The sequence below is a fragment of the Phascolarctos cinereus genome, unplaced genomic scaffold (assembly GCF_003287225.1).
Source record: "Phascolarctos cinereus isolate Bilbo 61053 unplaced genomic scaffold, phaCin_HiC Scaffold_2;HRSCAF=192, whole genome shotgun sequence".
NCBI classification, from domain to species: domain Eukaryota; kingdom Metazoa; phylum Chordata; class Mammalia; order Diprotodontia; family Phascolarctidae; genus Phascolarctos; species Phascolarctos cinereus.
The window spans coordinates 409,256,569-409,328,657 of record NW_027555625.1 but is presented as its reverse complement, the minus strand read 5'-3'; the positions used below and the strand labels follow the sequence as shown (position 1 = coordinate 409,328,657).

Sequence of the window (72,089 nt, the reverse complement as noted above, 5' to 3'; positions counted from 1 at the left end):
CGTTAGAATGTGAGCTCCTTGAAGGCAGGGAAATATACAGACACAGATACACACACATACACACACATACACACACACATACACACACACACATAGACATACACATATACACGCACATACACACACATACACATACACACACACATACACATACACACTTTGTTGTTGTTTTTGAGTCATTTCAGTTGTGTTTATTTTTTTGTGATCCCAGTTTGGGTTTTCATAGCAGAGATATTGGAGTGGTTTGCCATTTCCTTCTCCAGCTCACTTTACAGATGAGGAAACTGAGGAAAACAGGGGTAAGTGACTTGGTCAGGGTCACATAGCTAGGAAGTGTCTGAGGCCAGATTTGAACTCAGGAAGATGAATTTTCCTGACCTCAGCCTCAGTACTCTATCCACTATGAGACCTAGCAGTCCCCCTCCCCCGTCTCTTTCTGTGTGTGTGTGTGTGTATGTGTGTGTGTGTGTGTGTGTATACACACACATATACACACACACACACACACACATACACACACACACACATACACATTTTGTTGTTGTTGTTTTTGAGTCATTTCAGTTGTGGTTTTTTTTTGTGATCCCAGTTTGGGTTTTCATAGCAGAGATATTGGAGTGGTTTGCCATTTCCTTCTCCAGCTCACTTTACAGATGAGGAAACTGAGGAAAACAGGGGTAAGTGACTTGGTCAGGGTCACATAGCTAGGAAGTGTCTGAGGCCAGATTTGAACTCAGGAAGATGAATTTTCCTGACCTCAGCCTCAGTACTCTATCCACTATGAGACCTAGCAGTCCCCCTCCCCCGTCTCTTTCTGTGTGTGTGTGTGTGTGTGTGTGTGTGTATACATACACATATACACACACACACATACATATACATATACATGTATATATACACATAAACACACACACACACACACGTGTGTATATTTGCCTTTCTATGCCCAACAGTGCCTGGCATATAGTAAGTGCTTAACAAAGGCTCATGCATTGACTGATTATCCAAACTCTCATCCTCCTTACAGGAAGGTTTAGCTAAGGGTTGATCTATAACCAATTCTGCAGTAGCCCTTGCCTTCTTTGCCTTAGAAAGAAAATAAAAATAGCTCACATTTCTAGAGCGCTTTAAGGTCTACAAAGCGCTTTGCTCCTAAACTGCAAGGTACATATTGTGAGATTATTTCCCCCTTTTTGCAGATGGGGAAACTGAGGCTTGGAGATAGTAAGTAAACTCTCCCTTTGTCACATTGTTAGTAAGTCTCTGAGCCTAATTGCCTGATTCCAAATCTGCTTTTTCTTCATTGCCCCAAAGATAAGAATAGCACAGTGTTATTGATAGCGGTGTGGCATGGTATGACATGTTGCGTGGTATGGGGTGGTATCATGTGATAAGAGATGAAAATGACTGGAATAAGAATCAGTAGACCCATGTCAACTCTCTGGGCAATCACTTTATCAATCAGGGTTTGAGTTTCCTCGTCAAGTGGGGATAACAATCTCTGCTTACTTTATAAGATACATGAGACAACATACTCTCAAAAATTCATTGAAAAGTAGTAGGTAGCTTTCTATCCCTTTTTGCACAGATGAAGGACTACGGGTATGGAATATTGCATACCCATAGAAAAATATCACAAATGCATGAAGGCTTCACATTGAGTATTATCAGTTTCCTCATCTGTAAAGTGGGGATAATAAGTGGAGTAGTAGAAAAAGTGCTGAGGTTGAATGCTGCTTCACTTACTAGATGTGTGTCGCTGGGCAAGTCACATAACCACAGATTTTGAAGGTTAGAATGGGCCAAACAGTCTAATTTATACATACAAGGAATTCATACCATAACATACGTGTATGAGGTGTTCAGGGAGGAGTAGTACATCCAATGTGAGGGTTTGCCAAGCCCTTTACAGGGCTACTCATCCACCTTTGGTGTCCAGCTGATTCACTGAACTCTCACCTTTGGCTCCAAGAAGATATGGTAGGCACAGCAGCCACACCCCAGTAAACTGGGTCAGCAGATGGGCTAAACAGGCCTCGGTGAAGAAGGGGGATGTCTACCAGAAGCATGTAAAGACTCCCCCAGTAGAATGGACAGATGAGAACAATCTGTTCCAACGGCTCTGAAGGCAGCTGCAGCAGGCACCGTGCAGCGCTCAGAGCCTGGGCAGGCATGGAAGATGCCAAGGTCATCTACTGCATCCCATAGACAGTCATCTTGACTTTTGTCTTGCCACTGGACTTCAATGACCTAGGAAGACAGAGTGAGGCTGGCAACTTTGTGTAATGGCCTCACTTAAATACAATCCAGTTCCTTCAAGAAATACTTTTACATCCCCTGGATTCACGGTCTTTTAGCATCCTTGTTGGTCTTCTCTGGAAAATCTTGCTTTTCAATGGTCCCCAGAACTGAATACAACACTCCAGATATGGAGTCTGAGTCACTTAGCATCTCTCCACCCTCCTTGAGATCCCTCCATGTGGCAATGAGGCAACAGAGGAAGACTTTTAGCCTTTCCCGTGAATCGGTTAATATGATTATTATATTATTATTATCCACCTATGTAAAGGGGATAATAACAGCACCTACTCCACAGGGCTATCGTGAGGATCCATTGAGATAATAAATGCAAAGTGCTTTGCAAACCTTAAAAAGACACACGCATGTTAGCAGTCTGTTAAATTGTCAGACACGGTTGATATATTAGTTTTGCTGAACAGTTTCCTTTCATTTTTTAATTCTTTGTTACAACGGATGACTCTCTGGATAGGAGGGAAGGGACACACATATTGAGAAATCAAGATGATGTAAAAACAGAAGATGGCAATAACAATTTCTTAAAGAAGAGCACGAGGTACCGTGGTGAGTTTGTTACTTGGGGACAGAGTGGCTGGCCTAGAAAATGAATGCTTCTGCAGCCACAGAACAGCACAAAGCCACCTCAGCCACCCAGGGAATCAGAAGAAACAACACGCCAGGTCTCTGCTCCATGGGAGCCAGGATGCCAACATACATGCCGAGACAGAGCGGCACCCTGCCAGTAGCATGACAAGAGAACAGTGACTGCATCTCCATCCTGCATGTTCTGCACAGAGAGGCAAAAGGAATGGAGAGGATGAGGCTGGGAGTCCTGAATACTCCAGATACAATTTGGTCCAGAGACCAAAGAGCGGGATCACTAAACTCCACCTCTGCTGCTTACAGCTTATCCCAGCCTCAGTTTCTTCCTCTTTAAAATGGGAGGAACTGGACGAAATGACCTCTAAAGTCTGTAACACATACCAGCTGTGTGATGATGGACAGGTCGTTCAGTTTCTCAGCGCGCCACACAGAGCTAAGTCCAAAAGCACGGGGAGTTTGGTCTACATCCACGGAAGGAATTTCTGCATTGGGAGTTCCTTATGCAGATGAAATCCCAGGTCTGGCTGGACTCCTCCCCCAGGCCACATATAAATTCCAGGCAAGCTGACGCTGGCTTTTTCACAGAAGTCTGTCCCACCAGCCACTCTGTCCTCCAGAGCCCGCTTCCATAGTCATTTGGCCACTAAAGTCCTACCTTACCACCTAAACGATTCCAATTCCTCCGCACAGACAATGGAGTGGAGTGGTAAGGGCACCAAACTGTGAGTGAAGAGGCCCAGGCTCAAGCTGTGGCTTTGCCAATCCTGGCTGATGTTTCTTTTCTGTGGGCCTTGTCTGTAGAATGGGGAGAAGAAGACAGGAAGGGTGGGATGGACCGGATAATCACTAACGTCACTCCCAACCCTAATAGTCTTTGATTCTAAATTAGGCCAAAGAGTCTGGAAGGCGGGGATTGGAGGGGCAGGGATGGGTGATTCAGCTCTGGGTCCACTGGGGCAGTTTACTTTTTTTGTTCTAGGGGCATGGAAGGTAGATGGCAGGCATTCTCAGCCATGTCGGCTGGTTTCCAGCAAGCATGTTCAGGAAGGCAGCTCCTTTGGCCTCATTCTTCACTAAGATCTCTCATTAACCTCAATTCAACCCCCCTTGTTGACACCTCTCTACACTCCCTACAGAGAACAATGTGACTCTCCTGGCACAGGGAGAGGGGCTGAGTCAAGGATGGGATCAGGCCTAAAGATGGAAACAGATTTCTCGTCTAGCCTCCCAGACCATGGCAATGGCATTTGTCCTTCTTCCTTTATAAGGACAAGCTTTCTCTGTCCCACTGAGCTGTGTCTGACCCAGGCTCTGAGCTTCTGGAAATAGAAGTTGTTTATTTAATCATTTTCAAGGATTCTTACCTTTTTTTTGGGTCATGGACCCCCATGTTAGTCTGATGGATTCAGACTATGGCACCCTTTTCAGAATAATGGGTTTTAAAAAAAAAAACACAAAAATTTATTGACACTTTGTTTTTACACTATAAACATTTCCAGATCACCCCTACCCAACAAGAGCTGTCCTGTGATAAAGTAAAGCAATTCAACAAAACTAACATTACAGTGTCCTTATCTGAGAGCGCATGTAACATTCCACACCTATAGATCCACTCTGCAACCTTTCTTTATAATGTATTCAAATGCATAAAATGGACAGTGCCTGACACAGAGTAGGTACTTATTAATTGTTTATTGTTGTATAAAGTACATAGTATTATAAATGGAACCAATTATATTGAAATACAGTTATTAAAATATTTTTTAAAACAAGTTTATAGACCCCAGGTTAAGAGCCTCTAGTCTATACTATTAGGGTAGCTAGGTGGCACAGTGGATAGAGTGCCAGGCCTGAAGTCAGGAAGACTTATCTTTCTAAGGTTAAATCAATCCAGCCTCAGACACTTACCAGTTGTGTGACCCTGGGTGAGTCATGTAACCCTGTTTACTTCAGTATCCTCATCTGTAAAATGAGCTGGAGAAGGAAATGGCGAACCACTCTAGTATCTCTGCCAAGAGAACTCCAGATCAGATCACGAGTAATTGGCATGAATGACTGAACAATAACAATCACTATTACAGTGAAATGATCAGATTATCTCAACGATATAATATTATTCTGCATGTTCATGCTCTCTCTTTTCTCCAGGGAGGGGGGTGGGGAGGACAGAGGAGGGAGAAACACATAAAAAAAATGGCCCAAGCCATCCCCTTTGTCACACATATTTACCACACTGGATATGCTGACACATGATCAGGGGAATGGCTGCTTGGTCTAGGAGTCTGGAACACCAAATCAGGGCGATAAAACAGACCACAGCCAGGCAAAATGATCTAGGTCAAAGGGCAAACGATTTAAAGGGTGTGTCTCTCTGGCAACTATGACCAAACTGAATTAGCCACCCTGACTTACGCCATGGTTTATATATAGAACGAACAGGAAAGAACCTCAGAGGCCCCCAATCCAATCTGTACCCAAAGGGTGGTGGGCATGGCAGCACAGGGAAAATCTGCCGGTCTGAAATGAGAAAGTCCGGGTTCAAATGGTTCAAGTCCTGGCTTTGTCTTTCACTTTCTGTGGAATATCGGATAATCCATCTAACTTCCCTTTCCTCAGTTGTAACATTCAGTTTGGGGTTCGACTCAGCAGCCTCTAAGACCCCTTCCTGTGCTAAATCTATGACTGTAGGACCATCTCCACCAAATGATGATCCAATTTCTTCTAGAAGACCTTCAGTGATGGAGGATTCTCTACACTCCCCACAGACCATTCCACTTTTAGATTGTTCTGATGCTTAGAAATGGGCAGCTAGGTGGCGCAGTGGATAGCGTGCCAGGCCTCAAGTCAGGAAGGCTCATCCACCAGTGTTCAAATCTGGCCTCAGACACTTACTAGCTATGTGACCCTGAGGAAGTCACTTTAACCCTGCTTGACTCAGTTTCCTCATCTGTAAAATGATCTGGAGAAGGAAATGGCAAATCACTCTGGTGTCTTTGCCAAGAAAACCCCAAAAGGGGTCACCACGAGTCGGACACGACTGAAACAAACGAACACCAGATGCTTAGAAAATTTGCCCTATGGACAAATTAGAGATGGGTAAGCAGCAATGGTGGGTCTGGCATCAGGAAAACCTGAGTTCAAATCCAGCTGCGGGACCTGTGCAAGTCACCTTAACCTGTGTCTGCCTCAATTTCCCCAACTGTAAAATGTGGAAAATAAACAGTGTTGTGTTGTTTTACATTGTGTAAAACTTGTATTGATGCGAGCAAGACTCTGCCTCTGTGGAACTTGCCCCCCAGCACTCCGTCTGGAGGCAGGCAGAACCAGGATGTTTCCCTCTGCAGGTGAAGGCCCTTCATACAATTTTAGATAGCGGTCATAGCCTCCGCTGTGAGTCCTCCAGCCAAGCAGCCCCGGTGTTTTCAACTCGTCCTCACAGAACGCGTTCTCTCGTCCCCTCCACAGCCTGGTCCCACGCCTTGGGGTTTGCTCCGGTCTTGTCTGTGTGCTTCCCCAAAGGTGGTGGCCAGAATGGAGCACAATACTGAGGACGGGCTCTAACCAGGACAGAAAACAGCATGACGCTCCTTCTGGACAAACACTTTGGTTCCTGCAGACGAGGCTCGCATTGACTTCTCTGGAAGCCATTTCATATGACTGACTGACTCGGTCAGGTTTACAACCCACTCCTTCACCCCCCCCATCCTTTTAAAAAAAAAAACCTCTGCGCTTTAGATGCCTCTCCCATTCTGTAGTTGTAAATTTGGTTTTTTAAAATACAAGCTCAGCATCATATATTTGTCCCTATTAAAATGTGTTGTATCCACTATATTTAGAGATGAAGTCACCAGAGTGATATAGAGATTAGAACATCTGAATTCACACCAGAGGACCTGGGCTTGAATCTCAACTTTGCTATTTACTAACTGTGAGTCCAGTCATTGCTAAACCTCAGCTGATGGTATAGAGAGCATTACATTTAAATTCATACCATCCTGGTTCAAATTAGGCTTTACTGCTTACTACGTATGTGACCTTGACCAAGTTATTTAACAGCTCTGGACTTCCATTTCCTTATCTGCAAATGGACTGACTGACTTCTAAGGTCCCTTCTAGCTCTAAATTTATAATAGGCAGCTACACAGGAGAGGGGGATGAAGTGCTGGGCCTGGAATCAGGAAGACCTGAGTTCAAATCTTACCTCAGGAACTTACTAGATGTGTGACCCTGGGCAAGTCATTTAACCTCTATCTGACTTTGTTTCCTCTACTGTAAAACGAAGACAATAATAGTAACTATTTCCCAGGGTTGTTGTGAGTCACAAAAATGAGATACTTGGTAAAAGTGCTTAGGGATAATAACAGCACCTTCCTCCCAGGGCTTTTGTAAGGACCAGATGAGATACTGTTTGTAAAGGGCCTGGCCCATAGTGGGCACTACAGAAATGCTAGTTTCTTTTCTTTCAAGTATGCAGAGGGTTGGAGCATGTAAGAAGGATTAGACCTGTTCTGCTTGGCCCCAGGAGGCAAAAAAAAAAAAAGGAATGAGTGGAAGTTTCAAAGGAACAAATTTAGATTTATATAAGGAAAAATTTTCATATATGTGTGCATATATCCATTACGTTTAGAGATGAGGTCAACAGAGGGGATGGAGAGGTTAGAACATTGGATTTTATACCAGTAGACATGGATTTGGAGCCCAGCTCTGCTACTGTACACATACGTATTACATATATACTGATTTTGGCCCAGACCTGTGATCTCATTGGAATAGGGTAGGGGTGGGGAACCTTCGGCCTCAAGGCCACATATGGCCTTCCAGGCCCTTAAGTGTAGCTCTTTGACCGAATCCAGATTTCACAGAACAAATCCTCTTAATTACTTCTTTTTAGGCAATTGGGGTTAAGTGACTTGCCCAGGCTAGTGTCAAGTGTTTGGTCTGAGGCAGGATTTGAACTCAGGTCCTCCTGACTTCAGCACTGGCTCAGCTGCCCCTACAAATCCCCTTAATAAAAGGCTTTGTTCTGTAAAATTTGGACTCAATCAAAAGGCCACACCCCAGGACCTGGAAGGCCACATTTAGCCTCAAGGCCACAGGTCCCCCTGGGGGGCTCCACATTAGTGAGGGATCCTCCTCTCCCACAGTAGATCAGAAATCCTTCTAGACCTAGAGTCTCACAGAGCTGCCTGCAGCACTGAAAGGTTGCTGATCTGCTCAGGGCTCTCATAGAGACAGTATACAATGTCAGAAGCAGGATTGAGGTGGGAGGGGGAGGGGAAAAAGGGAAAAAAAGAAATTTACAGGCTAACTTTATTGTATATTTAAAAGGAATTACAAGTTGTACGTAATAAATTTGCAGTTTCATGTGCAAGCATCTTTTTTTTGTTATGCTATGTTATAGAAATGCTTGTTTTATTCCATAAATTAAAAACAAAATAAATTAATTCAAAAAGAAGTAAGACTTAAACCCTGGTCTTTGTGATTCCGAGCAGCCAGGGGAGGTAGTCCCCAAGCAGAGGTTCAATAATCACTTAGCCCGTATGTCTGGGCATGGGACTGGGCAGCACTGACATGAATGTGACTGAGGGAGCGTCATCTAGTCTCTTGATTGGGATCGCCCTTCCCCTGGTCTGACTGGGGCATGCTCCATCTCATCACAAAGGGGTGAGAACAATTGATTCCTTGTGTCCCTACCTGTGATTTCACAAATGAGTGAATGAATGAATAAGTGAATAAAAAAGCTACTGCAATGTGCTTATTCTGCACCAAAACACCATGCTGAGTGCTGGGGAGCAAACAGAAAAATGGATACTGCTCTGCTCTCCACAGGGACACAATCTGATTGGGGAAAAATACATCAGAATTCAGCTGCAAGAGGGAAGGAAAAGCCCAAGGATTCATCAGGAGGGTTGTATGACAAGGTCAAGGGTCAGATGGCAGTGCCGGAGGTCTTGAGGGCACAGAGGCAGGGCAAGAGGTAAGACCTGGAGAGCCTTAGCATGCAATGGCAGAGAGGATGGTAAGGCCTCACTGTGCTCCACTTCACTGCAAGGCCCAGTGGGTGACTCATATCCCATCCAAGCTGGGTGTGAGCAGTCGCACAGTCCAGATAGATTCTGGATAGGCTGGGAAAGCATGGGGAAAAGGCAAAAGTATCCAAGATTCCTAGAAAGATATAAGCCTGTTCAACCACCTTGCTAACATGAATATCAGATGAGGCATGAACTGAGAGAGGTATGCTCACCAGAGGCATTTGCCACCAGGATAGAGGAGATGTCAGTGCAGAGTCCAAGAAAAGGTATTTGTGCACTGGGGGTGGTAAAGTCCCCCAGAGGCTACTAGTAGGCCTTCACCATAAGGATACCTCGTCCCTGGTTTACTCCCTATAGGAGACCCCCACATGGCCAAAATCACTTTCCACCAGAGGAGACCCATCTGGATGGTCCCCCTTCCCTTTTCTCTGAGCTGTTTCTGTTGTAAGCACTGAATGAACACGCTTGCTTTACCTGCCTCCTGCCTCCTGCCTCCACAATTGCTGCTTTTGAAGTGCCTCGCCAGAATTCCTCCTGGCACATCTGACCTCTGGCATTCCCCTTCCTTTCCGACCTCATAAGCAGAGCCAGTAAGGGCAGCCAGGTTCCTAGGAGGCTAAGTGGTGTGCCCAGGGTCACTGACAACCAGCATTTGTCCCAGGTAGAACTGAAACCCAGGTCTTCTCGTCTTCAAGGGCATTCTATTCTCTATGGCATACCAGCCTACATTATGATAGCATGAAAATTAGCATCAATTTTATGGACGGAGGTTTCCAATCCAGCTATTGACTGTAAGAATGTGAGCCTAAAGCTTGAGTACACGAAGATCCTGGGTTAAGACCAGATGAATTTCAGCCATAATCGTGCGAATTGATTCTTTTAAAAATAGAAAACCACAGGAAGAAGCTTTATGTAAGGAATACTCTGGTATGGCTACATAGAAGGACAGCATGGTTTGTTAGAGGAGATTGGGCTGGAAGTTAGAAGGCCTGTGTTCAAGTCCCAGCTCTGGTTTTTTATTAGACTTTATACAGGTCTTGGCCCTAACAAGAGCCAGGTGGTGGTGCAGTGCCTAGAGTTCAAATCCAGCCACTTACTATCTGTGTGCCCCTGGGCAAGTCACTTAACATCTACGTGCCCAGTTTCCTCATCTATAAACTAGGGATGATAATGGCGCCTCTTAGGGTTATTGTGAGAACAAAATGTAATATATTTGGACAGCGCTTTGCAAGCCTGAAAGTGCTATATAAATACTACATATTATTATCAGCTGTATAATTTTGGGCAAGTCTCTTAAACTCTCTGGACTTCTGTGCTTCACTCAGTAACCTGAGATATTTTACAATGCAGCTTTAACCACATCCTGGCAGGCTATAATCTTCATGGGTGTTTGGAGGCAGGGAGACCTGGATTCATGAGCTGCCTCTAACAAGCCTTAGCCATAGAACCCTGGGTTAGGCTCTCCTGGCCCCAGGCTGATCTTCATTTGCACGGGTAGAGCGATTGATCAATAAGCATATTTACTGAGGGCCTACTGTGTGCCAGGCGCTGTGCGACGTCCCTGAAGCTCCTTACCCCTGTGAGATCACCGTCTGTAAACAAGAACTAAAGCCAGGGGCAGAGGTCTCGGCTTGTCCTTTTTTTAACGGGTGGGTTGATTGTAAATGAAAACACTGAACCAGGAGGGGCCGCGCCTGATTTTTAATACAACAGTGCCACCCGGTGGCCACTTTCGGGCACCACCCTTTACTATGTTAACTTTCTGTGGCTGCCTGCTTTTTGAGGTCGTGAGGGGGTGCCGAGCCCCGGATCAACCCCCACTGCCATTCCTGTCAATACCCGGGAGGCTGGATTCTGCACGTGGAACACAATCATTCCCACAACTCCCTCAGCCCGGCATTGGAAATGACAATGGATGTGGCGTCAGAACACTTGGGCTCGAATCCTGGCACTGCTGCTCACTTTGAGCTATGTAACCTAAACCCTGATGGACCACAGAGGTGGAAACCTCACTGAGTCCAACCCACCTATTTTACGTATGAGGAAACTGAGGCTAAGGGAGGCAAAGGCTCTTGCCAAAGGTCACACAGAGCTGAGAGCCAAACCTCGGTCCTCTGACTCCAATCTGGCCCCCTTTCTACAGATGCTCTCTGGGTTTCAATGTACTCACCTACAAAGCGAGGAACTCTCAGGCCCTGACCGCTCTGAACACCCCAGGATCTAGCGACCTCGTTTCCCCTACAGTGTCAGGGGGTATTTAATGAAATCAACAGCAACTGGCTGCTAGCTCTCATTCCGTACAATGTCACTTGGGTCCATATCATTGTTATGCCACGAAGGCTTACCACTGCAGCTCCTCTGGGTGCTGACTCAGGTACTCCCAAAGCACCCACGATTTCATGGGCGTGGACATTCTCTACCTCTGCTGATGAAGAATGCAGTCCTTCTACCCTGCTCGGGTCAAAAACAATTTGTCTTCTTGCTGCATTTAATGAGGCTAGTTTTCAGCTGACAGGCAGTTCGTTGCTAGGCCAAAGCCTTTCTGGATTGCCGGCCATGCTAGAATTGGCAGTCGGCTAGCATAGCCTTTGGGAACCCTGGGTTTCCTCTACAGAGAGGAATTTAGTGGAAACGACTAGAATGACTTTTTTTTCCTTTTCCCTTCACCTGCAGCCACGCAGCTGGAGGGCATGTGAGGGCCGGGAACGGAGAGAATATCCCTGCCTCCACATGTGTATATGTTTATGCGTGTATATCCATATCCATACATACAAGTACACACATCATACATACACACATATAAGCACATATTGAGCCTATTACAATGTTGCAGTATGTTACATGCACATGTGTATACAGTGTATGTATTGTTCACACATACACATATAACACATGCACAGATGCATTCATAGGATCGAGATTTAAAGTTGAAAGAAACTTTTAAGATTTTGTCATCGTTCAGTCATTTCAGCCATGTCCAACTCTTCATCGACTCTGTTTGCAGTTTTCTTGGCAAAGACCTTCAGCCCATTTTACAGATGAGGAAACGGAGGTAAACAGGGTGAAGTGACTTGCCCAGGGTCTTCCAGCAAGATGAGGAATCTTCCTGACTCCAGGCCCAGCCCTCTACCCACCGTGCCACCCAGCGGCCCCAGTCACAACACTATCGATGGTCAGTTCGGAGGTTAGAACACCTTGGCTCAAATCATACCCGTGTGACCTTGGGCAAGTCCTCTGCCCCTCGGCTTCTTTACCTATAAAATGAGAGGTGGTTCATCAGGATGTGTGTGTGTGTGTGTGTGTGTGTGTGTGTGTGTGAGAGAGAGAGAGAGAGAGGGAGTATACACACACATCCTAGCTCTTATTATTGTTGTGCTGACTCTTCTGACTCCCTGAACCACAGCGGCCACGGGGTTTTCTTGACAGATACAGGAACAGCCGGCCATTTCCTTCTCCAGAGGACTAAGGCAAACACAGTGAAGTGACTTGTCCAGGGTCACCCAGTCTGAGGCCAGATGTGAACTCCGGTCTTCCTGGCTCCACGCTCAGCGCTCTATCCACTAAATCACCTCGCTGCCTCTAGCCCTTATCATTATTTGGCCTCCAACGTTCCCGCTAGCACTAAATTTATGAATCGGCGATTCTGAAACATCGTTTGCCGACACTATTGTGTTCTCAAGCGCCCAGGAGGAAAGGCCCGAGAACTACAGTTCCCTGCACGACCACGGGAAGGCGCGATTTCTGCGACCCTCCCCCGGGCCGGCATTGCCTCATGGGAGTCGTAGTTTATGACGGCTCAGGCGTCTCCCATATTAAGGCGAGCCCTCCCCCACCCAAGGACTCCCAGCCCCAGAAAGCATAGCGCCCGCGGCGTGCTCATCGCGAGACGTGCGCCACGTGGTTCGCGTTCGCGGCGGCAGCGGCGGCCGAGACTCCGGCGGGATCCGCCGCGCTGTTTCGGGCCGCCCGTGCTGCCTGGCCGAGGCCGGGCCCGGGCCGCGAGGGGCCGCCCCTTCAGGCCCCGGGCGAAGACCGCCGGCGCGGCCCCGGGCCGAGGGCGTGGCCATGGCGGACAGCGGCGGAGGGAGCGCCGGGGCTAGCGCGGGCGGCGGCGGCGGGGGCGGCGCCGGCGGCTCCGGGCAGGCCTCGGCGGCCTCGGCCTCGGGCTCGGGGGGCGCCGGCGCCGGCGTTACCAACCCGGCTTCGCTGCCGCCCGGGGACTCGCAGCTCATCGCGCTCATAGTGGAGCAGCTCAAGAGCCGCGGCCTGTTCGACGGCTTCCGCAGGGACTGCCTCGCCGACGTGGACACCAAGGTAGCGGCGGCAGCGGGGCGCCGGGCCCAGCGCCGAGAAGCCCGGCGTTCAAATCCCCGTCCCCTGTGCCATTTCACCTCCCCGGGCCTCACTTTCCTCATCTTTGGAATGGGGATGATGATGCCTGGAGGACCTCCCGGGCCCCTACGTTGTCGTAGGAAAGTCGGCCTCCCGACGGCAGGTATTGCTGCTCCCTGCGCGCCCCTCGGGGCTTCAGTTTCCTGACGCGTGTGTGACGTGAAGGGGCTGGCCCGGGGCGGGCGGGCCTCCGCTCAGGGTCCGGGGGGCATGCTCTGAGAACAGTCTCGATGCCTTTCGATGTGATTCGTGTCCTTTGTGATCGTGTCGTTCACTTCGTGTGTTCAAAGACGCCGTCCCGACGAAAGGGCCCGTGCGCCGCGCGTCCCAAGGCGTCCGTGACGAAAACGTGCTCTTTTCTTTAAAAGGGGGACCCTGGAATAGAAGATCTCCGCGCATCTCTTCGGCGGGGCGGCCCCGCCTCGAGCTGTCGCTTCCAGCGCCGAGCCCCGCGTGACTTCCTGGCAGCAGAGCAGCCGCACCTCCTGGTCGGGGGCACCCGCACCAGCGGGGGGCGGGGCACTGCCCTGCTGGGGGCCGGGGAGGCTGTAGCACTTCATTTGTAAATTTCCGCTTCAGTCATTAGTTAGAGGAGCATTTATTAAGCACCTACCATGTGTTTGGCAGGGGGAGGGTTTGTATCAGAGCAAAACTTGATACAAAGTTTCTGTTGACTAAAAAGCTACTCGTAGTCTTACTGAAGTTAACTTCAACACGTACACAGAAAAGTTAAGTATGAATTACACAAAAAGTCCTTCAGGGATACGGGCACAGGAGCTGTGAGGATAGCAGGATAGGCCTCATGTAGCGCTTGAACTTTGAAGAAAATGGAAGTGAAGGAGCGGGGCCCAGGTATAGGGAACAGCCTGTGTAAAACTGGGTCTTTGGGAGATCGAATGGATAGGGAGCAGCAGACCATCCAGTTTGGCTACAAAGTGGAGTGTGTGAAAAAGAATAACGTGCAGTAAACTTGGAAAAGCCAGGAGAGGGCTTTACATGCCAAATGAAGGCATTGGTGTTTTATCCTAGAGATAACAAAGAGCGGTTGGAATCTTTTAGTGAGAGAATAACATGACCAAGTTATCCTATAGGAAAAACTATTTGGCCTCTGTGTGGACAATAAACTCGAGAGAGGAGAGACTAGAAACAGGAAGACCAAAAGGCTATTGAAATAGAGCAGGAGAGAAGCATTGGGAGCCCAAGGTAGGATTATGGCTCTGTAAATAGAGATAAGGTGGTAAATGTGATACGTAGGTGATGTAAAATTGCACGACTTGGCCCCTGATTGGATAATAAAGGAGAAAGGAAGGAGTTTTGAGTGGCTGAGATTTCAAATCTGGGTACCTGGAGAAATCGTGGTACTCTGAGGAGAAATAAAGAAGCTTGGGACAGGTGAGGTTTTGGTGGAGCAGCTAACTTCTGTTTTGGACAAGCTGAATTTAAGATGGCTGTAGAACACCCGGTTAGGGGTGCCCTGTCAGTTGGGGATAGAAAAGGTGAAGTCCAAGGGAGAGATTAAGGCTAGGTGTCTGAATCTGGGAGTCATCAACCTTCCTGTGGCCTTTCACACTGTTGATAGCCTCTTAATGTTCTCTTCTCTGCAGGTGTTTGAGACAGTGCTGTCTCCTGGTTCTCCTGTCAGAGTGCTCCTCTGTCCCCTTTACTGGGTCTTCATCAAAGCCAAAACTACTAACTCCTAAGGGTGTGTCCTGAGTCCTTTTCTCCATCTATACTGTCGGTGATCTCACCGGCACCTGAAGTTTCAGTTGTCTCTACGTGGATGACTCTCGAATCTTGTCTAGCTTTTACTTTTCCATGACCTCCATTCTTGCATCATGAACTGCCTGTTGGACTTCTCAAACCAAGTGTCCTGTAGACATCTTGAACTCAACACATCCAAATCTGAACTCATTATTTTTCCTCACAAACTTCCCCTTCTTCCTAATTTCCCTTTTACTGTCAAGGGAACTGCCATCCTCCTAGGCAACCCAGGTGTCATCCTCAACACCTCACTCACAGTTATGCATAACACCCCCCCATCCAATTAGTTGTCAAGTCCTGTCATTTCTGCTTTTGTAATAGCTTGCCTAGATATGCCTCCCTTCTCTTCTGATACTGTCACCTCCTTCCTGGTCTTCAAACAAAACACTTTATCTTCCAACTCATAGCATTTTCAGTGGCTATCCTCCGTTCCTGGAATTCTTTCCCTCTTCATTTCCACCTCCTAGCTTCCCTGGCTTACTTCAAGAAGCTTTTCCCAGTTCTCCTTCGTCTTCTGAGATTATATCTTGTATATCATCTTATTTGTGGATAGATGTTTGCATGTTGTCTCACCCCTTAGACTGTGAGAGTGCCTTGAGAGAAAGAGCTGGTTTTTTGCCTTTCATAGTATCCCGTGTTTAGCACAGCGCCTGGCACGTAATAGGCTCTTAATAAATGCTGACCTCCATTTTGAGGAAGGGCCCAGACCACCCATTTTTCATTCTCTGGCTTTCACCACCATAACTCAGCTACCTTCTGCCTTTGTCCATGCAGACCCCTTCTCCCACTGGTGATTTTTTTTCCTGGAACCTCCATTTTGGGCCCAAAGCAGATATGCCTCATTGTCCAGATTGCCATCATGTCCCACCCCCTTGCTTTTCTGCTTCCCTTTTATGTGCTGTCACTCCTTTCTTCACCTCCATTGTTAGGTCCGTGAGGACAGGCACTGTCATTCTTTTTACTTGTATTTGTATCCTCAGCAACTAGTAAGCATTTAATACATGTTTGTTGACTGACGGCCAAAAAAAAAACCCTGAAAAAGAATGGCCAGGTAAGTGGGAGGAGAACTAGGAGAGAGAGCATTGTTTAGGGAGAGGCGCAGTCAACAGTGTCAACTGTTGCATAGAAGTCTAGGAGGGCGGAGAAAAGGTTTGGGCAATTAAGAGATCGTTGATAGAAGCAGGTTCGTTTCTGAGGTCAGAAGCTAGATTGCTGAGGTTAATTGAGTAGGAGTTGAGAAAGCTAAGGTAATGAGTGAAAACTTTTTTCTAGCGGTATGGCTGGGAAAGGACAGAGCCTGAAGGTGCACAAAGAGAGGATAGGATTTTAAGGTACAAATAGGGAGACTGGCATGGACAAAGAAAGTCCTCTCATCATTTGAATCTGGAACAAAGGAGATAGTGGGGAGGTGGGAAATTGGTACAGATTGCCTCAGTGAAGCAAAGTCTTCTGCTGAGAGTGAGGGGATGGTCTAAGTCCCTTGAAGAGAAAAGAGAAGGTTTGGAACAAACACTTGGTAGTGCATTAGAAAGCGTTCAAGGAAAAGTAAAAGGATTGTTGTGAAAGAGTGAGGACAAAGTTGAGATTACATAACTTAAAATTGTCATCACAGTTGGGTGAATACTTGTGTCTGTATTTAGCAGTCAAAAAGTGCATGGCGAGAGTTTTGGAATAGGAATTAGTGTCACTAGGGGACTAGGGCAGGAGATTTAAGAGAGAAGACAATGTAAAGTTGAACTGGTTAAAACTGTAGGATTAGCTAACCCTCCACTCTCCTGTGCTCTAGCCTCTCTTGCGTTAGCACTTGTCATGCCTTGCCACCCCCACCCCTGGGGATCTGCCTCCCTCACTGCTAAATGGAACTGAGGAGAAAATCCTGAAACTGCAAATTGGATCCACTAATCTCAGCTCAGCCCTTACTGTGGAAGGCAGTCCTTTCACCTCTTCAGTCATTTGATTAGCCCACTCACTGCAGCAGCTTTTCCACATCTGTGATTTGCAGAGTTCCTTCTTCCCTTTTCTCTCCTATCCCTCAGATGTCTTTCCAACTATCTTCTGTATGTCTGTCTCTGATGAAGACATTGCCCTTTTCTTTGTCAGGACAAACCCTTATGTGCTCACCCGTGATCTCTTATATCCTGTCTTCAGCATGTTATTATCATTCCCATTTTCTCTCTTAAATCTAATAATAATCATAATGGTGATCATCATCATAATAGGTTTTATTATGCTTTGTGCCAGGTGCTGTACTGAGTGCTTTGCAAATCTTACCTCTCTGATCCTCACAACACCACTGGGAGATAGGTGCTATTATTATCCCCATTTTACAGTTGAGGAAACTGAGACAACTAAAGGTTAAATGAATAGCCCAAAGGCACACAGCTAGTAATATTCTGAGGCTGGATTTGAACTCCTGACTCTAGACCCTGATTCTATTCACTGAGCCATCTGTGTGCCTCCTATTGACTGGTTCCTTCCCTGCTGCCTACAAATATGCCCATTTCTCCTTCATACTAAAAAAGAAAGAAAAACTAGCCTTCCTTTGATCTGCCTTTCCTGATAGCTCTCATTCTGTATTTCTCCTTCCCTTCTCATCTAAACTTCGTGGGAAAGCAGTCTTACACTCAGTGCTACAACTTCCTTACCCCTCACTCTCTGCATTCTACCTTTTGGCCTCTTCACCTAACTTGAAACTGCCTTCTCCAAAATTATCAATGATCTCTTTTTTTCTCATTTATTTCTATTTTTTTTCCAATTACATGTAAAGATAGTTCACTTTTATAAGATTTTGAGTTCCAGATTTTTCTCCCTCTTCTCCTCCCTGTCCAAGACAGCAGATACAGGTTATACATGTACAAAATGATATCTTTAATTACAAAATCCAATGGCTTTTTTATTATTCTGTAGCATTTAACACAGTTGATCATCACTTCCAGGATATTCTCTCCCGGTCCTCCTACAGCTCATAGCCACTCTTTCTCAGTCTCCTTTGAAAGAACGTCCTCCATGCCATGCCTCCTGTCCATGAGCATTCCCCAAGGCTCTTACCTAAGCCCTCTTTTGTTCTTCCTATATAGCTGAGCTTCTCAACCCTCTTTGTGTCATCGTCTCCTTTGGCAGCACAGTAAAGCCTATAGACCTTTTCTGAGAATACTAGTTTTAAATGCCTAGAATATGTAAGATTATAAAGGATTATGTCGAAATACAGTTATAAAAATATTTTAAAAAACAAATTCACAGACTTCTTGGACCTCAGGTTAAGAACTACTAATCTGTATTGTCTTGCTTAATCTTATCAGTTCCCTGGGTTCAGTGATCGTCTCTATACAGATGTTTTCCCAGGTCTGTATATCCATTTGCAGTATCTTTCCTGAGCTGTAGTCCTGAATCACCAGCGGTCTTTTGGATATCTCCAACATTACGTGTTTGAAATGACTCGTCATATCCTCTCTTCTCCAACTTATCCCTTTGTCTACACTTTTGCAAAAGCTGTAGAGTACATTGCCATCCTCCCAGTCATGTGGGTGTCATTCTCAACTCCTATCTCTCCCTCACCCCACACATCCAGTATCTTCTCAAATCTGGTCATTTATACTTTATACCATCTCTTGCATATGCCTCCCTCTCTCCTTCATAGATGCTATGTTAGTACAGATCTTGCCTAGACTACTGCAGTATTCTTCTAATTGGTCTCCCTAAATCTCTCCTCACTTCATTTCATTCTCCACTCGTCTGATTTTCCTAAAGTTTAGGTCTAACCAAATCACTCTTTTAGTCAGTAAATTCCAGTTCCCTATTACCTCTAGGTTAAAATATAAACTCCTTGGTTTGACAGTCTGGCCCCATGCTACTTTTCCTGTCTTCTTACACTTGACTCCCTTCTGTCAATTCTATAGTCTAGCTATACTGGTCTACTTAATGGTCTTCAAATATGATCCTTTTATCTCGACTCTTGATTTTTTTGCACTTACTGTCCCCTGTGCTGAAAATGCTCTTATCTCTACCTCTTAGTTTTCTTGTGTTCCTTAAAGACTCTGCTCAAATCTCACCTTTTTCAAGAGACCTTTCCTACTCCCTCTTTTTCCCAACTCCCCCCATTGCCTCTCCTCTAAGATTATCTTTCATCTACTGTATATATCCTATATGTAGTCATTTACATGTTGTCTCATTAAAATGTGAGCTTCTTGAAGGCATGGATGGAGTTTTTGCCTTTCTTTGTATCCCTAGTATTTAGCATAGTTTCTGCCGTGTAATAACTACTCAATAATGCTTATTGACTGATAAAGTCAAAATTGAAAAAGGAGGAAATCAAGTCCAAAGCAGGGATTATAGCCTGAAAGGGCAGGGTGCAGTGAAGTGAATGAAAATTGAAATGGATTTAGAGGTGGTGTGCGGCACAGGGAGAGACGGAGAGATGAATTATGATAAGGTCAAAGGAATTTCACAGTTGTAGGTTGTAGAACATGATGATGATGGGATAGGAAAAAGAGTATGACTCTTCCTATATGCTTGGCATGGAGTGAAGATGCCTGTCATGGGAATAGAGGAAGTTGATGATTTGTGACACCAGGGTGTCTGAATGGATGTCAGTGTGAATATTGTGTACCCCAAATATTAGGGCAGAAATTGAGATGAAGAGAAATATTGTGATCCAGTTATTAAACTGTTTGAGAAAGGAGGGAGAATAATCTTGTAGAGGTCAGTTAAAAGAATCCGGTTAGGGTGATGGTGTCTCTGAAAGCTGGACAAGTTGCAGAGTAAAGGTGGTAGAAGAATCAGGAAGTAATTAGTGCCTCCTTCTAACCCTGTGTGTCACAGAGCATTAGTGCAGAAGAGCCTTCCACTGCTAAAGAGGGTGATCATGAGTATGACTTGTGGGAGAAAACAGATGATTTCAAGGATCAACAAGAAACAGAAATCTAGTATGAAGTGTAGCTCATTAACAATAGAATGGGCTTCCGTTGGACAGAGTAGAAGGGGAGGATAAAGTGGATATGGAGAGGGAGAAATGCCATGGATATAAATGAGGACACTGAAAATGGTATCTGGGGAATGAGATGCTCAGCTTAGGCAGCCTGTGACTGACTGGCAGGGATTCTGAACAGAACCAAAAGATACTGGATTCCTACACCCTTCTCAGTAGCAGGGGTACTGTTGATTTAATTTATCGTTCCCTGGGTGAGAGGTAAAAGGAGGGAGCCAGGATGCACTGGGGAACAGAATGTAGTAGAAATAAATGATACGTCTTGGTCCGGTCAGAGGCAGAAATCAGACAGTAAATAAATAAGCCTGAGCCCCTGTGGCTTATAAGAGTAGGAACGGTGATTTTGTTAGCATGGCCACCCCTTCCATGGATATACACGGCAGTCCTGCTGTACTTGACAGCCTTCGTGTGTTCATAGATTTAAAGCTAGATAGAAGTTTAGTGAGGAGTTCTCTTGCATCTGAGGCCTGGAGAATTTTCCTTGCCCAAGGTCACACAGGTAGAAGTGACAGAGGCAAGATTCCATTCCAGACATTCTGACGCTGTTGCCAAAAAATTCATCTTCTGCTAATGAACTTGTTCAGACTTTGGCTGGTTCTTGAATAGCAGTTTGTCGCTGGTTCATACTTAAAAATTTTTCTAGCTTGCTAGTAGCAAAATGTTTATTGAATAGAATGAAAACTTCTAGAGCTTAGATTTTGTTATTAAAATCTCCAATAATCTAGGGTCATTTACCCACCAGGACAAGGCACTGGAAGAAGACTTCAATGAAGGTTGTCATTATATATGAGAAACATTATTGTTTGGAGAGATTGTGACCAGGAAGTAAGAGCAGATTGCATCTTTTTTCGTTTTGTATTGCATTTGCATTTGTACTAATTCCTGCATATTTTTCTTTCTACTCTGTGATCAGGATTGTTGTAGTTAGAGACGGGCATTTTTTCTGAGACCTTAGACACTGCTGTAAAGCCGACTATTCCTGCAATTGAAGTTAGTCTTATTAGAGTCCACGTTCCAAAACTAGTCAACTGTTGTCTAAGAGAGAAATGATCTCTGTGATGCTTTTACAGTTATAACCCATCCCCAAGTTTTCTTCAACTAGTAAATAAAACAACACAGAGTTGAACACAAAGCAAATGCACAGTGTCCTGGCAGAGTTTAATAGTAGTTCATAATTTTTATGATAAATATTACCCAAAAAAATGCACAGAAGAGAACAGAATGAAGATTATCAGAAAACACAAACAAGCCGAATAGCTTTGAAAATAACATGTTGAATTTGTTGTATACTTAAGGGGAGAAGAAAGCCATGTGTCATGGCTTCATGTATAATCACCCTTTTTCTCTTCTGCTTTGGATATGGAAAATTCCAAATAAGAAATTCTTACTACAAGTTAGTGGTTGTACTTTTGCGCAGTATTTACGTTTTAATGTAATTCCTCTATAGGTGTTTTTTGTTTTGTTTCGTTTTTTAAATAACATGTTTGCACATCTCATAGATTCATAGAATGTTAGAATGGGGAAGGAATCTTAGAGATCCTCTAGTCCAACCTCTTCATCTGACAAATCAGAAATCTGAAGCCACTGGAGGCTAGATGTATCACCTGGTTACAAAAATCAGATATATATTTTGAACTCTCTGGTTTGCACAGAGTTGGATTTTCTGAATAATCTGTACTGCATGCATCTAAAGGGGTAGTTAAAATTTAGGGTTAAGCTGGCTCTCCTTTAGGAAGTGATCTTGTATCAGCAAGAAACATCTAACTTCTCAATTTTCTTGGGTTAGTTTAAGCTGTACAGGAACCTAAATGTATTTATGTGATTGAAGAATGTGAAACCCTGCTTACTTTATTCCCTTTACTTGTCATTACATGGAGGAAAAGGAAATTCCCTTCAAAGAGGTTTCTTTGCCTTTGAATCATGAACCCCTTTGGCATCCTAGTGAAATCTATGGATCCCTTCTCAAAGTAATATTTTAAATGCATAAAATAAATAAGATTACAAAAAATAAAAAAAAACTCTTCAAAATAGTAATAAAAATATCTAAAACAAAACAAGTTCACAAACCCCAGGTTAAGAATCCTTACTTAAAACCTTTCCCTTAGTGGGAGGATTGCCAAAAGTTTCTTGCAATTGCTGTCTGGGCTCTTGAGGAATCCACAGAGGTCTTTGGTACAGATAATAGGACTTGAATACTATAAATGTATCTACTATGCAATAGGTTACTTTTCAGTTCTGGTATTTCAAATTTGCTGGTCTTATGTGAAATATTTCAGTCAAGAAATTCTTCTGTTAGATATTTAAACATTCATCTTGGAAAGAAACTGAATCTTTGTTGGATATTTTTGGCTATCCCACGGCAGTTACAAAACGTCTGGCTGGGCACCATGACTTAAAGGTGTCTGTGTTTTTAAGTAAAATGTTAATTTTACGTGGGCACATAGAGGTACATTTTGACCTGGGGATAATCTAGATGTGGAAAATATTATGCAGGACTCAATCCTCTTAGGAATTTTGGAAAGTGACTTTTCTGACTTTTTCCCCTCCCTCTTTCAGCCAGCTTACCAAAATCTAAGACAGAAAGTAGACAACTTTGTGTCAACTCATCTGGACAAGCAGGAGTGGAACCCAGCAATGAACAAAAACCAGTTGAGAAATGGGCTGAGACAGAGTGTGGTTCAGTAAGTAAACAGAATTGAGTAAATAGACAGCAGTGATGAATATAAGTATTTAGCCTCCATTTATTCAGTCAAGATTTATGTTATTGTGTAGTGAAATACAAGTTTTGGAAGAAGCAATAGAATTACTAGAATATGGGCTGACGTAAGCGAAGCTGTCAGTCTTTGATACCTCTGAAGCTTTTTAGGATAGGAAAACTTTAGATTTGTGTATTTGTTTCTTGGGTAAGAAACAATAACTTCTTTCATTGTGTTCAATTAACATTATTTGACGGTTTAAATTGAAGTCTCTTTAGTTTATTATTGTCATCATTAGCTTGGGTAGAAGATAACATTCTTAGAACACAATTCACCCTCATCCATATGGGAGTGAAATTGCAGTTTTCAGGAAAGTTCAGGGTCTTATGATTTGTCCTTCAGCTTTGTAACACTGCTGTGAACTTCATGAATTTGTTAATGATTGTTCATGCATGAATTTGATTGTTTTTCTTCTGTGTGGAAGGTTAGCCTCAAAATATTACACTGGCCAGACTCTGTTATTACCAGTGACTGAAAAATGATTACTTTTTGTCCTGAAATGGAGTACGAGGTTTTTGTTATTATTGTTATCATAAAAATGAGAATCCTTTTTCTGTTATCCAAGAGCCAGTGCTTTTCAGCTTGCTGCAGGTTTCTGAGGCTTTTGACAATCAAAGCTAAAATTCCAGAAGCAGTCTGTGATAGGTTTTTTTGAGTGATAGATAAGAAGGGCTAATGATGCTGAAAGGTATAAGACACTTTATCTGTTTGAAATCATAATAATGTACTTTTCTTGCTTTTTTTCCAGTGAAAGGATCATGGCGGGTTAAAAGGAGGGAGGATAGAGATTAGACAGTGGCTTAGTGTTTGCACTAGTTTCCATTGGAGCACTACCTAGTTCACCAGTATGTTGTGAGGCTTTTGTAACATGGGGAAAGCACTTTGAGACCTTTGAGGGAACGGTCCTAAGGTAATTCCGGGTGTTATTATTGCTGTTACAAAGTTTGGTAAAGAATGTAAATACCTTGCGCGTAGTATGTGGACCTGGAAGAATTTCTATAAGTGACCAGTAAATATCGATGTTCCTTCAAACCCTCCCACCTCCCAGCTCCTCAGTCTGTTCCCTCGCCTAAGAACAGTAAAACTTCATCTCTTTCATTCACGATAAAGGATTGTGAAATGTCTCTAGCCTTTCATTGCATTTCTTATGTCCTCCTCCTTTTAAGCCCGTGGTTCAGTCACAACGTTATGTCCCTTCCCTGTGCACTTCAGTACTTTCCCAGTCCATCGCCCTTACCTTTCTCTCCTGTCAGGTTTGACCTTGTACTTTACCACTGCACCATTACATCGTCTTCTGCTCTCAGGTCTGTCGTGCACTTGTTACTGCTACAGTCTGCTGCTAGTCAGGTGCTGCTTAATCGCGTTAAAGGAAGCCACCTCACCATGCTTGACTTGGCTTCGCTAAAAAGTTGTCACTTAATCTCAACTGTGCCCTCACTGCAGCAGATCAGTCACGTTACTCCTCCCCATGACCCAGAGCGATTTGTTCCGAACCTTCTCTAGCTTCTCACACCTCCCCATATCACGGCCCTCTCAGGAAAAGGCCGTGCCTCATATTTTGATGAGAAAAGAAAGACTGGTCGCCATGATTTTCTTCTTTTCCCCTGCTGATATCTCCCAGATCACTCTGTATTTTCCGTTCTTTTAATCTAGTCTCTGTCCTATCTCTTGGCTCATTTCCTGCAGCCCACTAACATGCCCGTGTCTCTCCAGTCTTAAAGAAAAAACAAAAACAAACCCTCCCACAAAAACCTGTTTGACCCCATTCCATTATTTGGTATCTCTCCTCCTTTTCTTAGCCAAACTCATATGGAAAAAACTGTCAGCAGAACTGTTTCCTCTCCTTTTCAGCCCTTTGCAGATCTGGCTTCCAACCTCACTTACCTTAAATTTCTCTCTCCAAATTATCAAGGACTTCTGATTGCCAAATCTGATGGCCTTTTCTTGGTTTTCAAGCTTTTTAACCTTTCTGTAATATTTGATGTTGGCCACCGTTTCTTTTTTGTTACTCTCTTTGGGTTTTCCTGATACCATTCTTTCTTCTCCTTAATGGTTCCGGTTCAGTCTCCTTTCTTGGTATCCTCATCCATCTCATGCCCTCATTTTTCCCTCTACTTATTCCCTGTGCTTTGTTCTCACTATGACCTTCACTCTCTCTGCCCCTCAGTTCTTTTATAGGCTGTCACCATCGCACTGGTTACACTCTCCTCCTTTCCTGTCTTGACTCTTTGGTGAACCAAGTTCAACTCTACACTCTCTGTTTCTCTGAAATCTCTTGACCCCATATCCTATAAATGATCTTGCCCTGCCAAGCAACAGCTTTGGATTACTTTAGCCATCTGCCACTTTCACTCCTATTCACATGTAGCTGAACAAAGCTAGAGGAAATCCTGAAACTTCTGAGTCAGTCTACTACAAAAATCTCAAGTAGACCCTCACTTCAGCAAAGCAGTCCTTTTATACCTCCTAATTGACTATCCCACTCACCACAGCAGATTTTCCAAACCTTTTTTATCCTTCCTCAAGTCTCTCATGGCTCTTCCTTCCCTTACTCTTTCAGCTGGGAATCTTGCCCTGTATTTCATTGAAAAAATTGAGGCCATTCTCGAAGAGCTCCTTATTTCTCCTCCTCATGTCCCATCACTCATGCTGTTTTGGGCTAAGCCTGACACAAGTTAATGCCTTTGTAGTTTAGGCTCAACACTGGAGCAAAATGAGGTACCTCATATGTCATTCAGCAGTTAACAAAAGGAGATTTGTTTAGCCATAGCAGGAAAAGAATGTTCAGCGGAGGCATTGAGAATCCCTTGATTTCGTTCACTAAGTGAAAGTGTCATTGGAGCCCTGCCAGCTCCTCCTGGCTGCTCTGTATTCAGGCAGTGAAGATGTGATGGCAGCCGCCTGAGTCCTCAGTCTTCCGAGTCAGTTGCCTCTTGAGGAATGTCCTAGTACCTTTGAAGAGTGACTTCCCGTGTGGGGACCGAGTAGGTACTGCTTAGTCGCTAAGAAAATGCCTTGTCCTCACTGTCTTTTTCTTCATCCCATCTCATATGAAGATGTGGCTCTTCTTGCCAAGGAAACCCTCTCTACATGCACAAGTGATCCCATTCCATCCTTAACAGCAGGTTTCTTTCATCCGTTTTATTGAGTTGTTTCAGTCTCATTCAACTCTTGGTGACCTCATTTGGGGTTTTCTTGGCAAAGATATTGCAGTGGTTTGCCATTTCCTTCTCCAGCTCATTTTACAGATGAGGAAACTGAGGCAAACAGGGTCAAAGGACTTGCCCAGGGTCACACAGCTAATAAGTATCTCAGCCTGAATTTGAACTGAGGTCTTCCTGACTCTGGCCCAGCACTCTATCCTTTTTGCTGCCTAGCCAACATCTTTCATTCCTGCTGTCTTACTAATCTTCAGTCTCTTCCTGTCTGCTGCTTCCCTGCTGCGTACCGGTACGCCCATAACTCCTTCAAAAAACCCACACTTGATCTGTCCATCCCCACTAGCTATTATTCTATACCTCTCTTCCTTTTGTGGCTAAACTCCTTGTGAAGGTTTGTCTACAATAAGCAGACAGTACTACAAGAAGAAGCTTCCACTTCCTTTCCTCTTAGTCTCTTGTCAACTTTCTGTAGTCTGACATTCAACTGGAACTGCTCACCAGAGTTACCAGTGACACTAGTCTCTCCTGGTTCTTGTTCTACCTCTCTTGACTGCTCTCAATCTACTTCGCTGGATCTTATCCAGGTCATGGCTGCCAGCCGTGACTCTACTCTTTCTCCTGATCTCTATTTTCGCCTCTCTGCCTGGTGGACAGAACCAGATAGATATCTTAAACTTATTATGCCCAAATCTGAACTCAGTATCTTTTCTTCCACAATACTCCTCTCTTTTTTTGCTTCCCTATTACTGTCAAGGGCACCACCATCCTCCAAGTCACTGTGCCTAATAACCTAGCTATCATTCTCTACTCTTCACTCCCCACCCCCATAACCAACCCATTCCCAAATCCTTTCAGTTGTACTCTCGAAACATCTCGCCCATGTGCCCCTTTCTTTCCTCTTATGCAGCCACCACCCTGGTATGGTCTCATCACCTCACACCTGGACTATTCCGGGTTGGTTTCTCTGCCTCAGTTCTCTCCCCTTTCTAATCCAACTCAGCTATTAATTTCCCCATGTTGATTTTCCTAAATTGCAGGTCTAACCATGTCAGCACCCCCACACCCCCATCAGTAAACTCTAGTGGTTTCCTATTACTTCCAGGACCAAGTCTATATAAATCTTGTGGCTTTTAAACCCCTTCATAATCTGTCCCCCTCCTACTTTTCTAGTCTTCTCACACCTTATTCCCCTCCATGTGCTGTTCTGCAGTCAGGCGATATTGTACTCCTTATTGTTTCTTGCGCAAGGGATTCCATTTCCCAGCAGTCCTTTCACTGGCTGTCTGACCACTCTCCCTAGAGTTTCCTCTCTCCGTGTCTCTGATTCCTGATTTTCCTAGTGTCCTTCGAGTCTCAGCTAAAGATCCCACCTTCGAGAAGCCTTTCCCAGTCCCTTCTAATGCGAGGGCCTTCTCTCATGATTGTCTCCAGTTTCTCCTGTTTTTATATTGTTTGTGTGTAGGTTTTCTCCCTATTAGACTGTGAGTTCCTTGAAAGAATGAGCGGGGGTGGGGAGGGGTTGCCTTCTTTTTGACCCTGAAGCTTAGTTAGCACAGCACCTTTTACATGGTTGGTGCATGACAAAAGTGTCTTGACTGATTCTGTGTTCTCTTGGCTTCCATTTGTCCGTTATCTCTATGTAGAGGACTCCCAGACTGAGTTCCAGTCTTCCATCTCCAGATATCTAGTGAGCATTTTGAATTATGATGTGCCATCAGCCTCTGAAATTCAGTATATCCAAAATAACTTGTTTTCTTTCCCCTCAAAGAAAAAAACAAGACGTGTCTACCAAATTTCAGTATTCCTATTAAGGATGCCACCATTCCTCCAGGTTCCCAGCCTCAGCTATCTCCAACTCCTCATTCTCCTTCACAGCGCATACTCTTTTAGTTGCCAAGTCTTGCTGTTTCTAGCTCGGTGCTATGTCTCTGTCCAACTCCTTTTATCTTCATGTAGCCATCACCTTAGTGTAGTCTCTATCGTAATGGCTATGGCAGCAGATGGCAGGAACCAGATTCAAATGCACTTGGGAAATACTTAGCAAAACAAATAAAAATACAACATGTATAAGATTAATTTGTGGTTTTCTAAACTGGTGTGTGGCCAACAGGGAGTTTCTGTTTGAGTTTGACACCCACTTCTCTGCCCAGTTGCCATGGTCATTTGGTACAAACTGATCATATTTCCGTACTCCCCTCACTCAGCCAATTCCAGTGGCTCCCTACTGCCCTCGTGGTTTCATACAAACTCCTCTAGCATCTGAAGTGCTTCACAACCTAGTTCCGGACTTCTTTTCCAGCTCTAGTATACAGTATTCCCTTCTAAGTATTCTTCAGTCCATTCAAACTGGCCTTCTTGCTATTTCTCAGACTTGACAAAGAAAAGGAAGGGAAAAGAAGAGAACATGCATTTATATAGGATCTGCTGTGTGCCAGGCACTGTGCTGAGCTCTTTACAAATATCTCATTTGGTCCTTCCAGGCACCCCAAAGGAGATGCTATTATTATCCCCTTTTTGCAGTTGAGGAAATTGAGGATAAGTGACTTATCCAGGTTCACACCTAGTACTATCTGATCCAGATTTGAGCTCGAATCTTCGAATCTTCCTGACTCCAGGCGCTGCCTAGGTGACAGACACTCACTGCCTTCTGTCCCTTTGCACAGGCTGTTTTCAATTCCTGGAATGTACTCTAACCTCAACCTCTGCCATCCTTCCAAGCTCAGCTCAAATCTCCCCCCTCTCCGTGAGGCCTCTTCTGATTCTTGCCCCTCCCCAACCCCCAAGTGCTAATGCTTTTCCCCTAAATCACCTCGTGTGTACTTACTTTGTTTTTGTTTATGCTCTTAATACAGAAACATGCTGTTTCCCCCTTCAGAAGCTCCTTGATGGCAGGCTCTACTGTTTTTTTGGTTTTGTGTCCTCAGCACCTGACTTAGTGATTAGCACAGAGTAAGCACTTGATAAATGGTGATTGATGGAAAACTTCACGGCTTTCTCTTGTTTTTTGCTTTATTGTCCCAGACTGTAATAATTTAGCCAGGGCCATAATGTTTAGAATTGATCAGAAACCCTGGCATAATTATTTTAATCTTTCCTAATAGATTTACCTTAATGGAGCAAAATGATATTGAATGTGATGTATGGTTCTAACCCTCCCTTAGCTTTCTGACTGCCATAGGCACTTGTTATTACTGGATATGCAGATACGGTAATCAGTATTTTGACTTCTGTTTATAAATTATTAACAGTTATCTCTCTTATTACACTGGCAAGGTATTATAAAGAAAAAAGTTCCATAATTATAAGAAATTAACTGCCGAGTGACAGTTTCTGTTTAATCTGTTGGGTGCACTTCCCTGATAGGATGACACGTATTTTTCAGAAGTTCTGTCAAAACTGACGCAGGCTCTCAGAGACTTTTTACTTGAGAAGCAAGCCCCTTTTCATGTGGTTCGTCGTGGTTAGTCCATCATCTTGGACTAAAGTTAACAAAGCCAATCCAGAGAGATTCCCTCTTTAGTCTGTCTCTGTCACTCCCATTTCCGCATGTGACAGCCTTAGCAGCTCCCCTCTTTCCCCCACTGCTCACATAATGGAGGCACACTCCAAAGGTCCGTTTCTCTTCAAAGGGCTAGGCTGATTGTCCTCAGCTTAGAGTAAGTGGTGTGAGAGAAGACTGGAGAGGAGGGTACTACTGGGTTGTTGAGGGTCTTGCATACCCAGCTAAATGTGGGCTTTTATTTTGTAGCCAGTTGGGAGCCATTGAAATGCGCTAAGCTAAGGATATAAACAGATCTATTCATAAGGAAATTAATCTGGTGGAATTGTGAAGGGGTACGAGGGGGAGAGATTGCTGTGTAAGGAGACTAGATAAAAATAGAGAGATCATCCTTGAGGCATTGCAGTAGTCCGGATGGATAAAAGAAAAATCTGTATTACATTGGTAGTGATAGAAAGTACTGGAGAGAAGCTATAGTTTTGAGAGATTTCAAAGGTATTCTGTGTAATATTTGACAACTTTGACTATAGGGGGTGAGGGAGAAGGAAGCATCTGATAGATAATAAATTCCACAGTTTTGCACTTTAGAGACTGTGTTAATTTTGGTGCTGTTGACACCAGTAGGAAAGCCCTAAAATTCATGAGTGTATATATATGTTATACATACACAGAGAAGAGTTATGTTAAGGAGTCTATGTGCTGGTGGTTCAGTCTTTGGGGAGAGAATTTTAAAAGTAAGCCATGTTAGATTGTGTGTGACAAATGGACTGCTGTTTGAAGAAATTACTCAAAAGGGCTTTAGTTCTCACCATGTTGACATTCATTTGGGTGGACATAAGGACTCTCAAATTACTGTGGTTAGGCTGAAGCTGATGGTTCTTACAGGAACTGAGTAACAATATTTGTTTGTGTTTACACAAGGTCAGGAATGCTGGAAGCTGGAGTGGACAGAATTATTTCACAGGTAGTGGATCCAAAACTCAACCACATCTTCAGGCCACAGATAGAACGAGCGATTCATGAGTTCCTGGCTGCACAGAAGAAAGAAGACACTATCCCAGCTCCGCCTCCCGAGCCTGAAAATCAGGATCCACCTGCTCCTTCTCAGGATTCCTCTTAAGGTATTACGTCAGCAGGCTCAAATTCTCCAGTAGCCATTTACTTTGCCTAGCACTGTCCTGGGTGATGGTTTACTTTGCACACCACATTGGCTAGTTATTTGGGGTGACACTGAGATCGCCCCCAAGCCATGAGGGTAAATTGTCATCAGTGAGTCACACAAGGTGCTTCAAGAGCCGTGTTTCCCTCAGGAGCTCATTGGCTTGTTTTTGCTGTGGGTGTTCTGTATAAAACTGTCAGTGACTGTTTGAGAGATTGTGACACCAAGGCCAACAAGTGAAGCTATGAGTAGTCTCTTCATTTTAAAAAACACCTGAAGGGATCGATTTGTACAGCCGATCAGATGCCAAGAAAAGCTTTTCTCTTAATGAGCGTCTGTCCTAGAAATGAGTGAGCCTTGTGTTTTATACTGTTAAATGACATTTAGCAAGCTCTTAAGTGGTGTCCTTGATGGAGTTCAACCAATCTCCTTGTATCTACTGGAAGTATCTTTCATTGCCATCCTATTTGGAGCTTGCCCATTCAGGTATCAAACAGTTCTGTGATTTTCTATTTTCAGCCCTTGAATAACTTTTAATTGAGTTCTGAGCTAAATTGGTGAGGCAAATTGTAACTAGATTGACTGGTGTTTGCACGATGGATATGATAGTAATAGCTGATGTGAGGGTTTGTAATCATTGCTTTTGATCCTTGAAATAGCCCTGTTAGAGATACATAATATGAGCTTTTTTTTTTAACATATGAGAAAATAAAAAGAGACTAAGTGACTTATTTATAGTTTTGCAGCTAGTACGGGCCAGAGGTAGATTTCTGTTGTCATTTCTGACTCGCAAATGCAGTGCTTTTTCCATCATGCCGTGCTCCCTTTCTAATTTGATTTAAATTTATCATTCAACTGGAAAAAAATATAAACACCTTTCAAAAGATATAGCATTTGGCATTTCAGGTGAAAACTAATTACATTTCAAGCCGTACAAATAGGAAGGATCATATCTGTGTAGAGCAGCCTCTGTTCAAGTTCTATTTCTGCCACTCAACCACCTGTATGATCTTTGGGAAATGACCTGACCTTTTGGGGCTTCAGTTTCCTTGTCTGTAAAAGGAGGGCATTGAGCTAGATGACTTCCAGTGTCCTTTTTAGCTCTAGATCATGTGATCTCATTCCTAGTATTAGGGTTTTCTTTGTAAGATTTCCCTTTATCTAAAATGAATCAGACAAAAACTGAGGTTAGTCGTCATTGTATCTCGTACCATTAGTTGAATGATAGTGGAAGACCCAGGTATACAGAAGTTTTTCAGATAGGAAGGAGAGAAAAACAGCTTCTCTGTCACCTTTAATTTTAGTTCATGTGTTTACTATATTCCTTAAGTTTGTGGAGTATTTTTTAAAAAAAGCAAAAAACAAACATTCCACTAAGTTCTGGGATATCCTATTTTCCCCTTTTTTTCTGGCTTAACTATGAATTCTTTGGGTACCAAGAATTTTAAGTGAATATGACATTTTCCAAAAAGTGGTATTTGGATCTGATTGTCCTTTTTTTTTTTTTTACAGCCTTTTTTTCTTATGCCTTTGATGACAGCTGCTAAAAATTCCATGTAATTGAGAGTGAATAAGCTTATTCAACTTGACAAGACTGCAGCCTCATAATGAAGATCTTCAAAGATTGTAGAGCCTTCAGATTTCATTCCTTAGTGAGAGCAGTGTAACAGTTTGAAGGGGGGAAATGCAGTTTGCCAGTAGAGAAACTGACCTTTATAATGGGACCTTTATGATCCTTAAGAAAGCTATTGAATTGATAGGTGTAAGGATTGAATCCTTACAGGTACTCAGGAAGTTGCTTAGAACTTCTGCCTTTAATGTAAGTTTTAGGGAAAAGGGTGGGTAGTACATGTTGTAGGGGGTTTGTTACTTTGACATGGGAGGGATTTGAATTGATTTATTAAATGTTCTTTTCACTTTTCTAATAAAAATGTTTAAACATGCCTGTTTTGAGTCCTTCACATAAGCCATGTTCAGCTTTAGATCCTCTGTTCTAGTTTCCTTCCACCTCTAAAAGTGATTGTTCAGTGTTTTCATTACTGAGTTTTATGGTGTGAAATTCAGAGTCATAGGTTCTGGGTTTGAGTACCAGTTACAACCTTGACCAAGCCACCTCTGGGCCTCAGGTTCCTCATCTTACAAAATGAGGGGCTTGAACCCTGGTTCCTCACTTGACTAGTACCCTAGCTCTCTACTGCTTAAAAAAAAAAGTTAGATTTTTTTTTTCCATCAGCGTAATAATATGTAAACATAAAGGCTTGATAGTTTAAACTCTAAGTGTAGCTAAAGTACAACTCCTAGTTCTTGTTCTGGGTTCTCTTTGCACTAAAGAAATTAAAGGCTTGACTGTTCTTCCCACCAGTACTCTTGACATAAAAATATGCATTAAGCATTTACTCTGCTGGGAAATAAGGAAATCTTTGCCCTAGTAGAGTCTACTATTTAGTAATGGGGTAAAATATAAATGGCTTAAGTAGATCGTGTTCAGCATGGGGTCATGAAGACCCGAGTTTTACTGTTACTTTAAATGCTAGCTATATGACTGAGCAAGTCACTGAATCAAATAGCCCTTAAAGTACCAGATACGTTTTACCTGTTATATTAGTATAATAACAGTATTATAATGAACAGTGTTTCATGATGTGTATTCAATAAGTCCAATAGCCCCTGCAAAGATAAGGAGAGATCATGTGTAAAGACTACAAGATCAAAAGAGGATTTTTGCATACCGTATGAAAAGATTGTGTATTTTTGCAGGAAGCTTCAGAGTTCATTTGCCAGTAATTGAGCAGATGAAACTGTCTAGAGTCAGGCTTGATGTAAGTAGGACCTAGGTTGCCTGCCTTAGGTTTTCTGTCCTTAGAGTACAGCTCCGATCAGATCCATAAATGGCTTCCTAGCTGAGGCTTATTTCAAGAAGAAGGAAGAGTATGTGCATACTTGATTAGAATCAGCAAGTGCATTCCAGAAAGCCAAGGAGACTGTGTCTTTGGTTCCTTTTTGTGCATTATTCCCATTAGGCTAGAAATGAATAAGTGAAGTTGTGAATCTAATTATAGGTATAGGCATATTAAACCATCTGTACAAAGGACTTGCTGGCTTCATAGCGTTATACTGCTGAGTCTGCTTTTAAAAGCTGCCCAAAGATACTTTACAGCACTTAAATTTGAGGTTAAGAATTTACAGAATTGAATTTGAAACCAAAGGGCAGTTTGTTCCAAAAAGCTCCAACTAGGGCTTATCAGAATGCAGTATAAGTATCTCAGCTGTCACTGACTCTGGGCTCACTCTCCATGAGGAGTGTTTGCATAAGCAAAATCTGCATGATTTTTGAGCTCGCGTGAGGTCCTCTACCATTGGCTCTACTCTGTAGGTGGGGTGTTTTTGTCTTTTGGGGGGAGTAGGGGATATGACATTAAAAAAGTTCAGATGTAGTTTCTGTGTATTTAATCATTGACATTTGGCCCTCTCTCTTGGACCAAAGACATCACGGAGGTAGGCTCACAATTCATGTGCCCTTGGAAGAGTGGTGGCAGTCAACTGTAATTGGTTAGCAAGTAATGAGAGAATGAATATTAGAATGAGAGGTGGGCTTATTCTCATGAGGGTCTTGAGATGTGTGATACTGAGCACCCAGTCTTGGTCAAAGAGACATCAGTTTCCATATCACGTGTCTGACAAAAGGGAAAATCCACATTTTCCCAGACCTGTCTAAGTAAACGCAATGAGCAGAAATCAGCCAGTTCACCTAAACTTAGAATTTCTTTACTGTCTTTGATTGGATCTTAGCCTACCTGGCCAAGTCTTTTTAAAATTACCATTTATTTACTTATTTCAAGTTTTCAGCATCCACTTTTATAAGATTTTATGAGTTCTAAATTCTTCCCACTCCCCAAGACAGCATGCATTCTGATATAGGCTACACATGTATAATCATTGAACGTGTTTCTACATTAGTCATGTTGTAAAAGAAGAATCAACAAAAGGGAAAAATCATGAGGGAAAAAAAAAAAAGAAAATACTATGATTTGATCTGCATTCAAACTCCAAAGTTCTTTCTCTGAACTTGGATAGCATTTTCTATCATAAGTCTTTTGGAGATGTCTTAGATCCTTGCATTGCCGAGAAGAGCCAAGTCTATCAAAGCTGACCATCACACAATGTGGGTTGATTTCTGGATGAGAAAGTGGAAAATGCTTTGGTCCTAATTCAGTAATTGCTTATTAATATATGAAAGAAATAATCATCTCTCTCAGAGAGATTTGTATTTTCATTAGTATATGTAGGAAAAGCTTCATTGCCTACCTGCTTTTGTTACTTCATCTTAGTTGCCCAGCACATTGAAGGTAATCAACTTGTCCATGGTTACACTGCTAGTGTATATTGGAGGCAAGGTCGTAGAGCTGGAAAGGACGTCAGAGTCCCCTCGTTTTACAAATGAGAAAGCAAATCAAGAGATTTGAGCCCAGGTTTTCTTGACTCCTAAAGGCTAACCCTGTCCATCTACCTACTGCGGCAGTAATGTCTTCCATATGGTATAAAGGGTGGGGGGGGGGGGGCACAACAATTTCCTTTTCAAGAGAAAACAGAAGACACTTCCTTTGAGGTTAACACCACCAGAGCTTTTAACCCTTGCTGTTCTAAGGCTTCAGTATCTTTAGAAAAAAATCCTAAAAGGTCCTCAACTACTTCATGCTGCAGACTGCTCGGAACTTCTCCTGTAAACATCAGCATAGATGAAAAGCCTAGATTCAGGAACAGCTAGACCAAAAGCACCATGTGCAAACATTCCAAAACTTGTTAAATTAATTGTTAATTTCATAAGTTGATCCATCATGATGTTGCATTCTTGATTTTTTTTTAAGTTTTCTCTCACTTTAAAATTGAGAAACAAACATTCCATGTGAAAAGGAAGGGGATGGAGCATCTCATTTTTTTGAAGGTTCACTACCTTGTGTTAGCATCCCCATCTTGTGGGCTACTCAGATAGCACAGCTAGTGACCATCATGATGGGTGTGTTGCATATTTGCACTTGGGTGCAGTAGAATGTTAACTGAATTATCCATACCTGACTGCATACGTAGCTTAGTTGGACTCCATGTCTTGGTTTTCCTGCTGGCATCCTTGATATCTGTGATATCAGAGGGTTACAGAATCTCAGAAGCCACCTAATTTAGCTTATCTGAAAAAAAAATCAGTCTTTGGCTACTAAGAGAGACCATCAACCATCTGTTGATTATTTGCTAGCCTAATTAATAAATAGAGTATTAATTACCCAGAAAAAAACTCCTTTTTGTAATGTCCCCAGTGAGTTGTCACCAAGCTTCTGCTTGAGTACCTTCAATAAGAAGGAGCCCATTGCCTCACTCAAATTTTCCCATCAGCAAGTCAAGGTAAATTATAGTCTTCGAGAACTACCTGAGGTACTAAAGTTACGAGGTTTGCCCAAGGTCTCACAGCTCCACAGGTAACAGTACTAGAGCCTAGGTTTTCCAGACTCCCGGGTCAGATCTGTATTATGCTGTGCTGCGTCTCATCAGTGTCCTCATATTGTGATGTCTACAACTGAAGGCAGCACTCAAGCTGCTGTCTAATCAGAGTAGATTCTGAATCCTTCCTATCCTGTCTCTGAAAGCGTTTCATTTTTTTTTCTCCTGAAATATAAGGTGGGTGTCAGATTATGTCAGACTTTCCTTAACCCTGTGACGAATTCTTATATAGTCACTTTCCCACAAGGTTCCCATCATTTCTACCTGAGTAGCTAGTCTCTCCCTTTGGATGAAAATCATCTAGAATAGAAAATTCTCTAGTTTTTCTGCCTTTTGAAAGAAGCAAGCATCATTAAGGTAAATCAGCAAATTATTAGCTGCTCCATTTTCATAACAGAACTTCAACAGGCATAAATGAAGTCCCCATCAGTTCTATAGCACACCTCCATGGGATTTGTTTTCCACACCTTATCAGTTCCTCTTTTTGTTCTGGGTGGGGCTATCGTAGACACCAATGACAATATTGTTTCTCATTCTGCCTCCATTGATATCTTCCCAAATGTTCTCCACCATGGTTCCACTCATCTGGTTCCTGGATTTCCTCAAATGAGTATGTTATTTTTATTTGCAAAACTACTCCTCCTCCACCACCTCCCGCTTTACCTCACCTGTTCATTTTGAATAAAGCATACCCTTCTAGAATTGTATAGTTGGCATAGGTCTCATCGCACCAAGCTTTGGTGATGAGGCCAAATTTGCTTCTTTCTATCCGTTTGTCTTGCTTATCATCTATACTTTTAATAAACATCTGAGACAATAGGTTTTATTTTCATGCTCTTCTGTGAATTTATGGTTGTATCTCCTGTGTTTCTTCCTACAATATAGCATCTCTTTGGTATCTAGCATTGTTTTCAGTTTAAAGGACTTTGAATAATATTTGCAATAGGTTAAACAACTGCAAGCCTTGTGAGGAGTCCCTGCCTCTGTTCCCCCATGAAAGGAGTCCTTTCAGTCTTACATTTTAATCTGTGGTCCAGAAGTCCAAATCCTTTCCCCAGACATCATCTTAGAAATTATGTTTTATTGGCAACTTTCATTTTTTACATTTAAGTTTCTCCCAATATACCTCTCCCTCCCAGAGAGCCATCCCACATAAAATGAATTTTTCTTTTAAGAAAAAGAATAAAAGGGTGAAAATCAGCAAAACTAATCAATGCATTGAAAAAAATCTGAAAACATTTGTAATGTTCCACACCTGTGGACCTCCCATGTTTGCCGAGGAGTAGGGGCAGGTGGTAGCATCTTTCACAGCTGTTCACTTCTCACATTGGCCATTATTTTGTCTTTGCGCCTAAGATATTTTTGCTAAGACTGTAATCATTGACAGCACTACCAGATTTGTTCTTCTAGTATCATTTGTGTCCACGTGAAACAACAGAAGGGCGGAGTCATCTGACTTCAGTCTTTGAGGTTCTCTGCCACGTTCCCCTCCTGGCTTACAAGCTCCAGGAAAACAGATAACCTGTACTGTTATTATTCGGTTGTTATTCACTAACCACCACCCTTCATTTTTACCTGGCAGCATCTATAAATTCATATTATCATTCTTTAGAGAAGTGATTGCTTTCTCCACACAGGGTCTAGCTCATTTCTTTTTAGAAAAAGCCCGATATCTGTTAATATATCTTAATTCTGAGCGTTCAAAGGTCCTTCCCTTCCTCCTTTGCATCACATGTAACTGCCTGACAACCTTTTAACCTAGGTCATGGTTTTTCTCTGCCTCTTAGTATTCTTTTTCTTCTGCGTTTTCAAATGGCCTATCTCAGGCTGGACTAGTACCTTAGGCTTAAGATTTGAGCAAAATAAGACAATTACAGAACATCTGGCAGTTAACAAAAGGAGGCTTGCTTAGCCCTAGCCGAGAAAAGATTTTCAGAGCAGGGAAAGGCTATTCAGTGAGGATATAGCATTGATTCAGCTCAGAACAGCTTCCCTGTACTGCTGTTAATTTTGCTGATCAAAATCCAAAGGTTCCATGAAGTTTCATCAATAGTCTGAGACTTCAGTCCATAATCCAATTAAATCTTGAGGCCAGTTTTGATACCTATCAAGGAGCCTAATCTGCCCAGGGCAGGGCCTTAGGATGCTGCCCCCACCACAGGACCTTTCTTTCTTTCTTTCTTTCTTTCTTTCTTTCTTTCTTTCTTTCTTTCTTTCTTTCTTTCTTTCTTTTCTTTCTCTTTCTTTCTTTCTCTTTCTTTCTTTCTTTCTTTCTTTTTCTTTCTTTCTTTCTTTCTTTCTTTCTTTCTTTTTTCTTTCTTTCTTTCTTTCTTTCTTTTTAAAAGAAACATTTCATTGTTTCTGATAACCTGGAAAAAGAAGACATATTCCTTGACCCCTTTTACAAACACTGTGAGCCTCAGTTTTCCCCATCCATAAAGTCAATCTGTACTTGAGAGGATAAATGATTCACTTGTCTCTGGCAGAAATAACAAACGTTGCACACTGAATGCAGGTCCCTTAAAAATTTCTCTTGATCCCTTGCATGCTAGTCGCTAGCAGTCCCTCTGAAAACTGCTGTGGTAGATCTCCAAGAGGAGCAGCATTTTGGATTGTCGTCACAGAAACGTAATGTTAGATCTGAAAGGTATTTTCGAGACCATCCCATCCAATCTCCTTATGATATACGGAACTCAGAAGGGGCAAAGGTTTTTCTCATAGTCACACAGCAAGTTAGTAGTATGGCTAGTATTAGAACCCACGTCTCCTACTTCCCAACCAGATCTCTTTCCAGCATAATATATTGTCTCTCTATACAGTCCCTGACTCCATAAGTTCTAAATAAAGATTAATAGATGACATTGTACTTTGAAATCTATTATCTCTAGATCTGTTTTTTTATTTGGGTTTTCATTTCCATATTCTTTCTCTCCTCCCCCCCCACATCCATTAAGAAGGCAAGAAATATAATACTCATTATACGTATGAAGTAATTCAAAACATTATCCACGATGGGGGGGGGGGGTGGAAGAAGTAAGAAAAAAAGAGACAAACAAAAATGTGCTTCAATCTACACTGTCTATCGGTTCTCTAACTGGAGGTAGAGGACATTTCATGAGGATTCCTTTGGCATTGTCACGGATCATTGTATTGATCAGTGTTGCTAAGTCTTTCATTATAATATTGCTGTTGCTGTGTACATTGGAAAACAGAATCTCTAAATGGTCTGTGAATGGTAGAAGACAAGTAACATTGAAGGCTGTAAATTAGATATTCAGCTGCATTTCCCACTAGGCAGAAAAAAACTCACTGCTAAAAATCGGTTTGTGTTATAATGGTCTATATTTATAGAAACACGTGCTCTAAACATTCTTATCAGCTTAACATCAGGTTCTATCCCTGAATTTCCTCTTCCTCCTTTCTTCTCCTCCACTTCCCCCTTTCTCAAGGCCAATCAATGTTTTTAGAATTCTACATTTCAAGTAAAACCCGTGACTTCACTGTTGTGGACATTTTACTGCTGCTCATTGCAACCCCTCTAATAAGCACCCTTTGAGAGGTGCTTTAGTTGAAAAATGAATCACTCCAAAGCCAATCTGATGATGTAATAATTGCTGTGGTGAGACTGCTGTTGCTGCTTATGATAATTGGTTTCTTGCAGTTGTTTTTAAAGTGTTTTTCACATATACCTCAATTCTCACAACAACTCTGTGATTCAGACAAGGCAGGGATTATCATTTCCGTTGTACAGATAAGAAAAACTTATAAGGAGAGCGAACACATCTTGAAATTGATATCTGTAGTAGGAAGTCCATATCGCTTACCACCAAATGTCTTGCGAATAAGCGATGGTCAAACAAACAATATTGAGTTGAATTGAATTGGTCTCCTGCCTCTTAGTTGACCAAATACTAGTAGCTGCAAACTTACAAGGGGAAATAAATCATGTAACTTAAAAGACAGATGAGGGACCACAATCTAAGGCAACTGAGATATAGGCGATTGAGAATCAGAAAATCAGTATTGGCTCTCCCTATTATTTCATGACCTTGGGACCATGGAACTTCTCTTGGTTTTTTCATCGTTAAAGTGGGGATAATAATACATTGCTTCTCTTGAAGGGTTGCTGTAAGGGAAGCATTTTATAAACATTAGAGGGCTATATCCATGGGTTATTGAGGCCTACATGAACCCTGTCAGTCAACAGACATTTATTAAGCACTTATGTGCCAGACAATGTGCTAAGCACTGGGGATACAAAGGAGGCAAGAACCAGTCCCTGTCCTCAAGGAGCTTACATTCTAGTGGTTGGAGACCCCAGACAATTAACCTTTCTGGACCTCTGTTTCCATCTCTGTAAAAAAAAAAAAAAGATTAAAGTAGGAGAACTCAAGGTACCTTCTAGCTCTCACATATTATAGTCACTTGAAAGACGGTAGACACCAAAAAAAAATATTGACCATTTTTCTCAAGGGAAAACCTGTGCTTTTCTCTTTGTCAGTGTGTGTGGGTAGGTGTATATGTGTAGATACTGTAATTGTATAGCAAGGGCTGTGACTGTGAGTACATATGGCTAGGTCTGAGGTCTGGACTTGAAAACCGTGTCTGGATTGTGGCTGGCAGGGGGTAAGGCGCTGTCTAGCCTGGTAGGTCTTAATAATGCCAGGGACGGAGAGGGAGACAGGAAGGCTGGAGCGTCTGAGCTTTCATTGGCAGGCCACACTAGGTGCTGTCCATCATTTTATTCATGGAGAATCTGGGCAGTCAACTGTTTATGGCTTTGTCGTTGAGGATGGATTGGAACCAAAACTGCATACAAATAATTGCTTCCTCCCCAGAATTCATCCCTCCCCCATTCCCTCGGTCACCGGTCCAGAGTCAGGCCCACACGGCTTCACAGATGGATTATAGCAAGAGCGGGGTTAGTGCATAGGGTGTAACGTAAAGAGAGTCTGAGAGTCAGGAGACCTGCGTTCAAGTCCCAGTTTTTCCGCATAATAGCTGTGTGATGTTGAGCATATTATTTCATCTCCCTGAAGCCGTTTCCCTATTTGTTGATTAGATCAGAGGTTCTCAGACCTTTGTGTGGATGTCTGGACCCCTTGGGCAGTCTGGTGAAGCCTATGGGCCCCTTCTCAGAATCATGTGTTTAAATGCATAAAATAAATTACACCAGATTACAAAGAAAACCAAATCTATCAACATATAGTTGTCTAAATAGTGTATCCATCCAACTTCACAGGTCCTCTGGAATCTGTCCATGGACCCCTTAGGAGTCTGTGAACCCCAGGGTAAGAATCCCTGGATTAGATGATCTCGACGATCACTCCCAGGTCTAACAGGATGTGTTCTAAGGCCCCTTCCAGGGCTGGCATTCCAGGTCTGAAGTGCCCTCCATCCAGCTCTGGCAGTCTGTGTTTTTATCATTCCAGCCTTTCGATATCTGAAGGTTTCCTCTGGTTTGTCCTACATTCCTTCTTTTTTTAAGGGAATTCAGGGGAATTCTCTGAGCACCAGAAAGGAGAGGAATCTCATACCAATAGGGGTGACTTAGCTCAGTGTCTCTTTTTCAGTGTACTTAATCGTATCCCCAGCCACCGTTAGCACTGCTATCTCCTTCATGTAAAAGAGCAATCCATCCAGTCTCCCTCCTGAGAAGAACCTGAAACACCGAGGCACGAGTCCCTCCCCAGCCAAAGCAAAACTGGTAGCCACAAAATCACAGCACGGTGGAATAGTGGGGATGTCATTGGATTTTGAACGAGAGGATCTGGGTTCAAATCCTGCCTGTGCTACTGAAACGATGTGCAGCCTTGGGCACATGACTCTGCTTGCTTCCTCCCCACTCATCACCAGCACCCTGGGTCTTAGTCTCCTTCTCTATAAAATGAAGAAGTTGAACTGAATGGCCCTGAGAGTCCTTCTAACTTTAGGTCTGTGTTCCTGTGATACACTGTGTATATCTTGTGATGTGCTATGATCCCTCCCAGTTCTAAGTCCTGTGATCCCATAAAGGTTCCAATCTGCTGGCCACTGACAGACCCATTAGACATCCAGCCTCCTCTCCCTGTTTCTGTGCTTTGAGAGACTAAGGTGGTGACTGAAGAAGTCACTGGTGCCTCTAGTTGAGACAACCAAGTAGTTTATACTGCTTCTCACTCTTCTCTCCCCTCAACCTTTCCCCAACCAAGAGCTCAGTGGTTTTACCCATTAAGGGTTTAAAAGAGGACTTGGACCTCCCCCACATCTACATGCATTGAGCTAGCTCTCCTGTGCTGTCACCCGAAAGAACCTGAGGGCTTTGAAAATATCAGTAATATTACACTGAATGTAGCTAAGGACGGATGTTGCTGTCTAGCAGAGGAAAATTATTAGCAAGACAATGAAATAGCAGCAATCACAATAGTTCCCATTCCTGTGGCTTTCAAGGACACAACAACCCTGTAAGGTAGGTAAGGCAGATATCACTATCTCCATTTTACAGATGAGAAAACTGAGACTCAGCGAGGGGCAGGGACTTGTTGTAGGTCCCACAGCTAATATGATCAGAGTTAGGATGTGGACTCCAGTCTCCTAATCTGAGTCAGGTGCTTTTCTTACTTGCCTCTCCCACGCATCTTTCAATTATGATTTATTGCTTTGTTAAGTTCGGTCGATTCTCCTTGAATGGTCTAATAGCTCGTGGTAAAGATGTAATAACTCACTGAAATAAACGAATCATAACAACTCAAACTTATGCCGTATTTTAGAGTTCACAAGCATTTGCCGTGCGACAGCTCTGTAGTACAAATGGGGTAAAGGACGGCTAGTCCTCATTTCCTAGATATTGAAACTGAGGGAATTAGCTTACTTCATGTCTTACTTTACTAGCTAGTAAGTAGTAGAGTCAGGATTTGAACTCAGGTCTTCTGGCAACAAGTCCATACACTGAACTATCCCTGCGTCAGGTTGAAAACTGACTCTTTGGCACAGACATAAACTCTGCGTTTGTCAACCGTTGATGAAAATAAACTAAAGTATCTATCAGTATATTGCATGCAAAAAATATTGAGATTACCAATATGTGTACTTGCATATATATTTGGATCAAGATACAGCACAAAACAAAGTTAATTTCCTGCGGTAAAGTGAAATTTTGGGGACAAAGAACATGACAATGGGCAAATCAACCTTCAGTAACTGTCTTCAAATCTTCTTTGCCTCCTTCCTTCTTTCCTCCCACTATTCCCTCCCTTAACTCTCCTTAATTCTTTTCTTCCTCCTATTCCTTCTTTACTGCCTCCCTCCTTCCTTCCCTCTTTTCTCCTTCCCTCCTTCCTCTTCTTCTTTCCTTCCTTTTTTTCTCCTTTTCTCTTTCCTTTCCTCCTTTCTTTTTTCCTTCTTTCCCTCCTTCCTTCCTTCCTTCCTTCCATTCTTCCATCCTTCCTTCTCTCTTTCCTCCTTTTCTCCTTCCTTTCCTCCTTTTTTTCCTTCCTCCCCTCCTTCATTCCTTCCTTCCTCCTCTCCTTCATTCTTTCCTTCCTTCCCTTGACATGCATTGACTGAATAATTACTATGTGCAAGATGACCTGGTACGAAGTTATGGCATACAGACTACAGTAGAGATATCAGGATATTGGTAGCATAGGACTTACTAATGGAAGGAAGCTTAGGGACCATATAGTCCAAAACTCTATTTTTTTCACAAATTAAATTCTAATCTACAAATATTTATTAAGCACCTGCCACATTCCAGGCATCACGCTAAGTGATGTAGGTGCAGAAACAAAAATGAAAGTGTTCATCCTCCTGGACCTTGCATTCTACAAATGAAGCCCCAAAAGGGTAAATGAGTTGCCCAGGGTCACACAGGTAGTAAATATCAGAGCCAAGCTTCAAACCCAAATCCTTTCATTCCCCATCCTATGTTCTTTCTGGAACACCTTTATCACCTAACTGCACTTGTGCCTCTAAAAAGAAATCCATTTACTAGTGTTAACACTCCTACTGTGATTCGGTAATAAGAATCTGACATACATTTAGAAAGGGAACAATGATCCCAATGAGCCAACATGGCCTTAGTAAGAACTGGAAGAGCCAAATTTCCTTTTTTTATCTTTAACAGGGTTGCTAGACTGGAGGATCTGGTCATAGTACACACAAAATAGACTTGGAGGTCAGTCACATATTTAGGGAAGTCCCTCAAGATCTCCGTGGGGACGAGGTAAGTTAGATGATGGCAGAGTTAGGTGGATCTGATACGACTTGGATGACTGGCTACAAAGAATATCCAGGACTGATGAATCACTGTCGCTTTGGGTAGAGTTCTGGAGTAGCCCAGGACATGTCGTTGGCCCTTCAACATTTTTTTCAAACTTAGATTAAGATATACAGCATCTGAATCTATGTTGCTGATAACACGAAGTGAATACCAGAGAAAACTAACATTTGATGACATGTTTTGGATCTAAAAGGATCTTGACAGACTCGAATGATGGTTTACATCCACATGGATGTAGTTTGGTGAGAACAGCTGAGGATGTTCTTGTAAAAAGGTGCCTCTTTCACATTTTGACAATTTTGCTAATTGAAAGGAGCGTGGAGAAGGACCAATGTGAGACTTGCATAATTGAGAGGAGCTGAGAGAGCAGCTTACAGAGACAAGGCACTTACTCAGGAGAAAGACAGCTACATTCCCTGATTCCCAACATCTGATTTGCCTGTGACTTACAGGAGAGTTTTACAAATGGTTCCTGAAAAATCCTGAACCCCAAAAGTTGTTTTGTGGATAACTGTACATTACTGGCAGAAATTAAGATTTGGCTAATCACCATGAGCTAAAAAGAAGGTGTCTCAATGGAAAAAGTCCCTCATAACCTAGTCCCCTTCTACCTTTCCAGTCTTCTTACACCTTTCTTCAGTCCAGTCACACTGGCCTCCTCCTGGCTTTTCCACAAACAAAACACTTCATCTCTAGGCTCTAAGCATTCTGGGCTGTCCCCCATGTCTCCCACGCCTGGCATGTCCTCCCTCTTCCTGACCATGGTTGGGTTATATTGATGTAACGGCCATGTCAATGTAATAAGTATATAATAAGATGACACTATCAAAATTTACAGATTTTGTGCTATACTGATTAAATTACTAATACTTTATAGAACTAGATAAAACAATAACAAAGTTCATTTGGAGGAACAAAAGTCTGTAATCTTAAGAGAAATAATGAAAAAAGTAGAGATGAAGAAGGAAAAACATTACCAGATCTCAAACTATTTTATACAGTAATAATCATCAAAATGATTGGCTTTAAAAAAAAAGTATATCGATAAAACCAATTAAGTTAGCAATAACCAGAAGCAATTAAAAACAGTGTCTCCATGTTTAATAATCCCAAGAACATTAATTTTAAGGAGCTAGACTCTGTATTCGACAAGAACATCAGGAAAATTGGAAAAAAAAGTTGGCAGAAATTAGGTTTCAACCAACTCTTTGTACCATATACCAAAATAAGCTCAAATTAAATACTTGAGTTGCATATAAAAGTCTCATTATAAAAAAAAATAGAGGAGAAAGAAGATTCACAGCTATCATTAGGGGGAGAATTCTTAACCAAGCAAGGAATAAAAGTGATCATAACATCAAAATAGATCATTTCAGTTACATAAAATTGGAATACTTTTGCAGAAATAAAATCAATGAAGCTAGAATGAGAGAAACTATTAAGTGGGGAAAATATTTTCATTAAATGTTACTGATAAAAATCTTATATCCAAAATATAAAAGGAATTAATGCAAATTTATAAGACCAAGAATCCTTCCCTAATAGGGAAACAGTCAAAAGAAGCAAACAAATAATTTTCAAAAGACTTGTAAGCTCCAAATTACCATATGAAGACATGCTTTAAATCAATAATCATTAGAAAGATGTCAGTTAAAACAAATTTAGGTTTCATCTCTGCAAATAGGCAAAGGTGACAAAAACCAGAAACTATCATTGTTGAAGGATCTATCAGAAGATGAACACATAAATACACTATTGATAGAGTTTTAATTGGTCCAACAATTTGGGGGGGTTTTTTGGTTTGGTTTTGTTTTTGCTAGGCAATGGGGTTAAGTGACTTGCACAGGGTCACAAAGCTAGTGTCAAGTGTCCAAGGTCACATTTGAACTCAGGTCCTCCTGACTCCAGGGCCGTTGCTCTATCCACTGCACCACCCTAGCTGCCCAGATCCAATTAGTTTGTAAAGCAATTTGGAACTTTGCAAGAAAACCTACTAAAATGTTCCCAAAGGATCCTACTACTGGGCATATACCCCAAAGAGGTCGGAGACATGGTCAAAGATCCAATGTACACCCGAATATCCATAGCAGCTCTCTCTCTCTCTCTCTCTCTCTCTCTCTCTCTTTCTCTCTCTCTCTCTCTCTCTCTCTCTCTCTCTCTCTCTCTCTCTCTCTCTCTCTTTCTTTGGTGGTAGCAAAGAACTGAAAGCAAAGTCAGCGCTCTTATTCATTGGGGAATATGTGAACAAATTGGATATGAATGACGTGGCATCACACAATTGTGTTTTTCCTGTGTAATAATACAGTAGGAAATGACAAGTATGAGGAACTTAGAAGAACATAGAAAGATTTGTATGAACAGATACAGAGCAAAATAAGCAGAACTAAAAGGATAATATACTCTGAAGATAGCAATATAAATGAAAAAATCACTAAAAGGAAGCTGAACTCTGAGTAACTGAAAAACCAGCACCCTTCTGGAGAATAAATAACAAACAACTAAAGAGAGGTAAGGAAGGACTAGGGTAGAGTGTTAAATACATTGTCTGACACTGTCACCGTACTGAGTATTCTTGCTTAACTGTTTTTCTTCACCGTGAAGGAGGGTTCAGTTTAGAGGAGAAATATTTCCAGAAATGACCCTAATGTAAAAACAAAAAATATCAGCAAAATGGAAGGAAGGAAGGAAGGAAGGAAGGAAGGAAGGAAGGAAGGAAGGAAGGAAGGAAGGAAGGAAGGAAGGAAGGAAGGAAGGAAGGAAGGAAGGAAGGAAGAGAAGGAGTTCTTTTTTTCCCTCCCATTTCTCGTAGTCTTTCGCCTGGACACCTGCTTTGCACTTATATCACTCTCCCTGTTGGTTGTGTAATTGTCTAATTGTTTTTGTTCCATTCCTATTGGATTGTAAGCTTCTTGAGAGTAGGACCTGTGTGTGTGTGTGTGTGTGTGTGTGTGTGTGTGTGTATACATATTTTATATATATATATATATATATATATATATATATATATATATATTTGCATAATTGGAGCCAAATCAAGTTTGTTTAGTAGTTAAGTTTATTGATAAATGTTTAAGTTGAATTAAATTGAATTGAATTGAACTGAATTGAATTGCTGAGGAGGTGAAATGCGTCAGGGAGGCAGAAGAACCAAATGACCTTGAGAAACCTTCCAAGTGCCAAACCCAGTCTCCTGGGCTGTGAAGACCCAGACCTGCGTTCTGCATGCCATGGACCTCTCATCATTCATCTCAACCTCTTGAGCTCATGTTACTTGAGAAGACACAGCAGCCTCCTTCGGGTGGAAAGGTTCAGTCAAGTCTCCTCTTAATGCTCCCTTTGTGGAGAAACCTTCCACCAGCACAGCCCGTAGAGAGCTTGTCTCATCAGGCCCACTGTAAACAGGGCTGAGACATTCTAAATAAATACTCCCACTCGCTCCGCTGTGAGGGAATGACCTGGCCTGTCAGGGAGGCAGCTAGGGATTATGGAAATAACAACAGGGCAACTCGGAGGGCTATGAAGAACAGCCTGGCTCTCTTGCCTGAAATGACCACTGTGTGGGGGACATGAAGAAGCCAGCCAGTGGTGGCTGAAGGCTACAGCTATGACAGGTCACTATCCTCTGTTTCTTTCCTCTGACAGCCTGTCCCTAATTAAGCGATATGATCTTTGGGCCTCTAACCCTTCTCAAGGGATTTAATGGTGATAAAGTCAAAAGCCTCTAATTTTACAGATGGGAAAACTGAGGTCCCAGATAGATCATCTAATCCTTATTTTCAAGCTAGAAGAGCTCCTACAGGCCATCTAGTCCCGTTCCATCATCAACACATAAGGAAACAGAGACCCAGAGGGAAGGTGGCCTCCTCCAACTCCATACAGCTGGTGAAGGTGGCCTCCTCCAACTCCATACAGCTGGTGAATGACAGAGCAAAGATGCAGACCTGGTCTTCAGACGCCTCCCTCAGCTCCATTGGCTCTCCTAATGTTTCCTGACCATGACTCACTATCATCCCTGCTTCCCAGAAACCCTGTAGGCCAGTAGTCCCTTCCCCTTCTTACACTCAACAAGTTAGACACCAATGATAATGATGCCGATTTTCTCGAAGCATTATCACGTATGCCTTAGCAGTGGCATTCTACTCATCCCCACGAAGGCTCTGGATGCTGGAAAAGGATGTAGGAAGGAGGCAATGCATAGTTTTGGTAGTGACAGGACTGGAATCCAGATTTCTATGCTCAGTCTAGTTCTCAAGTTCTAGATCAGTACTAAGAGATCTAAGGAAAACATAGATATCATTCCCCTGATCTTACAGTTCAGTAAGCCTGCCCAAGAAGGCAATAAAGTCATTCAGGCATGGACTGTTTTTGATGACGTCATCCTAGCTCCTTGAAGTTACGCTTCCTTTACCAGATGTCCGCTAATCTTCTCTCTGCTAGCACAAGTTCTGTTATCTAACATATCAGCTAATCTTTCCAATTATGTGTCATTTAATTAGCCTGCTGTCTATATCTTCATTCAGATGATTGACTAAAATATGGAATAGTACTGATCTAGGGAGTGATCCCTGGGGCATTGTACTCCACTACTTGGCCATCTCTCTAACTTGATATAAATTCATCAATCACCCTTCTTTTGGTCCAGTCATTCATCCAGTTCCTAGGTCACCACAGTGTAGGAATTTCTGTTACTTAGAAGGGTCAATTGAGATAAAATTTAGAGTCCAAAGAAATATTTTTTTCCCTTTCATACTCCTCAAATCATACTGTCAACTCTGGCTGGCTTTGGTGGAGCTCCTAAACTTGGGTTGAGCACTGAGTTGTTTTGTTTTTAAGATTAGGTCTCTCCATCTCAACCACTTGGGAACACAGGGGCTGAGCACAGGTCCCATCCCACTACTGTTGGCTTTGACCTGTTCCATTACTGACCTGGGCCAGTTCATCCTTTTTTTATTTTTTTTTAGTTTCAACAAATTTATTGGTACCAATATTTAGAAGGAAAAGTTTTTCAGAAAGGAAATTAACATAAACAGGGAGGAAAAATTCATATAAAATTTCAGACTACTAAAATATTTGTTATAAAAAGGCTATTGCCTCTTTGATTATCTATAAAATTTAGCTCAATCTTCTCAAGGCCAGCTGTACTATTGTAAATGGCTGGTTAGGGGTGGTGGTTGATTCTACAGTTCTGGCATACACGGATAGCCTTACCTTCAAATCCCCCTACCTGCCAGTGTACCTACTGACTTATTTAAAGTTCTATTTCATGCTAATGAAGCTGTTCCTCAGTTTAGCCTTCTTTGGGCAGCTTAGTGGCTCCTGGGCATTCACCATCTTGATAGCCAAATTTGTTTGTCTATTTGTTTATCTATTTAATTTTTATGCCAAATCTGGTGCAGACACCTATTCAACATAGCCCATTTCAGCTCAGAACTTCTTAGCTGAAGAGATTTGCCATCCTCAGCCTCTCTGGTAGCTGGCATTACTGGCGCACACCATGCTCTGTAATCACTGAGTTTGTGAGCCAAATGGACCAAAATGCAAAGCTTCTCATTTGTCACTACTTCTTCAGATGTCTTAAAATCCTGACTTTACATTTGGAAAGGCCCTTAAGGGTCATGTGATCTAAGTCCCTCATTTAAGAACCTGGGGCACAGGAAGGTTAAGTAATTTGCTCAGTATTACATAGATAGCAAATAGCAGAGTCAGGATTTGAATCCAGGTCCCCTGACTCCAAATCCAGCATTCTCTCTGCCACAGCATACTTCCTGTCTTGAAAAAACAGTTTTGGAAAATTAAGCAGTTACTGGTCTAGAGTCTAGAGCCAGAGGGGACCTCAAAAGTCATCTAGTTCAGCTGCTTCACTTCACAGAGGGGGAAACAGGCCCAGAGTAGTTAGGACCTACCCATTACCTAGCTCACAGATTTATTGTGAGGAAAGCGCTTTGAAGATTTTTAAAGTACCATGTAAATGGGAGTTACTATTATTAATATTACTCGTGCCAAGGTTACAGAGCTAGTAAGTGTCAGATCTGGGATTTAAACTCATGTCCTCTGACTCCAAATCTAGGGCTCTTTCCACAAGGATGCCTCTCATCCCAGCGTTCTGCTTTTTATTACGATCTGGGCCTCCTTCCTTGGGTAAACTGCTGCTGCAGCTCCCAGTGCCCTCCCTACAGTGGCATCTTTTGAAGTCCTCGCTAGTCAGAAGCATTTCCATTTCTGTATTCACCTCAGGGCCTCTGAGAAGCTGGGATCTGTGCTTCTCCCTAGCAACAACGAACACACAGAGCTTTGGCATTTTAGATAAAAAACCCTATCTTGCTGGTTCCTTTTTTTTCCCCTCCTAAGTATATACATATTGCATATGTATATAGGTATATATGTGTATATGTATGTGTATATATGTGTATGTATATACGTATGTGTGTATATATACATATTTTTTTCTTTAAAACATTATTAATATATTTTGTTTATATATCACCTTAATTTGTAAATATTTATTTCCCCCTCCCCTAACTGGAAAACCATGTGCTGTTATGTTATAATAAATTACATCTCAAGAAAGCTACATTGGAGCTGGTCCAGAAAAAGGTAAGTATAAGTGAGCAGAGAAGAGGATGGTTTCTTCCAGAAGACATCTGAATGAGCTGCCTAGAGGCAGCTAGTGTGGCAGCAGATAGAGCGCTGGGCCTGGAGTCACGAAAGACCTGAGTTCAAATCTAACTTCAGATATTCACCTGGGCAAGTCACTTAACTTCTGTCTCCCTCAGTTTCTTCAGCTACAAAATGATGATAATAACAGTACCTACCTCTCAGGGTTGTTGTAAGCATCGAATAAGATAAAAATATGAACAAAGCACTTAGCAAAGTACCTACATAGTAGGTGCTTAATAAATGCTTATTTTCTTCTTCCATTCCTTATGACATAGAATAAAAAATAAAGAGGAAAAAAAAGTTCAGTAAAATTATACCATGTGGCAACTGAGCAAGTCTGACTGTATATGCAGTTGTTCCACACCTAAAGTTCCCCATCTCTGCAGTAACAGGAAGAAAGAGTGTTTTTCTTGTAGTTTCTCACATGCCGAGCTTAGTCATTATAAACACATTATAACTAAACAATACTCCCTGGCAAATTGGCAAGGATGACAGTAGGTGGAAATACAATAGTTAATGTTGGAGGGGTCATGGGAAAATAAGTATACTAGTACATTGTTGCTAGATCTGTGAATTGGTACAGCCATTTTAGAAAACAATTTGGAATTATGCAAAGTGACTAAAATATCCATACTCTGACCCAGAGATTCTGTTGCTAGGTATGAACCTTGAGAAGTCCATTGATAAAAAGAAGTCCCTATATACACCAAAATATTTATAGCATCATTTTGTGTGTCATAACAAGGAACTAGAAACAAAGTTGATGCCTATCAATTGGGGAACAGCTAAATAAATTGTGGTACATGAATGCAATGGAATATTACTGTGTTGTAATAAACAGCATGCATAACAAATACATATAAGCATGTAAAAACTTAAGTGAACTGATATAATGAATGACACAATGATCACAACAATGTAAATGGGGAAAAAAAACAACCGCCACAAAACAATTAAAAGTGAATACTGCAAAATTACAAAGAATAAACCTAACTTCAGACAAGATGAGAAGAAACCTCCCCCTACCCTTTTTCAGAAGTGGGATGTCCATGGGTATGAAATGTTGCGTATATTTTTTCTTTTTTTTTTTTTTTTTGGATGAATTGATCAGTTTTATTAATTTCTTTCTTTTAAAAAATGTTCTATTATATAGGATGACTTTCTGGGAGAGGGGGAGAGGAAGGATACAGGGGGAAATGTGGATGACGTAAAAAAACCCAGATATCAATTAATTTTATTTTAAAAATTAAATAGGTCTCCAGACCAGAAAGAAAAAAGGCTGAGTAAAGATAAGCTTAAAACCTATATGTTACTGAATGCTGTAAAGAGGGTAAACACGGACTTGTTCATTACATCCCAGAAATATTAGAGTTATAGATTTAGAGGGAGAAAGGAGCCCAGTGATCATCTACCAGTGGCGTCAAATTCAAATAGGAAGGATCCCTGCCTCCCACGCATTGACTCAGAAAACCACACACACACACACACACACCACACACACACACACACACAAAGCCCACAAATTTAATCAAAAGCCCTTCTAGATCTGGTTCAGGGCTATACTGGGGAGTTTTGCAGGTGGTTTGCTCTTGAAGTCCATGCGTTTGACACCTCTATTCTAGTCACCTCTGAGGTTGGGATGAGGAAACTGAGGCTCAGAGAGTTAAGATGACTTGTCCAAGGTCACACAGTGTTGTAGGGCAGGCCTGACTCCAGACTGTCCAGAGGTTCAAGCTTGGGGTTGGAATAAAATGCAGCACTTCTAGGTCACTAATAGTAAACAAAAGAAGTTTGTGTAATAATAGCAAGGAAAATTATGGGGTAGCTAGGTGGCACAGTGGATAGAGCATCGCTGAGCTTGAATCTGGCCTCAGACACTTCCTAGCTGTGTCACCCTGGGCAAGTCACTTAACCCTGCTTGCCTCCGTTTCCTCTTCTATAAAGTGAGATAGAGAAGGGAATGGTACACCCCAAAACCCCAAAAGGGTAACACAGAGTCAGACATGAGTGAAACAACCCAAACAATTTGAGTCCAAATCTAGAAATCTTCCCACTGCACCGTGCTGCCTCCGTAAGGACGTTCCCTCGGAGCTCTCCAGGGGTGCTTAGGAAAAGCTTCTTAACTGTGGTTGTACACATTAAAAGTATAAATAGGTTCTATGGAGACTTAGATAAATTAGAATCATAGAGCCTCTCATTGGAAAAGGCCATGAGAAGGCATCTCGTCCAATCCGTATTTAAATAGGAGTCCTCTCTATGGGGAGTCTTCAGAGATGGATAACTCTTCCAAGTCCACTTTTAGCTAGCTTTTATCATTAAGCAGCTTTTCCTTTCATCAGGCCTTGGTGTTTCTTTCTGAAACTTCTACTCATCATATCCATTAACAGACTCAGAGATTAATGATGGTCATTTAAAAAGAGCCATCAATTTTTGAGGGGTATGTCCCTGGAGTACCACATTTGGAGTCTGAAGACCTCGGCTTGCATTCTGTGTAATCTGGGGCAGGGCCTTAATGCGCTCCAGGTTTCTTATCTATAAAGTGATAGACTTTGCAGAGATGGGGGACTCAATAGGTGTGGAATATAGCATATGATGTGGTTCTGCCGAAATTTGTTTTGTGTTTTAGTTCTAGAGGCAGAACCAAGATGGCAGAGTAGAGAAATCATTCATCTGAGTTCTCCCAGCACTCCCCTCCAAACAAGACTAAAATAACCCCTCAAATTGAATTCTGGAGTGGCAGAGCCAGCAAAAAGTCAGAATGAGATGTTCTTCCAGGCCAACAACACTTAGGAGATCAGAAAGAGCGACGTGTGCCATGGAGGTGAAGGCCAGCCTGTAGCCCACATGGATAAAACAGGTGGGACCAGGTGGTGGTGACAAAGGTAGCAACAGCGTCAGGAACTCTCAAGCCGGAGATTTCAAAGGGGACCTGGAAACCAGTCAGAAAAAGATTGCAGAAGGCTTTTGTACCAGCAGATGCAGAACCAGGTATTGTTGTCTGTGCCCACTTGGATATACCTCCTTTGTCTATACCCACTGCTGGGTCATAGTGCAAAGGTGGAAAGGAGCACTTGTAGTCAAGGCGGGTGGAAGCCCTGAGGCATAGTATTGTTTTTAGTCATAAGGGATCAGGGACCCAGAAAAACAGTGTTAATTTCAGTCCCAAAAGACCAGAGCCCTTCCTGGGTGAGGATAAGAGTTCAGACCAGGAGAGCAATAACCACACCTCTCCCTAAATCACACAACCCTGGAAGCATCGAAGACTTCAAAACACCCAGAACTAGTTCTGAAAACAGCAGTGTGGAAAAGTATAAAGCTTGAGACAATGCCCCTCTCCCTCCCATGCCAGGAATAAAGCCCAACTTTAATACAAAGTTCAAAATCAAGAAATAAGGTGAAAAAAAATGAGCAAACAACAAAAAAGAATCTGACCATAAAAATCTACTGTGAAAATAGGGAATATGAAGATAAACTCAGAAGACAATAAAGTCAAAACAGCAATAAGCAAAGCCTCAAAGAAAAATTGTGCATTGGACATAAGCCAACAAAAATTCCTGGAAGAGCTAAAAAATGATTTTCAACACCAAATAAGCCTGGGGGGGGGGGGAAGGTAAAGAAGTGAAGGCAAAAGAAGAAAATTATGAAAATACAATTAATATCTTGGTAAAAAAACTTGAAGAAAATAGCTTCTTTAAAAAGCAGAATTGGACAAATGAGAAAAGAGGTTAAAGAAAGCTCATTGATGAAAATAACTGCTTAAAAATCAGAATTGGGCAGCTGAAAGCTAATGACTCTATGAGACATCAAGAAACAATAAAACAAAGTCAAAAGAATGAAAAAATTTTAAAAATGTGAACTATATCATTGGAAAAACAACTGACCTAGAAAATAGCTCAAGGAGAGATAATATAAGAATTATTGGACTACTTAAGAGCTGTGATCAAAGAAAGAGCCTAGACATCATATTTTTTTTAAAAGATGTCAAGGAAAACTGCCCCAATATCCTTGAATCAGAGAGTAAACTAAAAATTGAAAGACTCCACCAATCACCTCCTGAAGGAGATCCTAAAATGAAAAATCTAAGGAATAATATAGCCAAATTCCACATCTCTGAGCTCAAAGAAAAAGTATGTTGAGTAGTCAGGAAGAAATCATGCAAACAGCACGGGGCCATAGTAAGGATCACACAAGATGTGGCAGCTACCACATTAAAGAAGAAGAGGGCTGGGAATATGATATTCTGGAAGGCAAAAGAACTGGGATTACAACCAAGAATAAGCTACCCAGAGAAACTGATTATAATCCTTCAAGGGGAAAAAAAAAATTTGAATATTTAATTAAATAGAGGAATTTCAAGCATTCCTGATGAAAAGACCAGAGCTAAATAGAAAGTTTGACTTTCAAATACAAAACTCAAGAGAAGCATTAAAAAAGGTAAACATGAAAGAGAAAGTATAAGCAACTCGGTAAGGTTAAACCATTTACCTTTCTATATGAGAAGATGATACACGTAACTTCTAAGATCTTTATCATAATTAAGGCAGTTAGAAGGATTCTACATAGGAAGAGGATACAAGAATAAGTCAATCATGTTGGGATGACATAAAAAAAAACAATTATAGTTGAGAAAGAGGGATGCCTTGGGAGAAGGGAGAAGGGAGAAGAGAAAAAGAATGGGAAAAAAATATCTCACATAAAAGAGGTGTGCAAGGAGTAACTTTTATAATGGAGGGAAAAGTGGGATGGAGGGAGGCGACATTTGAACCTCACTCACATCTGAATTCATTCAAAGGGGGAATATGTGTGTGTGCGTGTGTGCACTCAATTGGTAATAGAAATCTATCTTACCCATCAGGGAAGTAAGAAGGGAAAGGAATAAGGGAAAGAAGGGGATGATAAAAAGGAGAGCAGATAAAAGAAAGCAGACTTTAGAAGAGGAACAGTATAAAAAGAGAGAAAAGGATAAACAGAAGAAAATAGGATGGAGGGAAATGCACAGTTAGCAATCCTAACTCTGAATGAGAATGGGATGAACTTACTTGTAAAATGGCAGTGAATAGCAGAATGAATTAGAAATCAGAATCCAACAATATGTTGTTTAAAAGAAACACTCAAAGTAGAGAGAGACACACAGAGTTCAAATAAGGAGCTAGAGCAGAATCTATTACGCTCAAGTTGATATAAATAAGGCAGGGGTAGCAATTGTGATCTCAGACAACGCAAAAGCAAAACCAGACTTAATAAAAAGGGATAAGTGGTGAAATGACATCTTGCTAAAAGGAACCATTGACAATTAAGTACTCTTAGTACTAAACACATATGCATCAAATGGCATAGCATCCAAATTCTGAAAAAGTTGAATTATAGGAGGAAATAGACAGTAAAACTATACTAGTGGAGGACCTCAACTTTCTCATTTCAGAGTTAGATAAATATAATCACAAAATTAGTAAGAAAACCTGGAAAATTGATCCAGGAGAGATAATTTAAAAATTATGGGACTATCTGAAAGCCACAATCAAAAAAAGAACTTAGACAGTATCTTTCAAGAAATTATCTAGGAAAACTGACCCAATATTTTAGAACCAGAGGGCAAAATAGAAATTGAAAAAATCCACCAATCACCTCCTGAAAGAGATCCCCAAGGGAAAACTCCTAGGAATATTGTAGCCAAATTCCAGAGTTCCCAGGTCAAGGAGAAAATATTGCAAGCAGCCAGAAAGAAACAATTCAAATATTGTGGAAACACAATCAGGATAACACAAGATTTAGCAGCTTCTACATTAAGGGACCATAGGGCTTGGAATATAATATTCTGGAGGACAAAGGAGATAGGATTACGACCAAGAATCACCTACCCAGCAAAACTGAGCAGAGGAAAAACTGGATATTCAGTGAAATAGGGGACTTTCAAGAATTCTTGATGAAAAGACCAGAGCTGAATAGAAAATTTGACTTTCATATACAAGACTCAAGTGAACATGAAGAGGTAAACAGGAAAGAGAAATCATAAGAGACTTATTAAGGTTGAACTGTTTATTCCTGCATGGAAAGATGATATTTGTAATTCATGAGTCCTTTGTCAGTATTAGAGTAGTTGGAGGGGAAAAAATTATATGTATGTAGGTAGATAGATAGATAGATAGATAGATAGATAGATAGATAGATAGATAGAGGGCACAGGGTGAGTTGAAGATGAAGGGATGATATCTGGAGAAGAGCTTTAAGGGGTGAGAGATTATATGGAGAGAAGGAGAAAGGGAGAGGTAGAATGGAGTACATTATCTCACCTAAAACAGACAATAAAAAGCTTTTACAGTGAAGGGGAAACAGGAGAGGGTGAGAGGGAATGAGTGAATCTTATTCTCTTGAGATTTGGCTTAAGGAGAGAATAACATACATACTCAATTGGGTGTGGAAATTTATCTTACCCTACAGGAAAATGGGGGGGGGACAAGGGAGCAGGAGGATGATAGAGGGGAGGGCAGATTGGGAAAGGGGGTAATCAGAGGAGGGACAGGGTCAAAAAAGAGAATAGAATAAATGGGGAGGTGAGATAGGATTAAGGGAAATATACTTAGTTTTTCACAACATGACTGCTATGGAAGTGTTTTGAATGACTACATATGTATAACCTGTATTGAGTTGCTTGCCTTCCCAATGAGGGTGGGTGGAGAGGGAGGAAGGGAGAAAATTTGGAACCCAAAGTTTTAAAAAACACATGTTAAAAAATTGTTTTCACATGCAACTCAAAAATAAGATGTACAGGAAATGGGGTATAGAAATCTATCCTGCCCTACAGGAAAATTGAAGGGAAAGGAGATAAAAGAAGGGGGGGAGATAGAAGGGAGAGAAGATTAGAAGAAGAGGTATTCAGAATGCATGCCATCTTGGGGTGACGACCACACTGGTACTAAATAAAACAGCCAGTTCATTTCTAAAATAGATAGAGAACTAAGTCAAATGTATAAGAACACAAGCCATTCCCCAATTGATAAATGGTCAAAGGATATGAACAGGCAGTTTTCACATGAAGAAATTAAAGCTATATGTAGTCATATGAAAAAATGCTCTAAATCACTATTGATTAGAGAAATGCAAATCAAAGCAACTCTGAGGTACCACATCATGCCTATCAGTTTGGCTAACATGACAAAACAGGAAAATAACAAATGTTGGAGAAGATGTGTGAAAATTAGAACACTAATGCATTGTTGGTGGAGTTGTGAAATGATCCAATTATTCTGGAGAGCAATTTGGAACTATGCCCAAAGAGCTGTAAAATTACGCATACCCTTTGACGCAGCAATAGCACTCCTAGGTCTGTGTCCCAAAGAGATCATAAAAGATGGGAAAAGGACCCATATGTACAAAAATATTTATAGCAGCTCTTTCTGTGGTAGCAAAAAATTGGAAATTGAGGGGATGCCCATCAGTTGGAGAATGGCTGAACAAGTTGTGGTATATGAATGTAGTGGAATACTACTGTACTATAAGAAATAATGAGCAAGTGGACTTCAGAAAAACCTGGAAAGACTTGTATGGACTGATGCTGGTCAAAGAGAGCAGAGCCAAGAGAATGTGGTACACAGTAACAGCAATGTTGTGTGATGACTAACTTTGATAGGCTTAGCCCTTCTCCAAGAGTCTCATGATGAAAAATTCTATCCACATCCGTAGAAAAAAACTATAAAGTTTGAATGCAGATTGAAGCATACTATTTGTTCTTTTTTTTCTTCTGTTTTGTTTTGTTTCTTCTTTCTTGTGGTTCCTTCTATTGGTTCTAATTCTTCTTTACAGCATGACTAATGTGGAAATATGTTTCATATGAATGTATATATAGGGCCTATATCAGATTGCACTCTGTTGTGGGAGGGAGGTAGAAAAAACCTAAAACTCAAAAGCTCATGGAAATGAATGTTGAAAACTAAAACTAAATTAATAAAAAAAGAGGACACCTTTTTCTCAGATGCACATGGCATCTTTACAAACGCTGACAGTGTATTAGGGCATAAAAACCTCACAACCAAATGCAGAAAAGCAGTGCACCCTTTTCAGAACATAATGCAATGAAAATTACATTCAATAAATGGACATGGAAGCATAGATTAAAAATTAATTGTTCCTATGATTGGTCCCTTGATCCACTCATTCTTCAGGATTAGATTATTTTGTTTCCAATTAATTTTGTAGGATGCAGTCAAAGCAGTACTCAGGGGGTGGGGGGAAAGAATCTCTAAATGTGAATATCAATAAAAGAGAGAAAGAGCAAATCAAGGAAACAGGCATGCAACTAAAAAAAAAAACTAAGAAAAGAATAAATTAAAAATTTCCAATTAAGTACCAAAACGGAAATCCTCAAAGTCAAAGGAGAGCTTAATGAAATTGAAGATAAAAAAGCAAAACAAACCAAAAAAACCATTTAACTAATAAAACTAGGAGCTGGTTTTATGGGAGGAAATCCAATATAATAGATAAACAATGGTTAATTTGATTTAAAAAAGATCAAATTACTAGTATCAAAAATGAAAAGGGTAAATGAATGAATATGAAATTAAGGCAGTTCTTGGGAATTATTTTGCCCAATTATATGTCATTATAAGTGACCATCTAAGTGAAATGGATAAATATTCATAGAAATACAAATGGCTCAGATCAACAGAAGAGGAAAGAGAATACTTAAATAATCTTATAAATGAGCTCCCTAAGTAAAAATCCACAAGACCAGATAGATTTACAAGTTAATTCTACCAAACATTTAAGGAAAAATTAGTCCCAATTCTACATAAACTATTTTAAAAAATAGGCAAAGAGGATTCCTACCAAATTCCTTTTATGGCATTAAAAATGCTTTTGATACCTATACCAGAAATATTAAAAGCAGAGAAGGAAAACTATAGACCAATTTCCTTACCGAATATCAATGCAAACATCTTAAATAAAACACTAGCAGGGTGTTTACAGCAATATATACATCCTACACTATGATCAGGTGGGATTTATACCAGGACTGTAGAGCTGGTTCAATTTTATTTTTTTTTTATTTTATTATTTTATTTTATTTTATTTTGGCTAGGCAATGGGGTTAAGTGACTTGCCCACAGTCACTTAACTAGTAACTTAGCTAGTGAGTGTTATGTGTCTGAGGCTGGATTTGAACTCAGGTCCTCCTGACTCCAGGGCCAGTGCTCTATCCACTGTGCCACCTAGCTGCCCCAAGCTGGTTCAATCTTAGAAAAATTATCAGCATGATTGACCATATCAATAACAACAAAAAATCATATGATTATATCAATAGGTGCAGAAAAAAAGCCTTTGACAAAGTACAATATCCATTCCTTTTAAAAAAAATTAGGAAATATAAGACTAAATGGAGCCTTTCTTAAAATGATAAGTAGTATTTATCTAAAACCAAAAGCAAGCATTGTCTTGTTTTGGAGATGAACTGGAAGCCTTCCCAGCAAGACCAGGGGCGATGCAAGGGTGCTCACTATCACGACTATTACTCAGTGTTGCACTAGAAATACTGGTTGAAGCAATGAGACAGAAAAAGAAATCAAAAGAATAAAAGTAGACAATCAGGAAATGAGTACCCCTCTTTGCATGTGATGTGATGGTATCCTTAGAGAACCTTAGAAAATCAACTAACAATTAGTAACTTCAACAAAGTAGCAGGATGTCAAATAAACCCACATGAGCCATCGTCATTTCTACATACTACCAACAGAAGCCAGCAGCAAGACATAGAAGAGAAATTCCATTTCAAATAACTGCAGACAATATAGACTACTTAGGGGTCTACCCACCAAGAGAAACCCAGGGATTATATGAATACGATTACAAAGTGCTTTTCACAGAAATAAAGATAGATTTAAACAAATGGAGAAATATTATTTGATCTGGGTAGGCCAAGCCAATAGAATAAAAATGACAATTCTACCTAAATTAATTTACTTATTCAATACCATACTAATCAAACTACAAGGAATTATTTTATAAAGCTAGAAAAAATAACACACCCGTATACATACATATATATGTATGGATGTGTATATATATGTATGTGTGTATGTGTGTATATATATATGTATATGTGTATGTATGTATGTGTGTATGTGTGTATATATATATGTATGTGTGTATGTATGTGTGTATGTGTGTGTATATATATGTATATGTGTATGTATGTGTGTATATATATATGTATGTGTGTGTATATATATATGTATGTGTGTATGTATGTGTGTATGTGTGTATATATATATATATATATATATATATATATATATATATATATATATATGTATGTATATCTCAACTCTTTCTGTAGTGGCAAAGAGCTGGAAATTGAGAGATTCCTATTAGTTGGAGACTAGCTAAACAGGCTATCGTATATGATTGTGATGGAATATTATCTTTCTATAAGAAATGATGAGTAGGATGGTTTCAGAAAAACCTGGGAAGACTTATATCGACTCAGCAAAATGAACTGCACAGAACCAGGAGATCATTGCTCGTAGTAACTGCAATATGATCAACTGTGAAAGACTTAGCTGCTCTGATCAAGATAGTTACCAGGACTATCCCAAAGGACCTATGATGTAAAATGCTATCCAACTCCAGAGAGAGAATCGATGAACTCTGCATAATGAAGCATCCTTTTTTTTTTTAGTTGGGGTTAAGTGACTTGCCCAGGGTCACACAGCTAGTAAGTGTCAAGTGTTTGTTCTGAGGTCAGATTTGAACTTAGGTCCTCCTGAACTCAGGGCCGGTGCTCTATCCACTGTGCTACCTACCTGCCCCGAAGCATACTTTTAAATGCTTTATTTTTCTTGTTCTCTCTCTGTCTCTCTGTCTCTCTGTCTCTCTGTCTCTCTGTCTCTGTGTGTGTGTGTGTGTGTGTGTGTGTGTGTGTTTGGTAACATGGCTAATATGGGAATGTGTTTTGCATGGCTTCACATGTATAATCTATACCAAATTGCTTGCCTTCTCAAGGAGAGGGTAGGGATGGGAGGGAGGGAAAGAATTTGGAACTCAAAATTTAAAAAAAAAAAAAGATTATTAAAATTTTTATATCTAATTGGGAAATATTTAATGAAATAAAAATATTTTCAAAAATTAAAAAAAATTTCAAATGGGATAATATTTGTAAAGTGCTTAGCACAATGCCTAACGTGTAGTAGGTGCTGTGTACATGTCTATTCCCTTCCTCCTTCCCTTCTTTTAAAAGAAGATTCTTTGTTATGGGAGATGGCTCTCTGGGAGGAGGAAAGGTGAAAGATACATAGGGAAATCTAGGCAATATGAGAATAAAAGATAGTCATACAAATACAATTTAGTTGAGGGAGTTGAACTATAGTCAGTAGTCTCTAAAGCCCTTCTAGCTCTAAGCCCTGTGATTCTCCAAATCTTTTGAATTTATTAAAGAGTGTTTCTTTTTCAAAACTCCCCCTCTGTGTCCCTGTCAGATCATAGGGTCATAGATTTAAAGACAGAAGAGACCTCAGAAGCTATATAGTTCAACCCCATTTCACAGATGAGGAAACTGAGACCCATAGAGTTCATGTGACTTGCCCAAGGTCTCACGAGTACTAAGAGATAGAAGCAGGATTTGAACCCAGATCCTTTGGTTCCAAAGTCACTGTATCACATTGCTTCAGAGACAACATTGAGCTGACTGCACCCTGCATCTCAGCCCGGGTAGTATTTCTGATGTTTCTAAGCTTTTAGCGTTCTCCATGAAGAAGAGGACATCGTAAGGGATCAGGTTCTCATCTTTGATTAGGAAGGTGCTGAGAAAGCTTCTTTGGTCTCAGTGTTCAGAGCAGGGCAGTATGCCCTCATCATGGACACTCTCCACTCAGCCAGAACCAGATCAGACAAAGAGGGCTTGAGAGAGCTCTCTGAAACATAGAAAGGACTACACATGCATAAGTTATTATTATCATTGGAGAGACTTTAGCTTTCTTGTGACCTGAACGTCTCCCACATGAGAGATCTACCTGCCCCCAAAGAAAGTAATTATTGGGCTCTACCGCAGTCATGCAAGTGAGGTAATTGTTTGGAAACCATTTCTTCTCTCCCTGAAGTACCATCGAAGACATTTAAAATTATGGTCATGCCTCATGAATTTCAGGCTAAAGTAATTTTTAAGGAGTGATTCTTTTTTATAACCCACCTTTTTAGCTGATTGTGAAAATTGTAATTCCCACAAGATTACATATAGGAGCTTATTTAAATTAATAATAACCATACCAAATCAAGTTTGATTTGCAAAGGGATGTCATTTAGGAAATATATTATTGAAAAAAAGGTGGGCACCCCAAATGTTCTTCACAACATCAAGAAGAATTGAAGGGAAGTCTCCAGCACTTGTGTCAAATTCAAATAGAAATGGGGCGTCACTAAGCCATACAGAAGAATTCCTGAGGGCTACAGATCAACTTAAAAAACCACATATTAACATTATCTATATTCTCTTTTATTTTTACCTCTGATCTACAGGACATTGAATGAATATCCAACCATAGTGGGTTCATAGACAAGAGTCCCACAGTATGAACGGTTATGGATGGATTATCATCATCTACATTAATGAAGAGATCATTCAAATCAATAAGAGTACCAATAGATAAGTTAATATTGATACAGTCTAAAAATGGATTCCTAGCATCCTCTACCTTCTTTTTGGTCACTCACTCCTCATAGTGAAAGAGGGCTGCTGAAGCCCATTTTGTCATTTTCTTTGTTTTGAGGGTTGTGCCAGCCAAAGAATTCATCACCCATTGGCCAACCTAAAAGCAATGGTCTTCTCCAAAATTAGCTAGACTAGCCCTCAGCAGGCAGAGACAGTTGGCTGCCAGAAGTTTTCCAACATGGTAGAACCTGCCAGGCTGTTTCATTTTGTTGACATAGCCTTTAAGAACTCCCTCATCAAAGTAGGACTCAGTCTTCTCTATAGCATAGACTAGTAGGGTCTCAGGCCAAAGGCCTAATGAAACATACCTACCTCCTACTTCTTGTTTTTCTCAAAATGTAAACAACAAGAAATCTTAATATCAGGGCAATTGCTTTTCTAGAAATAAGTGGTAAAAAATATTAGCCTCATGATTTTGCAAGGCCCTGGGGTTTTAAGATCCCAGAATTCCAGAGCTAAAAGGCCCCAGAGGCAAGGATCATAGGATCATACCATCTATTGCAGCTTGTACCCAAGTAAGAACCATCTCTACAACATCCATAACAACCGGTTGTCCAGCCTTTCCTTGAAAGGGGAGTGCATCTAGGCGTGGTGCCTGGTAGGGGTTGGAGGGAAAGGATCCAGTGTGAATGTATGAAGTGGGGAAAGACAAGGCAAAATCAGGGAGCAAGGAGTAGTCCAGTTTTATGGCAGTAAAGATAGCATGAAGGTAATGGTTGAAATAGGTTGAGAAGAATGGTTGAAGGCAGATTGTAGAGGGCCTTAAATGCTGACTGTAAAGAGTCTGTATTTATCTTCCTATCGTCCATGGTACCTAAAGGGAGCAGATGGCCAAAGAATTGTTGTCAATCTGACTCAATGCGCAAATTCAATGCTGATATAATTACCCCAAAGAACCATTATTAACAAAATTTCACTAACCTAGTTCAACAGCATGGCTTTAAAATGGAATGGAAAAGGATTTATTAAACATTTACTTTGTGCCAAAGACGGTGCTAAGTGCTGGGAATAAAAAGAGAAAAAAAAGACAGCACCAGCTTTCAAAGACTTAACATTCTAATTGAAGGAGAGTATCTGTCTGTGTGTATACACACACACACACACGCATATATATATATATATACATATATATGTATATATATATATATATATACATATATATATATATACATATATATATACATATATATATATACATATATATATACATATATATATATGCGTGTGTGTGTATATATGCATATATATACACACATATATACATACACATGTACATACATTCATATATATGTGTATATGAGTTCAGCTGCAGGGAAGGTAGAAAGTTCTGGTGGTCATTAGGGTGCCAATTCAGAGCTGATGGCCAGCCCTAGAGTTCCCAAGGGTGCACTGTTAGGGAAAGGAGATCTTGGTGGGACTTGAGTGTGCAGAATTCAGACTAGGGCCTTTGGGGTATGCAGGTCTGGTAGAATCTACTTTCTCTACCTCCTGTGATGGTATCTGGGCAGGCTTATTTAAAAGGAATAAGAGTACTTTTTTAGATTTCAAAAGTACAAGGGATCAGTAAACTCATAGATGTGGTACGTCTTCCATAAGCACAAGATAACAACTTAGCCATCCTTCTAATTTTATGTGTTTCTTTTTGGGAATTCATCTGTAAATTCTTCTTGAAGGATATGCACAGTGCTCTGGATACCTTTCTATGGTTCTTTTTAATATTTTAAGGATACCATCATAATTGTGATGGAATGTTATTATGCTATAAGAAATGACAAGCAGGACGTTTTCCAAAAAATCTAGAAATACTTACACAAACGATGCAAAATGAAGTGAGCAGAAGCAGGAGGATGCTGTATACGGTAACAGCAATATTTTTGATTAATTGTGAATGACTTAGCTATTATCAGCAATACAATCATCTAAGACAATCCCAAAGGACTCATAATGAAACGTGCTATTTGCCTCCAAAGAAAGAACTCATATTGTGTGAATACAAACTGAAGCACACTGTTTTTCTCCTTTCTTTCTTGGGATAAGCGCTGCTCAGTTTCCCAAATATGACTCTGACTGACTTGCTCTTCCTACTAAATCTAAACCCATCTCACTGTCCAGCTGCAGAATCTTTAAAAAAAAAATTCTTTAAGTACATAATTTGAATTTAAATAGAAATAAGAGAGTGGGGTTGGATTTCACCGGGAATTCATTGTTTTCTGGCTTTAAAGTGAGAGGTTTGCATAGTATATCTAATATCTAATAAACATCTATTAAGTGCCTTCTACACACTAGAGTCTAGACACCGTGTCAAGTGTCTTAATGAAAAAGAAAGACAGCCCTTGCCCTCAAGGAGCTTAACAATCTAATAGAGGGAGGTAACACACAAAAGGAGGCCTGAAAATGGAGGCAGGGTAGGGGGAAAGGACACCGAGGGATAGAAGAAGTATTGGACATGAGGACATCCCATTCTGTGGAGTTGAAACCATCAGGCAGTGCAGCAGGTGCAAAATGGAAGGAACTGAGAGTCCAGTTTCTGCCCTTCATAAAGCAAGGCATCAACGCTCTGCCCTGCAGCCCTCCAACCAGAGGAGGGAGGAAGCTGAGGGAGGCGGCATCAGTCAAGGCTTGAGTTGGCAGAATGGCGGTAAGTTTAGAGGAGATGAGCTTATCTTGGGAGGGGCATCTTGTTCCCTGGAGTTGAAACCGGGCACAGCAGCAGATACAAGCTGGGAAGAGCACCAATGCTGGAGCCACTTGGGCTGTGTGAGTGAGGCCTGGGTCTCTTACTAGTAATGAGGCCTTACTCCCTCACCTGCGGCATCATACTTTTATTTTTTTTATTTTATTTTTTTTATTTTGTAAGGCAATTGGGGTTAAGTGACTTGCCCAGAGTCACACAGCTAGTAAGTGTCAAGTGTTTGGTCTGAGGCCAGATTTGGACTCAGGTCCTCCTGACTTCAGGGCCTGTGTTCTATCCGCTGTGCCACCTAGCTGCCCCGGCATCATACTTTTACGTAAGCAGAAGGGCTTCCACCAAATAATATTTTTTCAAAAGTGTACCCACTAAGGGGCAGCTAGGTGGTGCAGTGGATAGAGCACCTGCCCTGGATTCGGGAGGACCTGAGTTCAAATCCAGCCTCAGACACATAATACTTAATAGCTGTGTGATCCTGGGCAAGTCACTTAACCCCATTGCCTAGCCAAAAAAAAAATGTACCCACTTTCCCAGTGTTGCTATGAGGAATACAATTTCTAAACAGTGAAAGAAGTGCTTCTAAAGATGGGAATTATTCATTCATTCAATCAATAAACATTTATTAAGCATCTACTATGTGCTACTGAGCTGAGCGCTGGATTATTAAGAATTCTGATGCTCCTGGTCATAGCTTCAGTTTCCTCACTCATTCACGAGACCATAGGCACAGAACTAGAAAGATACTAAGAGCCCAGATGTAGAGCTGCAAGGCTTTCGAGACCATCTTGTCAAGCCTTCTCATTTTACAGGTGAGAAAACCGAGACCCAGGGACGCTAAGCGACTTTCATGGGTAGTAAGCATCAGAGGTGGAGCGTTGAACCCAGGTCCTCTGCCTCTGGAGAGAAGGGCTTTCCCTCTGTAGCACACCAGAAGCCACCTAATCTGATCTCTCGCTTTATTGATCAATCAATCAAATGCCTATGGTGTGCTAAGCAATGGACAGGAAGACTGAAGCCCCAGCAGGTGTAAGTGGGCACCTGAGGTCACAGGTCACCCATCCAGAGGTGGAATATGCACCCAGACCCCCTGACTCCCCAGCTCCTGCTGCTTCTCCCATCATCCCACACTGCCTCGTTCTGTGCTAACAGTCCCTGCAGGCCAAGGTCGCTCAGGGTTTCTTGGATGAATTGTTTCCATCCCACACATGGCTCCTTGCACGGTTTCCCAAAGAACGCTGAGGCTCTGCAGGGGAAGGGAGATGATTCCTTTTCTGAGATGATTCTGATCTCCATGAGCTGCAGCTACCAGCGGGAGGCCCTGATGAGAAACCACCCGTTGTTTTCAGGCCCCTCTGCGATGGCTTTTGTTCCAGGTTACACAACCTCACCCTTGAAAACTGGCAGCGCCTGACCTCCTGGCTGGCAGGAGGGGCAGAGGGCCGAGTGAGGCATGGAAACAGGCCTCCCCTGGGGCCTATGTATGAGTCTGAGTCAGGCCCTGAAGGACATGGGTGGGGGCCTGAGAGGCTGGGCTTGATCTGATAACAAACAGAAGACCTCGGTCCCCTAGGAGACTGGTCCCAGGCCCCAGGCAGCACTGGACTCCCCCTCACTGGAACCAAGCAGCCTTGGCAATGTTGACAATTGCCTCCTTCAAACATTAACAGCAATTAATCTTAATAATCAAAGGACAGACACCTTAAGTGGCCAGAAAGTTCCCTGGGGCCTGGCAATTTCAGGATTTTATTAGATGGCAACCCTCCGACAGCAAAAATAGCCACTGCGTTTCACCGCTAGACTTTGTTTTTTCCACCCTTCTTTTGGCTTTCAAACCATTAAATAGCCCCGGCCTAGAATAGCCCTCTCTTCCACATCAGGGAATGGAAAAAATGTCAGTGGCATTTTCCCAGAGTGGCAGGGACTGGATTCAATTCTGGAGAGCCTTTCTTCTCCTGCTCAGGTGACAAAGGAATTCCTTTATTGATTGTAATGTCTAAAGTGGCCCCCAAAAAACAACATGGAAAAATCATTGGCTCTGAAGGCGGAGGATGAGAGTCTGACTCTCAGTTTTGCCGCTTACTATCTGCGTGACCTTGGGAAAGTCACTGCCTCTCAGTACCTCCATTCACTAATCATTTTGTAACAGACTGGGACAGGCATATGTGGTCTCAAGGCCCCGGACTGGGGAATCGCATCAAAGATGCTCCATCGAGCACCTCTGGACTAAATGACCTCTGAGAGCCCTTCTGGCTATTCTATGATCCTAGTGGAGTGTGAAGTCGAGGCAAGAAGACTTTATTGGCATTTACTGTGTGCCAGGTACTGAGGATATGAAGAGGGGCAAAACCAGTTCTCACCCCAAGGAACTTGCAGTCTACTAGAGGAAACAATATGCCAACAATGGTGCATAAATAAGAGATATACAGAATTCAAGTTAGATACAGGATGTGCAAAATATGCACGGGATAACCTGCAGGGGATGGCACAAGGAAGGCACGTGTATGAAGGGGGTCCGGGAAGGGCTTCTTATAGAAGGTAGGATTTTAGCTGAGACTGGAAGGAAGCCGGAGAAGCCAGACAAGCCAGGAGGTAGACATGAGATAGCAGAAAAGTCCAGGCATGGAAGAGAGCCAGTAAAAACGCTGAGCTGGGAGATGATAGAGCATCTTGACTGCAGAGCAACAGGGAGTCCAATGTCACCAGAAAAACTGACCCTCATTGAGGGGATGGTGACAGCCCTCCTAGTACGGCTGGTGAGTCTGAACTGAAAATTTCTCTACTCTCTAGGCCCCAGTATTGGCTCGCTCAATGCTAAGATGGAGGAAAGAAAGAACTTTTTATTTCCTTTAACTTGAAGACTCAGATTCTTTATGAGTCTCTATCAAAGCTGTCTAAATAGTAAGTCCTGGGGCTTAGATCGATTTTTTTTCCTCCCATTTTTCAGTTTTATTTTTTCTGATTTTAAAATTATAAATTATTAATAATCAACCAAAAATATGTTCAGTTTCAACAACCAAAATGATCATATATAAGACCACAAGCTCTAAATTAGTTATGTTTAAAAGTAATGTTAACTTTAATTATATATCAAGAAATATCCTTTTTGCATTTTTTTCTTTATGATCTGACTTTTTGCTCAATTTTTGTTTGATCAATACACATTTCAGATGTCAATTTATTCATCTTAACTGGAGTCACGTAAGCAAGAGCCAATTGTTTTTAGTTTCTCAGTATCTTGTGTTTTTAGATTTTTTTAATCCCAATTATTTTTATCCCAATTATTTCCACATGATCCTCAATTTAGTGACCCTTCCCTTCTGAGAAAAACTGTTAAGAAAAATCATTTGGCACTGTGCACTTGTCTTAAAATGTTTACAACAGTTTACATCCATAAACCCTTACCTTCCACAGAAAAGGAAGGAAGTGCATTTCCTCATCTTTTGGAGAAGGCCAAGATGGGTTATTACAATTGCATTAGGGTTTGTTTTAATGTTATTTTCATTAAGTCATTATAGTCATTGGGTATATTGCTTTCTTTTTCTGCTCACATCACTGCATCAGTTAAAATAAGTCTTTGCATATTTCTCTGCCCTCATAATTTAAAACCCTTTCATTTCATTTTCAGATGACAGAAAATAAAACTTTTAGTTACAGTAGTTCAGGAACTAAAATAATAATAATTAGCATTTACATAGTACTGTAAGATTTACAAACCATTGTAAATATTATCTCATATGATCCTTGTAAGGTAGGTACTATAATTTTGCTCATTTTACAGATGAGAAAATGAAGGCACAGAGTTGCTAAGTGACTTGTCCAGGGTCAAACAGCTAGTTAGTGTCTAAGCAAGACTCATGTCTTCCTGACTCTAAATCTAGAGCACTTTCTACCATACTACCATGGCTCTAAGAAGAAGGAAGTTGTTTATTTTTCAACAACAGGTGTAGAGATGAGTCAGCATATTGGATGCTATAAGCGGAAATCTATTGAGGCAGTGTGGTATAGTAGAAAGAGTAAAGAGAGCTGGACCTGGAATCAGGATCTAGCTGGAATCAGATTCTAGCTCCATACTGTTTGTATGGCCTTGGGCAAGTCATTACACTTTTCTAAGTTACCTTATATATAAATGGTAAGAAGAATCTTTGGACCTTCTAACTCCTAGATCTACTATGCAGAAACTTGTTTTAAACTCTAAAGTGCTATAGGGATATAAATCATTAGCTCTGGGCCTCTGTTTCCTTATCTGAACAATGTGAGGAAATACTTTCCAAGGTCCCTTCCAGCAACTGTGACAAATCTCATACAGCCCTGACAGAATTTTTAAAAATGACCATCTGTAGTATTCTACTTCCTGGCCTTTTCTTCTGCTTCTCCACCAGATCCCAGCAATTTAATAGATTTCCTCCTCCTTGCCTTTGTCTTTCCCTCCTCTCTTCCTGTCTCTGTCTGTCTGTCTCCATCTTTCTGTCTCTGTCTCCTCTTTCTCTCCTCTCTATCCCTGTCTGTCTGTCTGTCTCTCTCCCTTCTCCCCTCTCTCTCCTTTTGAGACACATTGGCTAAGAAGTTGTTTTCTAAACTCTGAGCAGCCACAACAGAGATCTGAACTAAAGGCCCAAAGACAACTGGGATGTTACCTGACTATGTCTGACTGTCAGCAGCCCAGATCCCCTCCATGCCTGGAGCCCTTAGGCTTTTCTGTTCAGGCATCCTTTCCAAATTCCAGCCAAGGCAGTTCCATTCTGCTTTGGGGATGGGCCATTCTCCTTGAGACCTCTTTCTATAATCTCCCCACAGCAGTTACTTAGCATGGTATGGTAGGTCAAATGCTGGACTTGGACTCAGGAAAAGCTAAGTTCAAATCCTGCCTCTAACATTTACTAGCTGTGCGACCATGTCGCTTAACTTCAGTTTCCTCGTCTCTAAAATGGGGATAATAATAACAGCAGCAGCTGTTTCATAAGGTGCTGTGAGCCTCAAATGTATGTAAAGCACTTTGTAAACCTGAAGTTATGACATAAACGTTTGCCATACTAACTGTTATTAGCATCTGTACATATGTAAAAATACTGGCCCATATTTCAGAAATTCCTTTTTCTTTGGTAGAATCTTACAGGCCTATGTCTTTCTCATGACATTAAACTTCTATCTGCACAATTACTAATTCTGATTATCTCTTGCCTTAAGACAATATTTTATCATATTTTCTAACTTAATTTTCTCTGAAATGAATCTAATATTTTACTTTGAATCTAGTAATTTACTCTGAAATGAATCTACTCTGAAATTTAATCTGAAATGAATTTAGTATTAACTAAAAGCCTATTTTCATGCTCCTCCAGGGTGAAGAAAAGTTCCCAGATTCTTAAAGGCTGTGCCAAGCAGAATGAGCTTTAGACAGCTGGATGAAGTTAATGGTTGGCATAGAGAAGGTTACTAATAAATGTTTGAATGATTGATTGATTGGAAATAAAGCTGGATTTTCAGTCAAAATGCCTGGGTTCAAGGCCTGGCACCACTCCTTACTTTCTATGTAACCTTAAGCAATTCCCTTTGCTTCTCTGGACCTCTGTTTCCTCATTTGTAAAATGAAAGGGTGAAGTAGGTAATGTCTCCTGTCACATTCAGCTCTAGCATCCCATGATCGTTCTGGC

At 41.5% G+C, this 72,089-nt stretch overlaps 1 protein-coding gene across 1 annotated transcript; it reads left to right on the top strand.

The window, feature by feature from the left end:
* Window positions 1–12,850: 12,850 nt before the first annotated feature.
* BOD1 (biorientation of chromosomes in cell division 1) lies at window positions 12,851–32,588 on the top strand. Its single transcript, XM_020969176.2, has 4 exons — window positions 12,851–13,247; window positions 22,627–22,751; window positions 30,408–30,607; window positions 32,158–32,588. Exons 1-3 carry the CDS (start codon window positions 12,999–13,001, stop codon window positions 30,604–30,606), a joined length of 573 nt encoding a protein of 190 aa, XP_020824835.2. The 5' UTR covers window positions 12,851–12,998; the 3' UTR covers window position 30,607; window positions 32,158–32,588.
* The last annotated feature ends 39,501 nt before the right edge of the window (window positions 32,589–72,089 follow it).

Bases quoted from the DNA above. Each gene is read 5' to 3' on its own strand.
- BOD1 (XM_020969176.2), top strand. From the start codon at position 12,999: ATGGCGGACAGCGGCGGAGGGAGCGCCGGGGCTAGCGCGGGCGGCGGC. The intron at 13,248-22,626 runs GTAGCGGCGGCA...TCCCTCTTTCAG, and splicing joins TCGCCGACGTGGACACCAAG to CCAGCTTACCAAAATCTAAG. The intron at 22,752-30,407 runs GTAAGTAAACAG...TGTTTACACAAG, and splicing joins CTGAGACAGAGTGTGGTTCA to GTCAGGAATGCTGGAAGCTG.